The 72,089-nt window shown below is 24.8% G+C and overlaps 1 protein-coding gene across 1 annotated transcript; it reads left to right on the forward strand.

Annotated features, from left to right (window-relative positions):
• Positions 1-34,258: 34,258 nt before the first annotated feature.
• Positions 34,259-40,091, forward strand: LOC145841109 (protein FAM200A-like). The gene is made up of 2 exons (XM_082948479.1): positions 34,259-34,273; positions 39,606-40,091. The coding sequence occupies exons 1-2, from the start codon at positions 34,259-34,261 to the stop codon at positions 40,089-40,091; spliced, it is 501 nt and encodes a 166-aa protein (XP_082804605.1).
• Positions 40,092-72,089: the final 31,998 nt, after the last annotated feature.

The following is a 72,089-nucleotide window of genomic DNA, read 5'->3' on the forward strand; positions in this document are numbered from 1 at the left end:
TTTGTATATAATCCGAGTTAGGCCTACGTAACTAGATTTGTAATAATGATCATACTTTCAAACAGCCTTCTAGTAACTGTAATTTTATTTAAGCTGACTCGGAGATTAATTAATTTTTTTCAAAGGGTGTTATAAAAACTTTACTTTATAAAATATGTTTTAACAAAGAACTATATGTATCAAAAAAACGTTTGTACATCTAGATGAAAAGATTATGAAAATAAAAAAAAACATTTGATCTTCTAAATTTTTAAACTAAATTAAAATTTTTGAAAGATTCACTTCATTATGATAGGTATTTATAAAAACTTAATGTTAAGAAACAACATTTTGCTATCAATCATGCCCAAAGCTTGACAAGAAAAAAGTGATATATATTTACTAGCTGATTTTGAGTTTTACAACCTTTCTAATAACTTCTACAGTTTTAAAGCTATATGTAAACTCTTATTTTTAAGTTTAACTAGTTTGTATTAGTTTCATACGCAACAATTTGGTAAATTGACAGTTTTATATTATTTGCTTTTAGTTTACTGTTTGTTTTAAAAATACAACACTTATTTACAACAAGAATAGATGATGAAATTTGAAAATAAAACTTGTTAGTAATGACTAATAATTAGTTTTAATCGACCTGATCCAAGATTAAAGTCTTAATCCGGCAAGGTCTTCATTTATAAAAATTGATCTGGATCCAAAAACTGAAATAGATTTAAACTCAACGTCTATTTTATTTTTCAAACCCATTAAATGAAATTTTATTTATTTTTACATAAGACACTTAACTTAATAAACTAGTATGATTAAAACTAAATTACGAAAATAATCGCAAAAATTCAAACATTTTAAAATATATCAACCAGCCAATGTTCAAGACTAAAAAACTAAATAAAACGTTGGTTTTGAATTGTAAATAAAACAAATATATTAGTAAATTACTTTAGTAGTTGGTATCTTTTTAAATTAGTACAATGAATCCTGCCTACCCTGTGTTAACTAATCTGGCCGGTTTCATTTGAGAAGTCAATTCAGCTAAAACTTAAACCAATTATTAATTGAATTGTTTACGGTGTGATTTGTTTTTGGTCAATTGAGTTTTAAATTTATATTTGTTTTAATCGTATTGTTAGTTAATAAATCTAATCAATTGCATTCACAGAAGATTAGTTTGCGTTTTGTTATATGCATTGCACAAAATAAACTATATATATATCATATAAAGAAAAAACGATGTTTTACTTTTAGACGGCCAAAGGCTAATCTAGCTATGCTTACCAAAAGTCTTGCCCCACACAGGCGGAATAGCGAGGATGTACTGTACTTTCAATCACAAGTGTTATAAATAATCTTTATACTTAATACTAAATTTTTTTTAAATTAATAAACACAAGATAGATGTTTACATCAGCATTCACTATGATAAAAATTACATTATACTTAATAAAGTTTCTTAATTGCTTACGTTACAATAAAAAAAAACACAATATATAGTTTTAACGTGTAATATATAGACGGAGTGTGTTCTATAATTTACAGTTTATATTACTTGGTATTTTTAAAGAGATCCTAGTAGCTGTAATCAAACATTTAAAATTACAACAGTTTGATGCTTGTGTCTAACATTAAAATCAGTTCGAAATCAAATAGAAAATAACTTATACTTACATTACTCCTAGAAAAATATGTAACTTATAATTTGTGATACTTTTTTGCACCTCAAATTATAAAAAATAAAGTTTATTGACAAATTAAGTAAAAGAGTTTTCTCGATCACCAGTTAGTTTTTATGTTTATTGACTTATCTTTTGTCGCCTATGTTAAATTAAAAAACAACATTATGTAGCTTTAATTGTTATTTATTAAACGATTTCCGATTAATTTTTTTATGGCAGATCTACAACTTTAAACAGCTTTCTTGTAGCTGTAAGTTTCTCATAACTCATAGATTCTTTATACATGATATCACAAAACTTATAAGTTTTTTATCGTTACTAGACGTGTACTTATTCACAACAAGGTTTCAGTTAGCATTCCATGCAAGGTTGTATATTTCTGATCTTCACAAACTATCAAATCTATTCTAATAAAAAAATAACAACATATTTTCCTTGTCAGTAGTTTCTAATTAGTTTGCTTTTCTAATAATTGCTTACGTCATTTTACAAAACCACAGCACGTATCTTTGATGTGTAGAACATAAGTTGTGTGCGAAACACATCATCATTTCATTAACAATTTTTAATTTAAAGCAGCTTTCTAATAGCTGTAATATCTTTTATATACCACTTAAGTTCGCATTTTAAATGCAGGCCAGAAGTAAAAACTCTGAAAAACACAAACTTGGATGTAACTTAGATTATATTAGTAACTTGTTGCTTTTTCAACAGCGGTTACCAATCTTTCAATAATTAAATATTTAAACTGATTACTTAACTTTATAAAAACGCATAACATAGTTTATTGTGTTTTATATTAATATTGTGGGAAATTTTAGGCATTCAACAGCTTATTTATGATCTTGTTATTTTTAAACTGCTAGGTTGTATCTCTTTATTTGAACTTTGTTTTAAATCGTAGTTTATTTTTGCTTTTACCAGTAAATTAAATTGTATTTTTGATAATAAATTTTCTACAAATGCTTTAAGCTTATTTACTACAAAAAGCGTTTTGTGTAAATTTGTTTAAACAAATAGCATTTTAATAAATAGAAAATGTGCAGCATTCTTTGTCAAATGCAGGCTTCAAAATTTTTAAAAAGCTGCCTATTAGGTTTAATTTATTATAACTCCTACATAAGTAGTATTAAACTTCAGGTTTCTCGGAATTCGTGTTATAAATCGATCTCGGTGAGACGTTTTTTATTTCTATTTTTAGTTTCTATACTAGATTAAAGCTAAGCCGATGTGTTTGATAAAGATAGAAAAGACTACAAGTTAAACAGTTTTATAGTATCTGTAGTATGAGTTAATTAGGCATTACTGTTTTCATAGCAAACTACGCGATTTTTAACAACTTTCCAGTAGCTATAATTTTTCTTCAAACTCAGAGATATTAGTGTGGAGTTTTATTTTTTTCTCAACACTTGTTTTTATTTACTTTAAAAAAAAACAAAGTCGATGTGATAAATTAACATAGTGTTTTTATTAGAACTATTCTTAAGGTAAATCTGTAGCTTATATATAAAGAAAAAAAATATTAAGACAAAAACTAGGCTTTAATTATATACAAAAGAGTCAAAGTTTAAAAAAATCTATATGTCGTACTAAATGTTTCAAACTAGAGTCTTATTGTTAAATATAATATCAAACAATGTAATTTTAATTTATATATTTTCTAAAAATACTTTAACTAACACTAACCATGAAATTTTAAAAATATAATTTAAATTGTAAACGTAATTTTGTAAAACCACAAATTGTAGCTTTGATTTGTAGAATAAATAATAATTATTGTAGTTGAATCTAATATATTGCATTACATATGGTGTTGATTTTAAACAGCATTTAAGTAACTACTCAAATATTTTTAATCTACTCAAATAAAATCAATTTCATTTGGTAATTTAAAGGTGACATGTATACAATTCAGAAGTGCAAATTCACCAATATTAATGTTATAATTGGCATGTTAACAAAAGATTAAAATTCTAATAATTTTTGTAATGTTAGTTTGCGGGAATTTGGCTAATAGTTGGTTAAAAGTTGTAAAAACTGCTTTTTTGATCAAACTTTAAGTTTTTTAAAAAGTAAATGATTAATAACTTTGAAGCTACTAAAACCTCTGCAAAAAATAAGCCTAATCTTTAAAAAGATACTTAATAAGAGCAATAATAGTCAGAAAAATAAAGTTTTTCTTTTATTTGTTTATTAAATTTTAATTAAATCATTCAATTTTCCACGTAGACTTATAAAAATATGTGATGTTTTTATATTAAAAAATTTACTATAATGTATTTTGTTTTTATTGTGTAAATTGATTTTTTATCTACGTTTCTATGATTCATTTCAGTAAAATAAAACTTTTTAAACATTTGAAGCCAAAATATCATTTGGAAAAGCTAGTTCTTTATATAGACTTTGTAATAAACAGCTGACAACGCATCTGAAATATGTTTATATAATTAGTAAATACTCTTGGAATGGTTAACAAATAAAATATTTTTTTTAATTTTATCTGTTAGCTTTGGTTCTATATAAAACATAAGTGTTCTATTGATGCTCGACAACATCAGATTTCATTAGTATTTTTTGTTAAAAAGTATTAGTATTTCTGTCAGTGTTGCTTACGACAGTATTAATCTGACAAAAATTAGCGTCAATGTTTTGTGTTCAAATTGAATATGGACTAAAATACATACGCCATTTTTACTGCAAATAAAACAGCTTACTTGTAGCTGTAGTATACATTAAAGCAAAACATTCTACTTAAGTTAATAGTTTTACTTAACTTATAATAAGGTAACAGTTGTACCTTGGTAACTTCAAAAAAATTTTTAAGTTACTTAATCAACTATTCAGTTACTAATGCATAATCATAAGCTAATCCTAAACATCTATTACTGTTGTTATTATACTTATTTTTTAATTTTAACTTAGAATCTCATTAGTATAAAATAAATAAATCAGTAGTTAGTTAATCTAGTAGCTGTAAATAAACAAAATTCATCTACAACTGTTTGCGTTAAGGTTTACGCTTTCAAACGAAGATCAGAAGTGTGAAGTCAGCAAAACTTTACTTTACTTGAATATTTTATACTGACACACGATATACATTTAATAATGAATATTTCTTATCAATATTTAAATTTTTTGTAGTTTGGAAGTATATAGTGAAAAAAATAAATAAAATTGTAGTTTTTTAACTAGACCTAAAACAGCTTTTTTGATGCTCAAAAGTTTTTTAAAGTATAGTAACGAAGTGAACTTTAAAAGTTTACTTTTGACCTTTATTAATTTACTATCAAACTCTTATTAATTTTAACTAAATATCTTTTTTTTTAATTTATATATTTATTTTTCAGGTGTAGTCAATTACAACATTAAAGAAGTTAGATTGTCGAAAATTATGTTATCACATAAATTTTATTATTTGTAAAACTTTATGTTATATATTTAAAATATTTTGCTTAAAATTTCATTAAAGCATGTTTTTTGTTTAGTGCTTCTTTTTTTATGAGTTTGTTAATAAGAAGTTTATCTCATTATATAATAAATTAAATAACATTAACAAACTGCTTCACCCTAGTAAGGTGAATCAGAACATTTTCTACAGCCTTTGATCTATCTTCTTCTTTTCTAATGTTTAAAAGTATTTATACTTGCAGTTTGAATTTAATTAGTTCTAAATACAAGTAATAGGCTTTAACGGATATAAATTATAATTTGTTTTATACTTTGTAAATAGCAGTGTAGATTTTAATGTAATTATGTTCATTAACAGTAAAAAACATTGACATTTTTGGTATCGAAGCCTAAATGTTTTTTTTTAAAGTCATCATACTATTAAAATTGACAATGCTTATTATTGAATTTACAATTTTCTAAAACACTAAATTTTTATTTAAATTAGTAAGTTTAGTTTTCCTAAACACATATTTAGTAAATCAAAATTACTTCAAAATACCTACTTTCATTACTAATTTTCTTTAACAATACACTTCTTTGTGTTATTTATTTTAGTTTGTTTTTAGATAAAAGTTGTTAGCATCAAGTTTGATATAGTGTAAATAATATAAACTTAAAAATATAGAATACATAAATGTATACATTAAACTCAGTCGATTTTAACAAATTTATGTTCAATAGTGTATAAAATACATCATAATATCAAATATTAAGTTAACTGTAAAGAATAAAATTTCATTTTTTAAATAGCATTAGTCAACTAGTATTCCAAGCTATAAAATTTAGTATTAATTATTTCTTAAAAAGTAAAAAGTATTAATATTATAAAGTTTATACATAAACTATACTTATTTTATTTATCAGTGTTATCCTTTTCAAAAAGGATATTTTTTTAGTTTAGAAAGATGTTATCATTTTAGTTAATAAAAGTTGATAAGTTATAAAAATAAATATTTTTAAGTTTAAAAAATGATCGTATTTATCAGCAGCCATTGATGTAAAAGAGTTGGGTAGGTGTCAAACATACACGAAATTTTTTTTTGGACAAAAACACTTTTGTACGACATCAACTTTGCACAAATTGTAACGTATAAACGTTTTAGTATTGATAGAGTTTAGAATAAACTAAGTAGGTATTACGTATTGATACTAACTTATAGTAATGCCTAAATATATCAATTAAACAATGTACAGCATAAACTCAGTAAGAATTTCTTAGAAATTCAACTATAAATCAAATATCAAAAAAACTTTAGTCTTTACTAACCTTTTAAAATTTGGCTGCGTTTTTGCTAAGCCAAAAATTAAAAATTCTATTTGTATTTATAAGTATACGTTTGTATCGAAATATAAATCACATTTGAATAAAATAAGCTATTTAGTTATTAATAAATTTGTGTTTGACATTAAGAATATAAAATTAGCTTGGTTTAAACTAAAGTAAAACGTTTACTACACTTTAATTATTTACTGAAAATAAATTTCATGTTTTTAATTAGTTTATTATTAAGCTTTTAGTATTTAGAATTACTGTAAAAATATTGGTAAACATAAAATTGCCTATTTCTAATTAAAAGTGTATGTGGCATTGCTCTTTTCCTAAAAATATTTTCAGTTTTCCTCAATTTTCAAACTGTTTAGAAATTGATGATATAATTAAATACTAAGCAATTTACTAGGTATTGTAAATATTTATTTATTACTTTCTATATTAACTTTACTAGCGTATTGAGACATTTAATTCATAGTTTTATTGTAAATAAAGAATAATGTGGAGTAGAAACACAGCTTTATAGTAGCTGTTAATTACCTCAACTCATATATAACATAAAACAACATTACACAACATAAAAAACGAAATTTTTTATAGAACGTGAAAATTCTTTTTTTAGCTGGTTATTTTGTTTCACTAAGTTAAATAAAATTCGTTAGTAATGGAAGGTAATTAATTTAACTTATTTATAATTATAAAGCTGCTAAATCATAATCAAGAATGTATATATAACATTCGCTTAAAAAATCTGTTTTTTAACCTGTTACTATCTGTAACTAAAGTTATAAGCTTAATTTTCTTTTTAACAAAAAAATGTTTTAGCTCCACTACTGTAACAAAATATTAAATATGAGTAAATAATTGAAATTTAATGTTTTAAAATTGTTTAAGATTTTTTTGTAAATAAAACTATTTAATGTTTATAGAGTTGTTAAATTAAATTAGTTGTACATATCATATTAGTTTTAAGCTTTAATAAATCTTAACTTGGAAATATAAAAACAAAAAATATTTTATATTCCTTCAATGATGTTAGTCTATAAAGAGATGAATAAACCAAGGTACACGATAATAAAACATAAAATTTTTAAGTATTAATGGTTTACTTTTAAACGTTTTTAAGTCATTTAGAGCCTTTTAAAAAATGATCATTTTTAAAAAAACCAAAAATATAAAATACTTTTTAATATTAGTTTAACAAAAAAGATTCCCTCAACATCAGTTACTGATCGAACAAATTTTTTTCTTACTTGTATACGTCGTATTATAAAATTGCAACATGTAGCTTCAACGCTTTGTATATAAATAGATTGTGAATCTACTTAGTATTTAAATTCTTGGATTCTTAATTTTTAACAGCTTTCTAGTAGCTGTAAACTTATTACAATAGATTTCAATATAAACGTTTGAACTCAGTAAGTTTGCAACATCAAACATAATGAATTTCTATTAAAATATTTAATATCGTATATAAAGTAAGGAACAAAGACAGATAGATTCAAAAAAAAACTCATTCTACACTAAAATAAAACTTTATATTATGTACATAAATTTGGAACTAAATAACATAATTTGGAACTTCGTTTATGTTTAAAATTTCTAAAACGCCGGTTTGTTTGTTCAATTAAAAGAGAAGTTTGTTTGTAAACGTCTACGCGTTTTAAAATTTTTGCCTAATGTGTTAAGACATAATGAGGTCTGCTTAAAAATAAAATATCATTCAGTTGTGCAACGTTTGTGACAAACTTTTATGACAATACTTGAAAATTTTAAATCATTCTTAAAAGTAAGGTTTTTGTTCCCTTATAACTAATAGTATAACAAAAAAGACTTTAAATTGAATTCATAAAAAAAATTTAAGAATAAACCGTACAGAATAGCTCTTATAAGTTATGCAAGTTAATAAAGTTTAGGCTAAAAATTAGCCTCAATAGTTAATTAAAAATACGAGATAAAGCTATAAAACGTAGTCATTTTGTTAAATGCTTTAGTTTTGTTGACTAATCTGTACTTATGATAAAACTTAATATTTTGTGACAAAGTTTTAAATTTTAGAGCTTAGTTTTACTTTTTAACTTTTAAATCTTATTTATAGAGGTTAGTTTAAAAATATATTTAGTTTGTTTTTTAACTTAAACTGTTGATTTTTTTTAAATTAAAATTTAAGACTAAACTTTTGTTGTTCGATTAATAAACTACTAAAAAAGTATACTATATCCTACCTAATGATAAAACTTAGTCCATAGTTAAGCGTGGGTACTTAACTTTATAATATAAACATAAATAAAATGATTTTAAATTACAAAGGCTTTCAAAAAAAATACTTACTTAAAATGTATTGAAAACTTAATATTTAATATTAAACGCCCTTGGTTTGATTCTTGGCCTTGAAACAGCTGCAAAAATACTGTTAAAAGTTTTTATTTCAGCAACTACAAAATAAACAAGTATTAATGATTTAATCAAAATTATAACTTCATTCAAAATAAAAAGAAGTTTAAAGATTAACTAAAAGTAAATGTCATAATCTAGAATAGCCTTAAATTTGTTATAAAATATTTTATTATAATCAAACTGTATGACTAACTTTGACCACCTAGAAACACAATGTTTAATTTTTCATAGGATACCTATTTTTCGTTAAAGTGTTTTTTTAGAAAAATAGCGTAGCATTTAATAAAGTTATAAAACTGTGTGGCAAAATATTAAAATGTTTAAACTAAACTTCAAAAACATTTTTGTTATAAAAAACTCATCTAGGTTAAATTACATCATTGTGTTTATATTAATCTCAAATTAAAAATATAAATGATAGTTGTTTATTTACTAAACTTTTTTATCATAAAGTTTTTAACACGCATGTTTTAACATTTGCGCGAAAAGTGTATTGTGACGTAACATATAAAATTTGTGTAAATTATTTTATAAATTGTATATTTAAACTAACTAGTAATAGGATGTTTACCAACTGATAGTTGACTAGTAATTGATTTACAAACCTTTAAGGCTGTTGTAAATTCAGCTGTTGATTAGAATTCAAAAAAAAAAAATTCACAAACCTGTGAAAACTTAAATAAAATTTCACGAATACAGATCAGTTATATAACAGAACTATTAAACAATTACGCGCTTTAGTTATATTTAATTAATAATAGTTATTCATAACACAGTTGCTTTTTTGCACTTAAGGTCGCTTTTGCATAAATGCAATTTTGAATGGCAGCTTTTTTGCACAAGTTTTTTTTTCTATATTATTAGTTTTTTTTTTCTTCTAATTTTGTTACCCCTTACCCTTAGTAGTTTTTTTTTGTTATTTAATATTACAATTGTTTTTAACTGTCTTGGTAATCCCGAAAAATTTCCTTCGGTAGGTTGCTTTTGCTTTTTATTTTTATATATTTATCTTGATATTATTATTTGTCTTACTACTAACCCTTAAACTTAGTCAATATTTTTAAACTGTTTAAAAATTTTGTATTCAGTTTATTATTTTTCTTATAGTTCAATTTTAAACTATCAATCTTGTAAATAAGCTTACCCTTTGTCTTGTAATTGTTTTCTTTTTGCTTGTTTACTTGATTTTTACTTTTATGTAAAAATGACCCTTCGTGAAAAAATTATTCTTCGTGCAAAATATTTCTCGTGTAAAATTGTCTTCGTGCATAAATTCCTTTAATTTGACTTCTTTCAAAAATCTTACCGTAACAACTTAATTTGTAAACAATATAAACTATACTTAGTTTAATTTATATAATTTTTATAAATTCTAACTAAACTTTATTTATACATTTTTAGGTGGGTGTCAATTTTGCATTAGCGTCACTTTTGCACGAGCTTCACTTTTGCACGAGCGTCTTTTTAGCACGAGGTGACACTTTTGCACGGAGGGTCACTTTTGCACGAGGGACACTTTTGCACGGCGATAGTATTTTACGGTAGCACTGTTTCACGACAATACTTTTGCACAACGTCACATTTTTAAGATAAAATTTTTGCACAGCAACTTTTTGGCACGATGACTTTTTCGCACAGAACAAAAATTTTGCATTTTTATATAAAGCTAGTACCAAATTTTTAACATAAAAAGAAACTGAAAACTAAAATTTTATAACATACTTATATTAAGGGCAAAAAATAAAAGATTAAAAATCTTAATTAGTAAAAGTTAATGTTAGAAATAAACTAAAGAAAATATAATAAAATTATTTATAAAATATCATACCAGGGACAAAAAATTAAATTTATTTAGAAACTAGGATATAAAATACTTTAAGTGTAAGTAATTTGTTCTATTTTATTTGAACTTTAATATATTAGTCAAAAACTATGTCTTTTTATATATTTTACTCTACGGTTACAAGTTTATTGTTCATATGATTGACCTAGGCATCAATGCCTAGAGCACTTAAACTGAAACGCACAAAAATAAAAAAAAACTTACACAAATAGTTCTTTTATTAAAACAAAGATATAAACATAATATAATATAAAATTCACAGGTTAACATAAAAAGCAATATTTTAAAACTTATGTTTATTTACGCTTTGATGTAGAACGATCAACGTCAAATATTTAAATGCATTGACTAAAAACAAAAATAAAAATCTAACGCTCCAAGGACATTAACAATAGACTGGCCAGATGAATAATCTTTAAATACATTGAAAAAGGATTTATTATTAATATAGTAAAGGTGCTGCTAATGATATTGAATTATAAACTAAGCTAGATATAAAATCAAATCAACGGTTGATAAAAGTTACTTATTAATTTTACTAACACAAACATAATTTTGATTAATTTTTTTTAACTTTAATCGAAATTCTTTAACATTTTTGCAAGAAACTAATTCATTTATGAGTTTGTTCCATATTTTAACTGACCGATAAAAAAGAATTCTACCAAGCCTCATTATTGAAATGTTGCAGCGGTTTAAGACTAATATAGTATATTTTCCTTAAATATAATTTCAAACTTCCAAATGTTACTCTCTCATTGGCTTATCATTATCATGCAACATTATAGTAATGAAATAATCTATGTTCAAATCCTTAAAAATGCGCTATTTTATTATTTTTTATTTTCACACTAAACTAAAATAAAAGGAAAAACAAACATAAAGTAAAATCTGATTAACCTTTACACTTAGAAAATTAACTAACTTTTATTTTAATTTAACAATTGTTTGAAGAAAAAAAAAAATTTAAATATTTGTTTAACAACTATATAATGCTAATTTTAGCATCAAGAGAATATAAGTAAAAAATAGCGTTCAAGATTCGTGTTTTAAAGACTTACTAAATTAAGTTTATCTTTCTACCTAAAAATTAACGAGATCAAGATTATTTTTATTTAGAATACTAAAAATTGTTTTTATTAAGAACAAGATTTTTTTTATTTTTTACTTAATCATCTAGTTTATTTTAATTAAAATTATAAATTTAAATTAATGAAATATAGTACGTAATTATATTGTTCTCCGTAAAACTTCACACAAAAATTATTTCTTAAAAACTTTATTTAAGCACTGACGAGGTCTTTGACCGAAACTAAGTTTGTAAAAAAAAATTTACAAGAATAAATTTATAAAAAATTTACATTAAAATTTTTTAAAAACTACGAAATTTTATTTATTCTAAACAACTTGCGTTTAAATGCGAATATTATTTATGTTGAGAAATAGAAAATATATATTTAAATTTTTATTCGAGAAAATAAAGATTAGAAGCGTGCAAAAGTGAAGTTCCGTTCAAAATTGACTGATTGTTTAAAATTTTCGCAGTTCATAAGTATATTCGTGAAAAAATAACGCCCTGCAAAAGTGAAGCTTTGCAAAATTGTCGCCAAGCAAATTTAACGTCGTGCAAAAGTTTTGACGTGTAAAATTGTTGCCGTGCAAAAATGTCTCCTCATGCAAAAGTGAACCTCCGTGCAAAAGTGACCCTCCGTGCAAAAGTGTCCCTTCGTGCAAAAATGACCCTGCGTAAAAAAGTGACGCCTTGCAAAATTGTCACCTCATGCTTAAGTGACGCTCGTGCAAAAGAGTCGCCGTGCAAAATTGGCCCCTCGTGCAAAAGTGACGATCGTGCAAAAGTGACCCGTTTCCTACGTTTTTAGTTTGTGCAGTGACCTATTTAATCTTTTTTACTTTTGAAATTTTTTTAATTTAATTTAAATACATAATACCAATGATTTTTAAAAGTTGAACTGTATTTTATTTTGTTAACTATTTTATTGCAGAATCACAGTATGAAAACTCGTTTAGCGGTGAAACTGAGTAACTGTAAATGTTGTACAAATTAGGTTTTCTTATAACTTCGAAATGTACTATTACCGTTACTCTTACTACTGCTTAAAATTTAACGACACTTCAAGGAATAATTACAAAACATAATAAGTCTTTATGTGAAACAAACTATTGTGAAGTATTGTGCGATGACACTTTTTTAAACTATGTTTGAATGTCGTTTACACGATCTTCACAAGTATATTTAGTAACATTCATATCTTTTAATTAAATTTTAAGATAATACAGTTTTGGACTTTTCTGTTAAATTTATATGAAATTTTTAGTTTCTAAAATGATGTTAATTTAAATATTTTATCCTAAATTTTTACCTAAACATTAGATTATAAACACTATACTCAAAACAATAAACTAAAAGTAAATAAATGCTGATATTAGCTTAAATTGCTTTTAAAGTTAAATTAACTTTTCTAAATTTAATTTATTCAAAAGAAAGTTAAACTCACACATTTAAAAATTCTTAATTATTTAAGAAGCTTAAAAAAAAAAATTTAATCTGGAGTGAAATTTTTCCATCAGCAGTTTATAGGAGTTGATTTTTTAAACTAAGAAGGAATATATTGCATTTTTTCTAGTTTAATTTAGTTCACAAACAAACGCTTTCTTAATACTTTTTTTATACAAAAATAACTGTTCATAAAATTCATCATTTTAATAAGCTTACCAAAATTAATTTTTTTAAGCAACTACAATTTTGATTAAATATTAGCAAAACGTGCAACAATTTAAAAAGTTATTGGAATAAATGAGAGTGTTTTTAATTTGTTTTTTAATGTAAGCTAAATTCGTACATTTAGAACAGGATTAAGCGTCAATCAGAAACAAAATAATTTATTATGGTAAAAACAGCTACTAGAAGCTGTTAAAAATTACTTAACTAGCTTAAATTTTAATATTATAACTCGGTTTATATACAAAATATTAAAACTAAGTATTGTATTTGTCTATTGTTACGTAAGCAAGTGAGATGTTTAAATGTTACATTTACCAATTATTGTGGTGAGAGAAAAAATATCATTGTTTACTTTTCCTTTTAAAAGGTTTTACAATCAGAAGTTGGTAAGATAATTAATTTATAAAATTAACATTTTAAAGTTTTACTATAAAACATAACCGCAAAAATTCGAAATGCTAGTAAGGACTAAATTATTTTTAACAAGAAGTTTGTATATATAATAGCAAATGTGATTCCAAAAGAAAAGGTAAATTACAATATTTTAGAACATTAAACTTTGTGTTAAAATGAATACTTGAAAACTTTGCTTTAAAAAACAACCTCTAAAACATTTGAAATAATAGTAACGACTAAAGTATTTTTAATTAGAAATTTATTGATATAACTTAAAAAGTTTTTCTTAAAGGTAACTACATTACTTTACAATATTTAATTTTGTGTATAAAAGCAATGTTTCAAAATTTTTGCTTTGAAAATAACTGCAAGGTTTTGAACGCTAGTAACGACTAAAGTGTTTTTAATAAGAAATTTATTAATATAATTTTAAATGTGGTTCTAATAGTTAGACTACATTCTTCAAGACTAGTTAAATACAGCTGCAAGAAAGCTGTTAGAAATTAGAACTTAAGAATATGAACATACTCTGATAATCACACTTAGATAATTTTTACTTTTTGAAGCAACATATTGTAATTTTATAATGTGACATAGGCAATTAGGAGACATCAAATATACACAAATTAACAACTGCTATTGAGAAAAACTTCTTTTTTTAACAGTTTTAGTTTAAAAATGTTATATAATTTTATTAGAGACGTTAACTTGTATAAACAAATAATGTATAAATTTATGCTAAAGCAAAATAACAATAAATTTTTTAAATCCTGTTGGCTACCAATATATTATTAATGAACAGTTTACGCATACGTCGAAAGGAATAACTACTAAACTTTATGATGTTGAATTTTAATTAGTTGGTATATTTATAAAACTATTATGCCACAAGATAAAACAAACCATTAAAGTTTACATATGTAGAAATATTATTACAAACTGTTTTAGTTTTACAATTAAGGTGTTAAAATTATTTTAGTACACTGTAAATTGAAACTTAAGTAGTTTAACACTATAGTAAGTTTAAAATAACAAAATTAATAAAGATTAACCTTGGAATTTTATCCAATGTAAAGTATAAAAATAGAAAATTAGCTCTATTTTGTTACTTTAGCTTTCTAGTTACTATAACGATAAAAACAGCTGTAGTCAGTGGTTTTCAAATTTTACCATGCCTGCTGCGAACTAAGTTCATTCACGAAATTTAAATCGTACACTTTTTTTTGTTAAAAAATTTATTTTTTTAAGCTGACAATAAGTGATATGGAAACCAAATTGAATTACAATAAGAGTAATAAAAATCGGTTTATATACAAATGTTATACATGTGTATTGTTACGTTACCAATTGAGGTGTGTAACGATTTTATGTACTAGTAAGTATGGTGTGTGTAAACATGTTATTATTTATTTTTCTGTAAAAAGATTTTGTATTTAAAAGTTGGGTTAGACGTATACTTGTGTAAATAAATAATATTAAATTATTTTTCTAAATAATCGCCAAAAAATGAAATGCTACTAACGACTACATTCTTTTCGAAAAGTTCTTAACATATATTTTTGTAAATGTGATTCTAAAAGGTAGATTACATTATATACGATTTGTTAATTACAGCTACTAGAAAGCTGTTTGAAACTAGACATAATTAAAAATAAACAAATTTTATGTACCAAACTGCTTTTTATATATTTTTTTTAAGCAACATGTTGTAGTACTTAATGTGACGTAGGCAACAAAGAAATATAAAATTTATATAAATTAGTAACTGCTATGCTAGTGAATAAAAGTATTCTTTTTGTTAATTTTCTTTAAAAAATGTATTATTATTTTAATAAAGTACAGGAGTAAACTTGTATAGACAATTTATGATTTAAATTTTTGATAACAAAACAGCAACAAACTTTGAAAGTTTAGTGATTAATACATCTTTAAAAAGTACCTTTTATACACTTCATAAGACTTCTGTTCATGTTGGATTTATTATTATAAATATAAATGTGTTGATATTGTAAGAAAAAACTTAATATCCTATAAAGTATAAAATATAACCAATGATTGTAATTTCGTTAACAAACATTGTTACAACTTAATATGATTACGTAACATTTAATCTATTTCTATTAATATCCTTGTCAATACTTACAAATTTTGTTTTAAACAAAATTTAGATATACAAATAACAAGCTTCAATTTAAAGTTAACGTTTATGTTTATTTCCAATCAAATTAAGCTTTGGATAGTAACATTGTCTGTATAAGAATATTATAATTACCTTTCTACTAAATAGAACTACCAACAATACAAATAAAGGTGATATAAAGATGTATATTTCAAATACAATCGATTCGTTATTTGAAACAGCTTTGTTAGAGCTAAAATACTTATCCTATTCATACTTTAATATTATTTCCAGTGAAACAGAGTGAACTGCTAAAAGTACTTAACTTGTTGTTTTGTAACTTATTTTGTTTGTTGTACTATAAAAATTTGGTAAGTATTTGTAAGTCAATTTGAAATTTTAAAAGGGGTTTTAGGCATTTTTAGTTGTATCTTTAACATTTATACTAGATATTGTGAAAACAGTTAGGATATCAAGGGTGTCACAGCCGTAAAAGGGGGATTCATAAGACTATAACTTGAAACTTACACTAGATATTTTGGAGTTAATGATGAAAAGCAAAAGAATGTCTTAGACGCATTTAGTGGTACCTTTAATAATTTTACTAAATATTAATGTTGCTGTAATGCCCCACTGCTTAATGTGGCTGGTTTACAAAGCAGCACTTTTAACTTTTTGTAACATTACGTCAGTAATTAATTGTGTGCATTTTATTTTCTCCTTGTGTTAATTGTATTAAACTTACATCAGTATAGAACTTGACCTTTCGAGCTTTCTTTTAACCGCTTAAATGAACAATGATTTAGGCTCAAAATTTTCAATCAAATTTAAACAGTAATCAAGTGCAACTTGATATCCTGTTACAATTTTGATATTGTAACCAATGGTCTTTTTTTCAACATTTAAAAAGTCTATGTTGCACAATAAATATTGACATACGTTGAACAACTGCTTGATTACTTAATTTTACATAATAGAGCTGTGAAAAAAGTGAGTACAACATCGTCAAACTATCAACTAGTTTACACTACAGTTATAATCAGATTAAATTTCAAAGCAAGAACTTTGTTGTAAATCTATTTATTGGGTTAAACATAATTTATTAATTAAAAAACTGAATTTATATTAGCTTATAATAAAAACAGTTTTTTATTATATAACGTAATTAAACTTGACTATTAAATTAAAATAAGTAAATCATAAACACTAAAAAATTGTTTTACGTGAAATTTAGCTTTAAAAAGCTATTTACTAAAACATATGTATTACTTCATTAGGTGATAAAGATAGAAGTAATAGTTTATATTATTTAATAAACACTTTAAATGTACTAGGTATTTTTGTTAAACAAACTGTAAAAATCTTTTAACTTGCTAAAAATAATAACTTTTATATTTAAAGTTAAATAAGTAAAACATTGAGTTTAATGTTTTATAAGGTAAATCTGTAAAAAAAATTATTAGATAGTTCAAATCATTTTTAAATTATGATTTTTTCTTTAATTGTAGTTTACATTCCATGGTCAGTTAGAATATTTTTTAGAAAGACTAAATGTATATTTGTTGTTAGAATATTAGCCGTAGTTTACGACTTTTAAAAATTTCCGAAGAGTTCTCAAAAAGAACGAAACTAGAAAACTTATACATTTGCCATGAAGTTTAAATATAAGAAATAACTGTGTGTTTGCTGGTTAATACGAATAACGTCAACAAAAATTTTTATTAAACTGACGCAAACGTTTTTATTTTTAAAATTGATGCAAAAGTATTAATAACAGTTGTTTGTATCGTAACTTGTTAGTTTCTTAAAAATTAGGTTGTTTAACTACTTTAGCTTTTGTTTATAGTATTGTTTTAAATTTAATAATTATTATTTAGCTTAATTGTCTAAAAGTTAAGACCTAATAAGGTCAAAATGTTGAAATCATAAACGGTAGTGAAATAAAAAAGTGATAAAAAAATATTCATTATTTTGTGTATATTTTAAAGTATCTAAACTTTGTAATACTTTTTAAAATTTTAGAAGTTTTTTATATATTCTAAGTAAGCATTTTTAAAATTTGTTAATGTTTTTTCATACTTTATCATTAAAACTAAATAGTATGCACTTCAAGTATGATTGTTAGTTTACAAGATTAAAGTTATATTGTTCTTAGAACTAAACATTGTTTTATAGTTAACTAAAAACAAAAGATACCAAAATATAACAAAAGAAAAGATTGGCAATGGCAGATAAAGGTTTGAAAAAAATAACTTCAGCTTCAACAAGAATTCTTAAGTTAAATTTCACATTTATCTGAATACGTCTGCTTACAAGACATTCAAATCGATATCCTTGATTTCATATGCGACTATCAGAATTTATTGAAAAAATATAATCAAGTAGAAACAAATTTGTTAATGTTATTGAAAAACAGCTAGAATAATCAAGAGCTACGCTTAAAACAATATCGGATTTTACTTGATAGAAGTCAAATACTGCAACAAGCTCGAGTTGAAAAAATAAAAATAATATTAAATATTTAAAACTTAAAACAAGGCAACTTAAAAATTTAAATAAAGAAATTTAAAGTTCCAAAAAGAGTTACAGGAATAAATTGACCCGTTACAACTAAGAAAAAGCATATGTTAAAAGGTCTTTTTCAAAATGTCGTTTGATAAAATAAATAAAAGTGAGTTTTTTTATAGGACTAATTACGGTTAATAAACATTTGTTAGCGAAGCTTGTTCGTTAAGATTTCACAGACTTTTTTAACTAGTTTACAAATTTACTCAGAATTTTTTTTGAATAAATTCTAAGAAGGAATCATATTTTTAAACTAAAAATTAAGTAAACTGGCATCAATTTAAAAAAGTATAAAAATGATCTGATTATTTCAGGTTAGCTGAATTCGTACTTTTCTGTATATAGGCCTGATGTAAAGCATCAGTTAGCGATAATTTTATTTAAGTATTTTACAACTACTAGAAAACTGTCTCAAATTCTAATATACAAATAATCCGTAATTTCTCAAGTAACCTCAGTTTATATTCTACTCGTTGTAGCTTTATGTTGTGGTTTTATAATTTTACATCAACAAATGTAAGAAAGGTTTTATACAGAAGTAATTGCTCGTAAAATACATCATTTTAGTGAACTTACCAAAATTTCACTTTTATAAGTAATTATAATTTTAGATTCAATGTCATCAAAACTTGCACTAATTTAAAAAAGTATTAAAATCGAGTAGAGTGTTGTTCACAACTTGTTTATTATTGTTAACTAAATTCATACTTCTAGAAAAAATTAAGAGTCTACTAAAATGGAACATGAAATAGTTTTGTTTTAATAAACAAGAGTTTTTAAATGGCCGTTTAAAATAACTGAATTAGATAGGAATAAATGATTTTTTTAAACGTAAGTAGAAAATATATCTCTTAACTCATATATTATTTTTTTTACTGATAAACTTAGAAAGAAATAAATACTATTGTCATAGCTGAGATGTTCTTAGAACTTATTGCCGTTAATTTATATCTATTAGCAGAGCTTGTTCTTTGAGATTTTGCTGACTTTCTTTGGTAGTTTACAAGTTTATTTGATTTTTTTTATTAAAATGTTATAATTTTGACCTAGTAAGAAGTAATTGTAAAATCAAACTTATACATTAGCTAAACTGGCACTAATTTATCAATTAAAGAATCAAGGAACGTGTTGTTCAATGTTATTATAAATGCTAGATGCTGAAAATTTTATTCACATAAATTTAGGTTATTTGAATAAGCCAATAAAGATTGATTGAAAGTAAAAGTTTTATTTACTTATAGTATTAAAACATACTGTGGTTTCATAAAATTGCACTTCTTTATTTAAACCTGCATTAAAACAGCACTTAGTATTAGTTGTTTTAGAGTTTATACAGCTATTAGAAAGTTGTTTAAAATTTTTAACATAGAATCGGATTTGAAAGTGACTATCAAACAAACATTTTTTTTTCATTTTGAACCTACACGTTGTTGTTTATTATAGCGACGTAGGCATATGAAAATAATAAAATAAATCAGTAACTGCTGGTAGAAAATCTATGTTGTTAGTTTGTTATTAAAATAGGTTGTATACATTGGGAAGTGTAGCATCATAAAACCTTGCATGCATGGAATGCTGATTAAAAGCAAGTAAGTTTAAAGTAAGTATGTGAAATTACAATTAGTTTGTTTTTGTTAAAATTAAACGGTTTTAATCCTTAAATTCAAAACATAAAACAAGTTTGAATTTGCTTTGAATTATTTCGTTTAGTTGTTGTTTACTGTAAATTTAATTAAAATTAAATTTAATTCATTATGTAGTTCATTAGTTAAGTATAATTACTTTAAATATTTTTCATAAAAAGAAAAATTTCAAAAATATTTTTGAAGTTGTAATTTTTTGATTAAATAACAATGATAAATTCTAATAAAAGAACATACTACAAAAAACTACAACACAAAGTTATAACTGAATTTATTTATGTTTAACTTTAAACTTCTTTAGTGATTTAAAATTATAATTAGATAAACTGTACATGACTATGTTTGCAATGATAAATGAAATACTATTTTATACATAATTTTATACTCAGATGATACATAAACTCTTATTTTGTTATTTTTTGTTTTTTGTTTTCAATGGTTTACATTCTGATGATTGTTTGTATGATAAATAATATCCAAATACTAGTAAGTTAATGAACTCAGAAAATTTGTTTCTGTTATAAAGTAAGTATTAACAATTTTTTTAAGATAGCATTTTTTATTTAATTTTAAAATTATCACAAATTATGGGTTTTTTTCTTAAGTTTATTAAGTTTAAAGCTATAATAACTTACTTAAATTATTAATCAAATTGAAAAAAAGTTAAAAATTAAAGTTAAAAAATTAATCTTTAGAAAAAGAAGTCAACATTTGTAGCCAGTACTGATCAAATGCGAAGCAATCTAATTGAAATGCTAGCTTGTGATTCATGTATGTTTATTTTCATTATCTACTAACATACTTTTTTACTATAGTTGCTTAACTTTAAGATATTAGTTTTATATTTAGAATAAATTGCTTAAAAATTATTCATGTTGGTAACATAAATAGTTAAAGCAAGCAGCGCATAAATTAATACGAGATAAATGAATTTTTGCAAAGTATATCCATACTCGAGTTTTTAATTATATATGTGGTTTGAATGTTTCAAAAATTTCGCTTATTACAAATAACTATTTTTTTATGATTTATTAGTGTGTTTACAATGTTAGATACTTGTTTTTAACTTTGTAGGACCTATGTAACTAAAGTAACTTTTTTTCTAAATTATATTACTATAAAATTATTTGAAAATATATTCATATTAAAAATAAGCACTACTTATACTTGATGTACTTGTTTTTTTAAACAGAAATGTTAGTATTAAAAATTGGAATCTAAATATGTTTTAAACTACACATGTTTTGATTTCGAAAAAAAAAAAGTTCAATATGTTTTTAAATAATCCTTCTTAGTATTGTTATAGTTGTTTTTTTTTTATTTGGTATATATCAAACATTTTTATAGATTTGCTTTTATGTGCAACTAAGGAACATAAAACCAATATATATACTCTTTAATTTTAAAAACTATCTAAGATCTTAATTGTATCAATTAACAAATATACGGCCTACTGTAACTCTGTAAATATATTTAAGTAAGTTTAAGTTACTTATTAGAATTATTTTAGTCTTTACTAGCCTTTTAAAATTTGGCTAATAAATTAGTTTAAATATAATTTTTCAATTACTATATGTATGTTAAACCTGTTGAAAAAAAAATACCATCATTATTTGATCTGAAAAATTCCGATGTCTCTCAATTGCTTGCGTCACTTCATATAACCACAAAACGTAGCTCTAATGTTAAGTATTCAAAGTTAAGGCGTTTAATTTTCATACTATTTTCTTATACATCGGAATTCGAAACAGCTGTCTCGAAGCTGTAAATAACACCAAGTTATTAAAAAGATAATTTCTCTCATCATCTTCAACATGTGCAAATAGACACCCCTTCATTTTTTATTTAATTATACAAACCGACAAAAAATAGATTTGAAACTATATAATCCGAGTTTGATTTACCAGGATGTAGTTTCTTTAATATTCCCACTAAACATACAGCTTTTTAGTATCTGTCGTCTACTCAGTAATATGTTGTTTACTGTTGTTTGCAGTTTTTAAAAACATTTTAACAATACGAGTTAAGCTATTATTACATACTCAAGAAAATTTAAATTGGCAACAGTTTTGTTATTGATTAATTAAAAATTATAATTATAAAAAAAGATTTTCCATACTTAAAAACTGTTAAAAGTATAAGTTTTCGATAACCTTGTCAATAGCCAAAAAGTCTACAAAGTATAACGAGAAAGCTTTGCTTACAGAATCTTTTAACCAATAAAGTTCTATTAATACACCAACGTATTATGAATTATTTTTAGTAGTATTCTAGCTCAGATGTATAGTATGAATTTTTAGAATGAGTCACATAAATACTTTTATTCCTATGCTTTTCTCTAATTGTAAATTCAAACCGGTTTCTAGTAGCTGCAATCTACTAGAATAAAAAATATACAAATTGTTACTTTTTAGTATATTTTTAAAAAGATAGCAGCACTCTATCATTCTTACCAGCAGTAACCACAACGTGTAGATGCAAAATAATGTATATAAGCAGAGTGTTATACATTAACAATTTTAAAAATTTTTTTAATTTTAAATAGCTTTCTAGTAGCAGTAATTTTAGTCTAACAAGCAACAACTATATGCACTATTTTAATTAAATTATGTTATTTTTTACTATATATTTTTCGATAAATAGAACCGTTTTTGTCTGGAAAAAACAAACTTGTTGTAGCTTTAGCAATTTGCTTTAATTTATTTGTTCACAATAATCTTGGTTTAAATAAACAGTGTTGAACAAAAATAAAAGAATTGAATTTATAAAATGCTAAATTATTAAATTAGATAATTTTTCATAGCAGTATTTATACTTATACAAGTTAATAAATCTCAATTGCCTACCATCACATTCTAAAATCACAACTTAAAACATTTTGTTTATAAACTAAAAATAATACTCTTATTTATTTTTAACAACGGGTTGTAATTTCAACCAGGTTTCTGGTAGCTGTAACTATTTTTATCTGTGTTTTGAGTCATTTTAAATTCATTTCAAAAAAACACAACTAGCTAACTTGTTACCATTTTGATAAGTAACTTATCTTTAAAAAAAAAAATAAATTACCCATGTTTTGAATAAACTTTCAATTTTTTAAAACGATAAATGTTGAATAAATTTTGAATAAACCGAAAAAAGTTTGCAAAATCAAAAGAAACAAGATTTTTTTTAAGAGCATTAAGTTCTAAAAAAATTTCAATTTTTTGTTAGTAATTTGTCAAAAACTATTTTTCATATTTGTATTATACATTAAATTATGTATAACACTTAATGGTTTCCAATGTGGTCATGTTTCATCATTTGGTGTTTTTTGTTTAATCTACTTTTATTTTGTAATATTAAAATAAAAACCTTTTGTTGACTTTTATACTAACTGTTATTATCTTAAAATTATGTGCGTTTTATTGTTTTAATAATTTTTTTCATGTATTTACCATAAACAGCAACGATGTCATGTTAAAAGTTAACTTTAAAACATAATTATATAGTTCGGTTATAGTTAAAGTATTTTGAATAAAGTACTTAATGAACTTAATAACTGCAAAAAGTGTCAACGAAATATAAATGAACAAGATCTTTCAACTGACAATTCCCATTACCAGGACTTTCTAAAAAAACCTCAATATGTTGTAAGTTATTTTTTTTAAATATTTTTTTTGTTATACGACCAAATCTATAAAGAGTTTGACTTTGTTATAACTATGAATAAACTTATAGCTATTGATTAAAGCTGATTGAAAATATTGAAGCTTTTTAAACTGTTAAAATATAAGATTAGAATACATCGACTTTTAAAGTTAGAACTTTTTTTTACTACAGTATATAACGGTTATGTTAGTCAATTTCATTCAATAAACTCTTAAATATCTAGTTTAAAACAATTTTCTAGTAGCTGTGAAATTTTCTCAATCTCTTACATTGTTAAAAACAGCTTATCTTAAGTTGCTAAACAAGTTAACATTTTGACTGTAAAGTTTGTAGTAAAACCCGGTTCGCTTTTAGTTATAAACTTTCGTTTATTTTTTCAATAAATTAATTATAATAGGCTTATATGCACAATTTAAGTAGGATGCATCATAGACATACGGTAAGATTTAAAACACTTAGTTTTATTTGATCTTTGTTTTAATCTAGAAATCAAAAAATTAAACCTTTTAATTAATTACCTTTCAGTATTACTTACTTACATTACACAATTAAGTATTGTCTTGGTTATTATCTTGTGTTTCAATATTATTTTTAAATGTTAACTACTGTTGGCCATTAGCTTACGTTTTGTGTTGTAACTTTATTTTAAATGACTTTTGTAGCTTTGTTAAGTAAAATTTGTCTCAACAAGTTTTAAAAAGTTATACTAATTGCTCTAATTAAGTATACGCAGTTCAAAATAATTCTTACAATACTTTTATTAATTCCTAACACGCGAGTATCCATAGTGTTTAAAAGTATTTATGTTTTAAGTTATGATTTTAAGTGTTTCTATTTATAGTTTCCATTATATAAAACCAATTTAATAAAAAAAATATCAAACGTTATTTTTCTGCAGCAAAATAGTAATCTAATAAAAATTTTCTCTCTTAACTATGTTTATTTTAATAAACACAACAAGTACCGTCAAAATATTGTATATAAAATGAGAATGATTTGTCTAAAAAGACTTTAAATCGGCTTTAAATTTATAACAGCTTTTAAGTAGCTGCAATATACTTAAAAATAGTAATTTGATTATTATTTAAAGCAGGTTTATATACAGAATTATAAGTTAAGCACAATAATAAAAACATTGAACTGTACTCTCCTCGATTTGAATAAGTGTTTTAAATGGTGCCAGTTTTGTAAAAAAATAATTTAAAAGTCTAATTACTGCTTATTTGGTCAAACTTATAAGTTTTTAAGTTTTAAGTTGTTGAAAACTTGTTAACGACCAAAAAAAAAATATGCGAAATCTAAACTAACAAGTTCTGCTTACAAATATTTAATAAGAGCATAAAGTTGTAAGAAAGTCACAATACTAACAGCAGAGTATAAAACTTTTATGCTTTCTAATAGTTTATAACAATTATATAGCATTTTAAAAGAAAAACTAACAAAAAGAAAAGTTTTTCTGACCAGCTTTTAATAATTTATATAAACTTGGTATCTCTCAATTGCCTACGTAACTTAATAAACTTACAACATAAAGCTTTAAAATGTTATATTAGGACTGCGTTTGATTGAAATGATGTACTCATTTTGTTTTAGTCTAGTTTTAAACAGCTTTTTAACATCTTTCTAGTAGCTATAATTAATTAATCTATTAAAATTAGTTCATTTTTTAGAACCACATTTGAAATTATAAATAAAAACTTCTTGTTAAAAACACTTTAGTTGTTTAGCATTTCATATTCTAGCCTTTACTTTTTAAAGCAAATATTTTGAAACATTATTTGTATACGTCATACCCACTTCTAATTATAAACTCTTTTTACAGGAATAATATTTAAAGACATGTTTTTTCTCAACACACTCACTAGTAAATGTTACCTTTACACTTCTCACGTGCTTACGTAAATATACACAGCGGTAATATTTAGTTTGAAAATTTCTTATATAAACATAGTTTTGTCATTTAAACATGTACTCTAAGATAATTCAGTAATTTATACAGTGTTTTAGCAGCTTTTATTTATTATAGAAAAACTTACTTATGTTCCGTTTTGATTAACGCTTAATACTGTTTTTGAAATAACAATTCATCAAACAATTATAAACTAATTTAAAACAACACTCTCTTAGATTCTAATAACTTTTTAAATTGGTGCCAAATTTTGTTGAAAATTAATCTAAAAGTTACTTATACAGGTTAAGTTTTAGTAAGTTCAATAAAATAATATACTTTTGGAGCAATTACTTTTGTATAAAAACCATCTCTCGTTTGTTGATGTGATAATATAAAACCTCAACACATAGCTACAACGAGTAGTATATAAATTGAGGTAACATTCTAATTAAAGTCTCAAAGAATAAGGTCAAAATTTAAAACAGCCCTGTAGCAGCTGTAATATAATAAAACAAAACTAATGATAACTGTTGTTTGAAGCAGGCTTTTATACAGTCTAATTCGAATCTAGCTAACTTACAATAATCAAATTAATTCTAAAATTGGTACCAGTTTAGTAAAGTATTAATTGAAAAATATAATATATACTTAAAAGTGTTAAATAAACCTGTAAACTACTAAAAATAAATCTGAAAAATCTAAACAAACAAGCTCTGCTAACAGATGATTACCAGAAGTATTTAGTCTTAAGAAAATGTCAATATATGTTAAGTTACTTTGTTATAAGACTAAACTTTTATATGTACATTTGTGAGCGAGTTGTAACATACATATATACTTTAATGTTATTCAACTTATAATTCAAAAGCTTTTTAGTCGCTTGAATTCACTTAAACTCAATATAACACAATATAAAACTTAAGTTTTTTGTTTGAATTCATAGTCGGCAAATCACTTGTTTTTTATTTGCAGTAACATCTTTGCAGTATTGTGTTAAATGTTAAGCTCATAGTTTAAAACAGCTTTTTAGCAGCTGTAATCTGCTCAAATAAAATTGATGATATCTGCCGTTTCGAAGAAACGTTCAAAGCAACATAAGTTCTTATACAGTTGAGTACGAATTAAGCTAACCTACAATAATCGAATCAGCTCTAATAACTTTTTTTATTAGTACAAGTTTGGTTACTTATTAATTAAAAAGTATGAATACTGCTGGTCCGATCATGTTTTAAATTGTTTTAATAAAAAGTTAATAAACTTGTAAACTACCTAAAAATACTGAGAAATCTAAATAAAAATTTCTGCTAACAGATGTTTATAAAAAGTAGTTTTTTCTTAGAAAATATTGGTTCACTTTTAATTGTTTCGTCCAATGACTAAAGTTTTATATTTTATATTTTATTTGCTATGTCGAGCAAAAGATTTACTAGCAAAATTTATCAAAAAAAATAAACTCTTAATTCTTAGTAAAGCGTTTTTTGAAGTATTAATAAAATATTCATGCTAGCAAAAACACTTAAGTCTTTATTTTTTACTCATCAATTTTGTTTTTAATTAGCATAAGTAGATAACAATTTTTTTCTTAAAAATATTTTTATATAATCCAAATATATTAAGAGTTAAATGATCTTCTTTCATATAGAGTATTTAAAACAGCTTTCTAGTAGCTGTGTATATACTCAGATGCGCAGTAAACTGACTTTGAAGCAAAGTGACTGCGTAGTTTGTAGCAAATCCTTCTTCAATCCTCCTCATTCATTGTTTTGTTAAATTATTTTGTTCCTCACATTTACCTTTGTTAAGGTAGATATTTTTTCTACGAAAACTTTCAGTTGTAACAATAATAATTCTTTTAGATTTTGGTCTCAATATTAACAACAAAATATTATTACCTTGTTTTAATAATCTTGATTTCACTAACTTCAACTACACAATCAGAGTGTAGCTTTTATGTTGTGTTTTAGTTATAATGTCTATAATGTTTATTTCTTCTCATATTTAGATGTAAATAATTAACGGATTATAGTTTTCGTCTTGCTTGTTATTTTACCATTAGTCATTTTATTTAAAGTTTGTTTTAGTTTAAGTAAATAAAAAGTAATTTTATTTCATTTAAATAAAATAAACTGGTTGATTTTTTCAAGCGAACACAAAACTCAATATTTTTGAAAAACCTTTATTTATCTCTTACATATACAGCAAAATGTATCTAGCTTAATAGTATTTAAACTATAAAGTTTTGTATTCAATCAGTATTATAATCATGAAGTCTGTAATTATATTGAACTTCAAACGAAATTTTGTCGACAGAACTTACTGATTTATGTAAATTTCTTTTGTAAACTCTTGATTGTATACGTCATTTACTAAAACCAAAACAGGTATTTTCAATGCGTAGAATACAAAGTTTGTGTGAATTTTAACTTTCATATACTGCACAATGATAATTATAGCTAGATATGTTGGAGAATTGCTTTAAAGTTTTATACTTTTGTAGTTTTTGTTCATATTTCTTCTATATAAGCAATTTTACAAATCAGTTCAAAAATGTTTTCGTTATTTCTTTAGCAAAAATATAACCAGTGCCGTTTCGATTAAATTTCAAAAATTTTCATTAATAGTTTTGCTTAAACTTATTAACTACCAAAAGTTTTTGCATAGTTTTTTAACTGCAGATATTTTTTAATTGCAATAAGTTATAAAAAGTTTTAGTTTATTGTTAGCCACTTTTTCAAGTAAGTAATTTTTGATGATTTTTAAAAATATAACTAATAAAATTATGTGTTTTCAATGTAAATTTATTCAATCATATGGTATTTCATATAAAAAAATGTAATGAACTTTTTTAATTTTACATTAATTGTTAGACATTATTGTTTAAATATGTACTACACAAAATAATAAATGAAAACTAAAAAGAAATGTTTTTTTTCTTTGTACGATAAATTTATTTGAAAGTGATATCTTTCAACTGTTTAAGATATATTAAAAATTTATAACTTTTATCTACAATGTTTTGAATAATCAGTATGGTGCATAATGCATGACAGTAGAATATATTTTATAATTTATCAATTTACTAGTAACTTGTTTTTAGTTCGAACTTGCTTGTAGATGTTTAGCGTTGTTTATTTCCATCGAAGAATCCATTTTGAGCCAACATACAAGGAGGTTCTTCTAACTTCTTGTATATTTTGCATTGGAGTTTGTAAAATTTACCGGATCACTCGATTAGAGTAGAGTTTTGTATAGAAAAACGTCAAAATTATAAGAAATACAAGTCAATTACAACATTGTCCAACAAAGTTGAAAACAAAACTTATTCAGAGACTTAATTATAGTTCTACAATTTAATATTCCTCATAACCTTAATCAAAGTATAATTTGTTAGATGTACAATTTTGTTTTCACTAAAATTAAACTTTCATGAAAGTCTATGTTTTTTACTTTGAATGTTATATTATAACAATTTGTTTAACAAGTTTTCAGTACTGTAGGTAAACTTTTTTAGTAGCAAAACCATGCATATATATTTAACAAAACCATCAGTATATAAAATAAAACAAATGTTAAGTAATCTACAAAACAGTTTACTGATATTTTTTATTATGCAAAATGTAATTAATCGAAAGCCAAAATTTTCTATGTTATCACTACCGGTTGGATACGCACTTTTGTGCTTTGTTCAAAGTGCGTATCTAGTTGGCAGATTACAATACTTAAGTTAATTTAAAAACTATTTTCATTAAACTTGGTTGATGTTTTTCTCTTTTTTTTAATTAGTATTACTAACACTTCGATTAAATTTATACCAACAAAATATACAACAACTTACTTTACATTGTCTTTTTTTCAAACAAATACTTAGGTAAAATGTTTTTTAATTAATAAAATAATATATAAATTAAATATTCACGTCAAAAAAACTGTTTTTAAATTAATAATAGTTTAAAGTTATTTTCTGTTAAAGTATTAGAAAAACATTAACATAAAACTTCAAAATTTAAAACATACAAATCGATGTCTAAAATAATTACTTCAGATAAAATTAATATACTAGCTGTATGTAACAGAATTTCTAGATAAAATAAGTAAAACGAGCTAATTAATACAAAACAACCTATTTTATATATGTTTTTATATGTAAGTATCTAAAAAAGTATTGATCTTATATTTAAATTATTTAAACCCATTTTGTATTTCTGTGGATCTTTTAAATCTAGAACAAATACTTGTATTTATATATTTTAATTTAGAAATGTGAAATTATATAGCTATATTGATCAATTAAATTTTAGTTAATATTTGTTTTGATGGGTTAAAACATACTTACTAAAACTACTTAAGTTGTTAATTATGTTGACTTTTTTCTAAGTAATAATTTTAATACTACTGATATTTACAAGTATACTTCTGTACCCTATTCAAATTCTTAGTCTATTTGATGGAAAACTATAAACTAAAATTCTCATAATCAATCACTAGTGTAATTAAAATGAAATCTCCTTTTTGATTACGTAGAAATTTAAAACCTCAAATTGTAGCTTAAACATGTTGTATATATTAAGTGTAAATTCAAGCTGGTTGTAGTTTTGAATTATCCAAGTTTGAAGCAGCTTTCTAGTTGCTGTACTTTACTAAAAATAATTAACATTAAGCAATAAAATACATAATTTGTTTCATCAGCTCAAGCCATGAAAGTAGACATATTTTTATTAATAACGTCACGACTTAAGACCACAACATGTAGTTTTAACTATCTATATATAAACCGAGTTTAATTCATTAGTGTGTTCACTATTTAATTTACTTAACTAGAATAAAGTTTAATAAAGTTGCTAAAAGCTTTAGCTGTGTACTAAATCCTTTATATAAAATTAAATTAATGTTTATTTGAAAATAATTTATATTTAGAATATATATCTTATGTTTTTTAATAATAAAGTTTTAGCAACTTTGTTTGAATATAGTTTACTAAAACGGCTGATATGCTTCACAGAAAAGTACGTGTTTGTTTTAGATTAGTTAGATGTATTGCTGAACTAATATTATAAACATTAAAAAAATTATTTGAAGTACCGATAAAATAAACATGTCAGAAAAGTTAATCAAGTCATTATTCGGTTTTCAAAATGACGCCACTTTTTATTGTTTGTTAAAATAATATATGTACTTAAATATATAGAATTTTATTTTGTTCTTTTCTTGAGAAAATAATCTTTCAGCGGTCACTGATTCGATTGCATTCAATTGTTTATATAACGTTATAAATTCAATAAGAAGTAGTTTTACATTTTGTATACAAATAGAATAAATTTAACAAAAATATGGATCATTTTTTTGAAAGTTTTCGAAAATATATTTATACAGCTATCTAGGAGGTGTGACTTAAATTAAATTTTACTTGACCTTTGCAGTTCAAAAATACATATTCGTCAAATCTCAATACCCACAAGTTTGTTATGCTTATTTGTTATAGTTAAATATAAAATTTAAGTTACTAAGTTAATATCTGTGCAGACAAAGAAAACTATAATAAAATTTTAATTGTAAAAAGTAGCTTTAGTAGTTAGAAAGATGATATTTTAAACTAAACAAGAATTTTTGAAACAGTAAGTTTTTAAATTAGGCGAGTAGAGAAAAACTACATAACCTATAATACTTATTATATGCGTAAAATCATATTAATACAAAACTATGAAATGATTCTCTTTTAAACTTATAAATAAGTTCTATGAATAAAAATTAATGTATATGAAATTCGATATCCCTTAAAATTTACGTCAAATCTAAATCACACAACAAGTAGCTCTGATCAGTGAGATAAACCTGAATGATTTATAATGTTTATAATATATATTCTAATTTAAAATTTTCAACACTTTTTTAGAGCAGATATCTTGCAAAAGTTATTTTTATTCATAAATTGACCTCTTTAATGTTTTTTTATGATAGTAGTTTTACATATGTTTTGATCTTTAGAAAAAATAAAAGAGATCTTAACTTCTACAGGTGAAATAATTTGTTCTTTCAAGACTTTGTTATGTAAACTAAGTTCAGTCGAAAAACTCGTCAGTGCTTAAGAATAGCGTCTAAAAAGATAAGTAACAGTCATGGAAGATTGTATTTGTACAATTAAATTGAAAAACAAGTTTTCATTTAAGAAGAAAACAAATTAAATTTTAGTCTTCAATGCTAATGTTGAAATTTTATTTATAGTGTATTTAAGTTTATAGTTATATTAGTGATCAAAATTTTATACTTATACACTTGACTTTTTAAAGTTAGGCTATAAAATGCTATAACTGTATCTTGATTATTTCAAATTAACACTCTCTCTAAGTGTATTTAAGTAAAAACAACTTGATACACATTAAAATAAAAAAAAAATTTATACATATTTTACGAACAAGCGATTTCTTTTTGGGACATAGATTATAAATTGATAAACTTGTGTAGTTAGACTTGAATTAAAATTTCAGCTAAAAAAAATTTCTAGTACCTGCAATTTACTGAAATAAAAACACTATCATATACGTTTTGAATCTAATGTACATTTTAATGTTCGTAAATCTAAACAGATTTCTAGTAGCTGTATTTTACTAATCTAAAATTTGTGTTAGCTGTTTATTCAGGTTTTAAAACTTAAGCACGATCTGGGTTTCAATTTGATAAAATATACTAGTAATTATTTGTTAGTAGTTACTTGTTCGTAAATTTTTTATTTTACACACCTTCGCAATGAAACTAAAGCGTAGCTTTAAAGTTATTTTAAATTAATAGTTGCTTTATTTGAAGTTTAAACATTTTATCGCTAATAGTTTAAGTCCAGCTTGATTGTTGTGCACTGCTAATTTGATTTAATATGACTTTTTTCAACTTTTTATTAATAAAATTTAGTCTCTTTTTATTTTAAAAGATTATAAACTAGTTAGTTTAAACAAGTAGACGCACATCGTAATATATGTTACAACCTTTAGTCTACCCCTCTTTTTTGTATGTAAGTGAACTTATTGGTAAATATGATTTTATTTGGAGTTTTGAGTTCATCCAGTTTTATTTATAAGTAAGAAGCCCTATAATATGTAAATTGTTAATTACATATTTAATCATTTTGTAATTTTTAGTCTGTATAATTACTTGTATTAATTACAAATATTATTGTAGATATAAAGTTTGTTAGTGTCAAATACTAATTAGTTTCTCGTAAGTTAATCAAAGTAATAGAATTAACAATGCTTGTGCCTAAATAACAGTTTTCTTTATTTAACTCAGAATTTCGGCTTTTTTCAAAAAGTATATACAAACTAAACCATCATTTAAAGTAAAAAAAATATTTAGCAGTAAGAATTTAATACTCTAGTTTTGTTTTATCTGTTAAAGTTAGTTTTTAAAAGGATCATATTAACATCAAGGAAGCTTTATTAAAACATATAAGTTTAAAACAACAGTAGTATTAATTAACTTAATCAAATTCAACAAGTTAATACCAACTAATTTAGAAATTAGTTGAGACAAAAAAAAAAGTATATAAAAAAATTTTCAAGTTGTGAAATGCTTGAAACAACCAATATTGAAAACTTAGCCTGCAGTAGTTTATTTGCTTTGCAGTAAAAAATATAGTTATTTCATACGATCAATAAAAATACTTTAGCCTTCAGCATTTTTTGCAAAAGAAGCTTTATAACTTTTATTCTACAAAGCTGTTATAATTTTTGTATGTTAATATTTTCCTTTAAGTTTCAAAAATTAAAAAAGTTATGTTACAGGTTAAGTTTATATTTATATCAAGTTTAACTCTGCGTGTTTCACTTAAGCCAATCTTACTCAATCTATTTTAATTCCAGACTGAAAAATTTACCTGTCTTTATCGTTTCTTAACTTTAAATTTTTTTACTATGTGAGATTAATTATTTTTTGTTTTATTGTTGTTATTCAGTAATTAAAGAATCTTTTAACATTTTTTACTTGAAAAAAGCTCTGTTCAGTTTTAAAAACAAATAAAACGAAAATGAGTAATATAAATAAATACTTAGTTGCAAATAGTATTAAATTTAGTGTCTAAAGTTTTAAACTTCATTTGCTTCGAAACAAACATGTGTTAAATTTAACAAAAACTAAATTTCTTTATTGTTATTTGTTTCTAGTAAAACTTAGTAATAATAGAGATATTAAAATAAATTTGCTAAATATAGCGTATTTATAAAAAGCATGTAAAAATATATGTAAAATATGTTAAAAATATTAAGTTTTCTATGAATATCTAGTTGTTTGAACATATTACTTAATTGATAAATTTGACAATAAAATTCAATAAATACTTCGTATTAAATTTATTAAAACTTATTATTAAAATTTAGTCGTTACTAGCCTTTTATTAAATGACTGTTTTTTCGTAAAAGTTTACTTTTTGTAAATAAAATAATATTGTATACAAGTCACCGCATTCAGATATTTAAATCTAGTGAAAGAAAAACTAACAATAAATATTTATATTCTCACTATCATCTACTACTACATATAGGTTCGACATCTCTCAATTGCTTACGTCATTTCTTAAATGAACGGAATGTAGCATCAACATATTGTATAATACAAGTGTGAGTTTAGTACTATTATGATTCCCAAACAGGTAAATTTAAAACAGTTATCTTGTGGCTGTTAAAAATTTCAACTAATTAACATGAAATTAATTTGAAACCAAGTGAAAATTTGGTCAATTATATATTTTAAAAATGTGAATTTGAAAAAGCTAACCAGTAGCTGTAATTAACTAACTCTAAATAAAATTGTTTGAAAGTAAAAACTATTTTTTCTGTAAGCTGCAACTAGATTTATTTTAGTTACAGTAACCTCTCGCATCTTTACGCACTCGTGACGTTTCGCACTCTCGTTTAGTTACGCATTTAAGAATTCTAAAAAAGTCAAAAAATAAAATTTTTAATTTTTTTTAATATTACACAAAATTGGTTTATTGTACATTTTTAATTATATGTTTTTAAATGCTAACTTACCTCTCTATTTCTTTAGACTTTATAAACTTATGTTCCTTCAATAATTAATTAATAAATATTTATAACTCAGTATATCAGAAATTTTGTTAATAATAACAGATTAATTTTTATACTTTTGTTCAAAAGAAGAAATCCCATTACAGCACCTAATGAATATTTTTGTATTAATGTTAAAGGCAATAGAAAAAAATTCAATATAAACACTACACCATTTCTTAGTTGTAAACAAATGCTTAATTTCAAATTGAATTTGCTAAGTAGAATAGAATATAAATTTTAAGTATCAAATAACTCACATATAAATAAAAATAAAGATAAAATCTACTTAGTATTAAAATAAGTAAAAATTTTTCTATAAGTACTATTATTTTATATAATTTTTTTTTAATGTATATATAGTTTTATCTTTTGTTTTCATATTTATAAATAAAGTAAACAAATTGTTAAAGATGGGAAAGTCCCCAGTTTGCTTTTAACTAGAAGCAATATCAAAAAACAGCTATTATAGTAAGTATATTTAGTACCTCTCGTATCTTTACGATCTCTCATATCTTTACGCACTTTTTCTGTGGACACAATGTGCGTAAATAAGCGAGAGGTTACTGTACTTACATCACATTATTGTTAATTATAAATTGTGCAAAAATACTTTAGTTGTTAGTATTTCTTTTACACTTATTTTCAGTGCACATAAATGTTTGTTTAAAAATATTTTTAATTACTGTTTTTAATTTAAGACACATTTTGCATCTAGACTAAAAGTTATAAATTATGTAAGCTTTGAAGATAATAGAAATATCTTTTGAAAAGTTATTTATTATTTTAGCTACAAAGCAATTTAAATTGACTAAAGTTAGTTTTTTAATAGTTTTAAGTGTATATTTACTTACTAATAGTTATAAAAATGTGTTGCTAAGTGGGTAAAAGAAACGGTTTGTATTAAAAGTTTATGTAATGTGGTAAGTAGGTTAAGGGTTTAGATGTTATCAATTTACTGTTATAGTTCTCTTACCTTATCTGCAAGCTTACAATGATTGAAAAAACTCCAAAGCCAAGCCTTTTTGATCGATACAGAAATTGGATATCTCTATGCCCTAAAAAAAACGCAACATGTAGTTTAAATTTTTTTGTTTATAAACCGGATGCGATTTGTTATTGCATGTTTTTACTTACAACCTAAAATTTCAATAGCTTTCTAGCAGTTGTAGAAAACTTTGTTAAAAATAACTTTAATAAATGTGTTGTGTTCACTTCTATTTCAAGGTTTCAATATTAAATATTTAGATTCAGCAAACAAGTTTAATCATGCATAATACTCAATAATAAAGTTGTTTTATTCACAGTATTTTTTATGATAGTTTTATTGAGATCTTGCTAACTGTTATGAATAGACCTACTTGTGTAATTGCAGATATATGTTGTGTAATATTGATAATATTATTAGAAATTTATTTTACTTATTAGCGTATATTGATTAATCTAAATTTTCTATGATTTCCTACTTCACTTTACAAAACCACAACAGGTAGTTTTGATTTTTGAAATTATTTTTTGCATGAATCATATTATCCTTTGACTTGATCTTTTAAATTTTAGGCAGCTTTATAACACTTATAATTTTCTAGTATTAGTTGTATAATGTTTATGCTGCTTATATTTGCATTACTTATTCAAGCCAGATATAAAAACTCACTAATGTCTTTATAACAAACAAAACACATGTGTCTTTAATACAACTTTTGTTAGACTAGTAACAGCTGTTTTCTCAACAGCGGTTACCAAAATATAAAATTTTACATATATTAACTGCTTACTTCGCTTTATAAAATCACTATATGTAGTATAAATGTGTTTTATACAAACCATATGTGAATATTTGTAAACTGCTATGTTGTTTCTGTATATTCAAGCTGTTTTTAAAGTCGTTGTTTTATTTACCTGTTTATTTTACTGATTGTTCAATAATAAATGGTACACAAATATTTTTAAACTTATTGACTACAATAAAAGTCAGCGAAGCGGAAACGATAAGTTTTACTACTAGACATTTTTAAGAGCATGACGGTTTTAAAAAAAGTAGTTCAATGATTGCTTTATATAAAATTTTTCATATACCTAATAACTATTTATACTTTAAGAATTATGCCTTTATTTTTATTTTTACTGTTCTAAGTGTTTGTATACATCAAATCGAATTAGTTCGATTTCAAAACTGATTTTTTTACTTGGTATTGTTTTAAATATTTAAAAAAAGAAAAACTAAAACTCTAACGCTAACAACTTGATTTTCAATGAACAAGTTTGTATTGTATCATAATTTTCACATGATTTTCCTTTAACACAGTTTTTCTAAACATTAATTTTCTGAAATTATACGGCCGCGATTGATTTATATGAAATCTCTCAGTTTTAAACGTAGCATTATGAAATAAAAAGTGCTGCTTTAAAGTTTTTTTTTTAAATCGAGTGTTATTTAGTGAAATAAAAAAATTGGTTGGTCAAAATTTCTAACAGTTATTTAGTGACTGTGACAATGTCAAATTTTATGTTAATATGACTGCGATCATTTTTTTGAGATAATTCTGAAAATTTGAATTTTTTCTTTAAGTTTTACAAAGCTTTAAGAAATAAAATGTTTACTTTAAAATAAATTTTAAAGATGTCCGTTCAAAGTTTACTATTTTGTTTATGTAATGATTCATGTTAAAAAAACGATTAACCTGTGTACATGTTAAAAACAAATATAAGAAAATTGATTAAGTTATTATAGGTTCAGTTATTAAAAACTAAATCAATTTTTTGCACGAAGACAAATTTGCACGAGGAAACAAAATTTCACGAAGACAGTTATGCACCAAGGGTCAATTTTGCACTAGTTACATTTCTTACGAAAGTAAAAAAATAAATGTATATACAAAAATAGAAACTAAATTATAAATCAACAAAACAAAAAAGTTAAGACCGAAGGTAAAGGTTAGGTGATAGTAAAAATCGAATTGAAAAGTTACTAAAGAAGTTATTACAAAAAAAATAACAAAGAGTAACAAAAAAAATTAGATAAAAAAAAAATATATCACCGACTGAGGGTAAGGGTTAGAGGTAACAGTGATAGTAAATAAATAAATAATAAAAAATTAAAAACTCCAACATGTGCAAAAAAGTCTCCGCGCAAAATTGTCTGCTCGTGCAAAAGTGATCTTTCGTGTTAAATTGTCCTCGTGCAAAGTTATATTTTTCGAATTTTGTCTGTTCATGAAACATTACGCGCTTGTGCAAATTTAACAGCTACCCAAATAAAATCTTGTTGTCCGTTGTACAAGTGCGCTTATGTAAAAGTCCAGAATAAAGCTAACTTATAAAAACTCATATATTAAACAAGAGCTTTGGCTTTCTAATGTATCTTTTTTATTTTTGCCAGTTTCTTTAGAAACTTTAACTACTGCTACTTTTATGATTACTTTTAGTCTTGCAAATAAAAAAATTCAAAAACTTGACATTGACCAGAAAAAGTCAAAGAAATTCAAACCAAAAATAATCTTAATGGACATTTATTAGTAGCTATAAGTTCTAAGAAAATATATTTTTTTTGATAGTCAAACAACTTGATTTAAATGCCGATTTCATGTTTATATAATTTTAGTTCAGATCATGGGGAATTTTTTCATGTAGTATTTTATATGTTAAAACTTTTTATCTATTCTATATATAAAATTTGTATCTTATAAAACTAAAAAGCATATAGTATTAAAAGTATTATAATAAAAGTTAAAAGATGAGAATAAAAAAATACACAAACTAATTGACTGAACTTTAATGGCAGAATTTTTATTTTGATTCATGGTAAGAAAAATAAACATTATATTTTGTCAGAATTAGTGAACGTAATTTTAAGGAATATTAAAATAAAATAGCTAGTCTTAGTCGCATTTACATTTGTATACATTAGTTTTTTCTAAATTGTTTACTTAATATTATTAAAATCACAATATTTACCTTTAATGTGTTTTATAAACAGAGTAGAAATTACAACTATTTTATTTTTAATAACTCTAATAGAATAAACAAGTTGTTAGTTAAAATTTTACTTGAAACAATTTCAATCACTTATCATCATCTGCTGTTTTTTTAATGTAAAGTATTTTTGTGTAATTGATTAATTTAATTTGGAGGTTTTGAAACTCCTTGATAACTCTTTTAAAAAGTTGGAAAACTCGATTGAATTGTATGATTTCTTTTTACAATAAAAAAAGGTATAAGAAATTCTAACATGAATTAATACGGGATAGATAAAATATGATACTTACATTTTAAGTTCAGAATTTAATTGCTTTTATCTATTTTTTCGTATCAAAAATTTATATTATTTTTCTATGCAGTAAAATATTGATCTAATAAAAAAAACACTTAACTTTGTTTATCTGCTATTAACCACAACAAGTAGCTTTATAGTACTGTATATAAAGTGTAAATGATTTATCGATATAACCTGGGTTTTTACTTTAAATTTATAACAGCATATAAGTAGCTGTAATATAATTAAAAATAGTATTTTATTTATTATTTTAAAGCAGGCTTATACATGGATTTCGAATTCATCACAACAATAAAATCATTGAAGTATTTTCTTCTAATAACTTTTTTAATATATGCCAGTGTTGTTAATAATTAATTTAAAATGTAGTTTCTGCTGATTCGTTTAAACTTATAAATTTTAAATGTTCAGTTGTTGAAAGCTTGTTAACTACCGAAAGAAAATACGCAAACTAACAAGTTCTGCTAACAAACAATTATTTAGACTAGTGCTTCTGAAATGGGGTTCCGCGAAGCCTTTCGAAATAAAAAAAGAAAAAAAACCTAAATCATAAAAGTTCAAAAAAAATAGAACAAATAAAATGGTAAACATATATAATTTTAGCATTCATTGATCTGCTTAGTATTAAATTTTTAAAGAAAAGTGACACAAAGGCCAGATGTTTCAAAGACCTATGTGAAAGTTTAGACGCTGACAATCTGCGACTTCTTTATCAAAACGAAGTTCGCTGGTTGTCAAGGGGGCGGACACTGGTTCGTCTCGTTGAATTAAAGAAGCAGGTGTTCATTGTTCTTAAAGATAAAGGCTCAGAACTAGTGAACTTCTTTGAAGATGATGTTATTTTGGCCAAGCTAGCTTATCTCACCGATATTTTCGAAGAATTGAACGCTTTGAACTTAAGCATGCAAGGAAAGAAAAATTCCATTTTTGTCATGACAGACAAGATTGAGGCGTTTAAAAATAGAACTAACTTATGGAAGAAAAAGGTTAGCAATGATAATTCTGCGAAGTTTCACCGGTTTGATGAGGCCCATGAAAAATGCATAGAATTCAACTTCTCTGACGAAATATACAACCACTTTGATCTTTTGTCTCAGTCTATCCAAATTCCAGCCGCGCACTGACATGCTTGTTGCTAAGAGACAAGTTCAAGTTTCGCACTAAATGCTTTTTATTTATTTTTCGTTAGACATCTTACCCGTTTATTACAGTAGTCTGTGAATTCGATTAGGTTCATGTTCATTTTGTTATTTTTTGTAACTATCATTATGTTTTTATTATGCAAGTAAAAATTTTTATGATTTGTTGCGATTATTCATGTTTGTTTTCGTTTATTTATAATAGAATCATAAATACCTATTGCCTCTGGCGCACTTTGAGTTTGACTCGACTTAATACTATTACAATTGGCATGATTTCTAACAATGATATAGTTTTGCTAAAAAAATGTTTTTCACTGAAATTCTTTTTTTTTTGCAGAAAATATTATATTATATATGTTATGTAAAATTAAATTAAGGGTTTCGCGGAAAAGTTGAACTTTGGAAAAGGGTTCCGCCACTAGAAAATGGTTCAGAAGCACTGATTTAGACCATTAAGTTGTAGGAAATTTATTATACTGGCAACGGTGTATAAAAACTTTTATGATTTATAAATTTACATAACAAAAAATATTTAGAGTATTATAAGTGAAATAGTTTAGCAATAGTTATTAAGTCGTTAGTCAATTTTAAAAGAAGCCAGTTTTTATTGTATGTTAAAACAATGTTTGTATTTACAAATACTAAAATTTTAATATTTCACATTATTATTAAAACTATTTTACTGGTTAGTTAGGAAAATGGTCTTTTACCAGATGGTCACTGATGATAATCTTTCAATTGCTTATGTCACGTTTAAAATTCATAACATGTGAGTTTGAATTTTTTATAGAAGTAAAGTAAAGTAGACCTTTTTCAAAATTAAATTTTATACAGCTATGTATAAAGTGTTACTTGGATTAATGATTTTTGACATTCTCAGTACGCGGTACAGAAATGAATTGTCGATAAAACCTTGGTTGTTATAAATTCTTGTGCTTACTTGTTATAGTAAAGTATTAATTTTAATCTACATAATTTCGCAAGTACAAAAAACTCTAATAAAATTTTATTTACAAAAAGTAGCTGTATAGTAGTTAGAAAAGGCTTATGTTTTAATATGAATAAGTGTTTTATAAACGGTAACTTTTAAGATTAGCAAGTAGAAAAAAATTCGATATAAAAAACACAAAAAAACATGAAATTACATTATCAAAAACTACAAAGTGATTCTCTTTTAAAATAAAACGAAAGCAAAAGTTCAACAAACAGTAATTAATGCAAGTAAATTTAGTTATCTCATTACTTACCGCACATATAAATTATACAACAAGTAACTATATAAGCAATATATATATATTGAGTGATTTATAAAATTAAAGATAAATACAGTGATACAAAGTTGGAAACAGCTGATACTAATTCACAAAATAAATTTTAGTTACATAGAGTGAACCGTTATATAAAGTCTGTGTTAAACAACATATTTCAAATATTATTTTTTACACTTAAATGTTTAAGTCAAGAAATATAGTAAACTAATTATTTAAATTTAACATGTTCTTTTCGTTCAACCAATACTGTATTCAAAAACTCATGTTCAATATCATAGACTTGAAAAAAAGTTTTTCTAAAAAAATAAGCAATAAAATTTCATAAATTGTACAAGTGTACAGCTCATCATAACTGAGCAAGTAAAAAAAGTTATTTACTAAACTGTTATCATTTCTATTAATTAATTAAAATTCTTGTTTCAATCAATAAAACATCGTTTCAAAGTGGTTGTTGTACTTTTAAGCTTTGAGTTAAGCTATATATTTTATAAAACAAAAAATTTAAAAGAATAAAAGTTGTTTGGTTGCTAATTATGTTTCACTAAGTAATTTAAGGCTCCTTAATCATAAAAACTATTGATGAAACGTTATAACAGTATTCAAGTTATAAATAAAATACTTATTTCTATGTTTTTAACACCTTAAAGTATTTGTATTTGGATTTTTAAATTTAATTTAATTCAAATAAACATTAGTTTTAACTCACAAGTGTTAAACTTTATTTGTTTTGTAGTTGTTTAAATCATTATTAGGTAAAGCTTAATTTTTTAGAATTATTTTAGATAATTAGGAAGATTTTATGTATTCATATAAACTTGTATTAATGCTTATTAAAGATATACAAAAAAAAATTATGTATTTTAAGGAATATGAAAGTGTTTAGAGTATTAATCAGTTAGTTTACAAATAATAAAACTCAGTTAATATTTGTTTTGGTGGGTATGAAAAATACTTACTAAAACTACTTAAACTGTTACTATTATCTATTTATTTTAGGTGGTAATTAATAAATAGTATTTATATTAACAAGTATATGTCTCTATCATTTTCAAACTTAAAGTACGTTGAAAAACTATAAGAAACAAATTTTATCATCATCACTAGTATAACAAAAATATAATCTATCATTTTATTACATTAAAATTAAAAATTACAAATTGTAGCTCAAACAAATTGTATAAATTAGGTGTAATTACAACTTAGTTGTTGTGATAGAATTCTCCAAGTTTGAACAGCTTTTTAGTAGCTGTAATTAAATAAAATTAATGAACATCAAATTCATAAGATAGATATTTTTATCCATCAGCAACAGCTTTTGAAATAAACATTTTTTAGTTGTTTATGTCACAATTTAAATCCACATGTAGTTTTAAATATCTATTTATTAACCGAGCTTGATCTACAAGTGTGTTCCTTATAAAATTCCTACGATTTAAACCAGCTTTCTAGTATCTGTTATTGCTAAACTATAATTTTTGTTAAATATGTTTCTGCCATTAATTTATTCAGATAATTTACTTCATAAGAATCACGTTTGATAAAGTTATCAAAAACATTTTAGCATAATACTACGTCCTTTATATAATACTATTCAAAAGTTTAATTGATAAGTTATTAAATTACTGTAGTATATATAACTTTTTACTTTATATAAAGAAACTATAGTAATTTTTATTGTATATTGTTTACTAAAAATACTATTATGCCTTGCAGAAAAGTACTTGTTTTTTTTTAAATTGTTTATATGTATCAATAAACTAACATTATGAACATTGAAAAACTCATTAGAGTTTATATTGATGTATTGACAAAATAATAATGTTAGAAGATTACTGAAGTCGTAAGTCATTTTTGTAAGAAGCCACTTTACATTGTACGTTAAAACAGTATCTGTATTTAAACTTCTATAATTATCATAAAATGAAAAATATTTTATTTGTTCCTTAATAAACAATCTCAAATCAGCAGCTACAGCTAATAAAATTATTCAAATGCTTTTGTCACATTATAAATTTAAAGCATATTTTTTAATTTTTTATACGAAACAAGTAAATTCTACAAGAATAAAGATTATTTTCGAAAACTTTTTTTATAAAGCTTTCTAGAAGCTGTGACATAGACTAATGTTCACTTGACCAGTACGTAGTACAGAAGTTCTTGTTTGTTACAGATTCGTTATGCTTATTTGTTACACTTAGACATTAATTTTAAATTACTAAATTTATATTGTGCATTACTGAAAACTCCAAGATCTTTATTTGTGAAATGTAGCTATAAGAATAGCTTGTAAAAAAATTTTGTTTTGAAACAAATAAGTGTTTCATAATAATAAACTATTAAATCAAGCAGAAAAAACTGTTTTAAAGTTTTATAACTAGCAATGAGTACAAGTTAATTCGGTATCTTTTAACGTCTACGTCGGTTACAAATCATACAAAAAATAGCTGCAATCGGCAAAGTATACGTCAGGTGATTTATAGAATATATGCAGAGATGTAAGCTCTGTAACAGCAAATACTATTTTTATTAAGAAATTAAGTTTGACAGCGTGATCCACTACAAGTGTTCTATATATGAAATTTATAAATAAATTTAGTAAAATAAGTTTAATAACTTTTTAAATTAGTAAACGTTTGGTTAACAATTAACTAAAAAAATAATTACTGCTGTTCCGGTCATACTTTAAAATTGTTTAATAAAAAGTTGAAAAACTTGTAAAGTACTGATAAAAGTCTGAGAAATCTAAACAAACAAGCTCTGCTAACAGAGGTTTTTTTAAAAGTAATTATTCTAAGAAAATATCAATTAACTTTTAGTTTCTTTTGTCAAACAACAAAATTTTTATTTGTCTATTTTTATTATCCATCTTACAATTAAAAAAAATTTAAGTTGCTGTAAATTTATTCAAACTCAGAATTATAAAACTCACATAATAAAACTTCAGTATTTTAGTTGAATTTATAGTCTACAAAACACTTGTTTTTTATTTGCAATAAAAATTTAGCAGTATTAGCATTAAATTTATATTAAAGCTTGATATATTTAGTTGATTAAAATAGTACTTATTTTATACAAGTGTTAAAGTAAATCTGTAGTCCATATGTTATAAAATTATGTATTACTAGTTAATTTTGACACAAAGCGCTTTTTAATGTATAAACTATCGAATTGAAGAATATAAAAGAAACCTGCGACATGCTACCGAATGTTACATTGCAAACTAAAATATTTGGGGCCATAATGCAAAGTTTTTGTATTTGTAAAATTATTTTATTAATGCTTTGTTTATCTTTTTTTTTGCTTTTTAGTAAATTGATTATTCCACAAATTATTGTTTTTAAAGTGTTTAAAAACAGCTGTAGTTTTTCTAAGCAGTAATTAATGATTTAAACAAGCCAGACATCTCTTAATTACTTATGTGATATTATAATACCATAACATGTAGCTTTAATGTATACTACGAATGTAGTTTATAGATATTTGTACCAATTATTCAAGCAGCCATCTATTAGCTTTAGTATTAATTAAAGTAACTTACTGCAAATCTGACAGTATAGAAATACAAAAAAGTTAGTATTTTTCTCGTTTTAATTTTATTTTTAAATGAATTGAAAAGCACGATCCAGTAGCTCTACTTTTGTAAAGTTTTTTTATACAAAAACGTCAAAAAAAACATTCATAATTTAATTTTGAATCAGCATACGGGATTGATAACACCAATTAATTCTTTTGGTTAACTTATCAATATATTTTTACAAAAGTGACCCTCCCTGCAAAAGTTTTCCTTTGTGCATACTTGACGTATATCCAATTTTAGCAGTTAAACTTTAAATCATTTATTTGTTAAATAGGTTCAATTAAACTTAATGCTTAATGAACTAAAAAAGTATTACAGTTTGATAGAATTTTTCGCTTCAAGTATATTAATGGAAGAAGCTTATGGTAAGCAAAATATTAATTTATGCACTTTAACATTTAAAGTCAGACCATATAATAATCGATTTGTATATTAATCATTTGAAATTAATGTTTATTTTTTTAGTTAAATGAATGTTATGTTCTTAAAATCTGGTTTAGTAAAACAAACTTAAAATACTTAAAAAATCAATAAAATTTAATAACGTGAACTAATTTATCAATCTCTTTAAGTATTAACAAAATAACATAAATGTTCTTTAAAAATCTGAAATTCTTCAATTGTTCGTATATTATTTATATAAACAAAATACAACCCTTGTTTTATGCAATCAAACATAGTTAAAAGTTTTTCTTGTGTTTTTACGTTTTGTGTTCAAAATAACTTATAAAACAATAATAGCTTATATTTTTATATTCGGCAATTTCTTCCCTTTAATGAGATATATACTAAAAATAAACTTAAAATCTTGGAAGAAGTTCAGAAAAACTCTATTTTTGCAAACTAAATAACTTTTGCAAACCAAAATTACTAACTTGTTTAAATATTATCTTAACTGCTTACATTATTTGTTAAAATCACAACTTGTAGCTTCGATGGTTTAAATATATTTTTATGTATGATATTTGCCATTCATCATCGATTCAGTCTAATTTCCAACAGCTTTATAGTAGTTGTAATAAATTAAAATAAATTTAATGCTAACTGCTACAACTGGTTTAAACACAGAAGTATGACAGTAAAAAGAAAAGATCATAGTATTGTAAAGTAAATAATTTAGTAAATTGTATATGATTACCGATAAACGTCTGATAAAGAAGTTTGAAAAAACAAAAAAATTAAAATAATAAAAACAAATCAAAATATGTGTAAGAAGAAAAATAAAAAAAAGACATATTAAAAATAAATTTAAATTAAATTAAGCTTATACTAAAATTAATAGTTAAACTAAAAAAATATCATTTAATAAATTAAAATCATTGTATTTTAAAATAACTGAAGTTTTTTTTTTTTATTCTATAACTTTATTTATTGACTAGTTTATTTTGCATTTTGTTCTGTTAAAAAAAAATAAAATAAACAAATAAAATGGGTTAGAAACAATCAAGTTAGAAGTGATTGGCTTAGAAGAGATCGGGATCGAAATAGTCAAGCTAGAAATGATCGGGATAGAAAATAAATGGATTAGAAGTGACCGGGTTAGAAATGATCGGGTTATAAGTAATTGGGTTATAAGTGATCGAGTTAGAAGTAATTGGGTTTTAAGTGACCGAGTTAGAATTGATTGGGTTAGAAGTGATCGGGTAGAAATGATCGGTAGAAATGTAGTTTTAGTATAGTGTGATGTAGTTATAATGTATCTTTGTGTTTTTTAGTTCATGTAACAAAATATAAGTGTTGTTTCGATTGTTGTATTAATCTGCTATACATTACTTTTTCCTTCTACCCACAAAACCTTCTCTTACTGAGATAATGTTATATAATTACTTGTTTTGAATAAACAACGAAACTGAGTATTTACTTTATTAATGACTATTTTAAAATAACTGGTAGTGATTATTTTTGAAAAAAAAATGCTTTAATAAAAGTTTTAGTGTTTAATCCAGTTGATACACTCAAACAATTCTATTTTTCTCTATGTTAGTAGTTTATAATTCAACAAAAATAAGATTATCTTTAGTTTAGACTTAGTTAAACATTTTAGTCGTGAAATATCATAATATAAGTATAACATTGTTTTACAAGCTCACATTAAACCCGTAAACACAACTTTTTTTATAGAATAAATAAAACTATCAAGAAGTTTTCTTTAAATACTAGTTTCTTGAAAATTGGATTTAAGTTTTATATTGTGTAATCTAACAACGAACATTTAAGAACTAGCACGCAAAATTTACATCGTGAATATAATATGTTGATGGTGTCTCGGATGTTAGTCTTCCGAACTGCGCTCTCAGGCAGACAATATTTTTCCTTTTATCTTTATTTAATATCACAGCCGCTAGAAAGCTGTTTGAAACTTTTCTTTAAAGTCAATGATCTGATTTTTAATACTATTCGGTTTTTTTACAAAAAGTTAAAGCTTCATGTAATGTTATTTTACTGTTACGTAGGTTAACGAAAAAACCTAATTTACAAATCTATAGATGCTTTTGTGAGACATTGTCATTTATTAAGTACACTAAAACACTAAAAGTATATTTAACCAAAATGTTAATTAATAAATAGATTACTGTAAAAATAAAACAGTCACTATTAAAATAATCTTTTAATAACTACTAGAGGAGTATGCAATTTTTTGTAGTTAAAACAGAATATGTTTTAAATTATTTTCTGAATAAACAGAAAAGGTCGATTTTAGAAACTTATTATGAATGAAGCTTCTTTACTCTCATTTGTTTTAGTAATACTACATAAAAACTTTTTGTTGTTTTTTCAAAAATTCGTTATGAGTTGTAACATTATAAAGCTTTATGGTTAAAAGTTTCCACTAATACAGTGGTCGGCAAACTGCGGCCCGCGGGCCAAATACGGCCCTTTAAGTCAAAATCTGCGGCGCACGAGCTCATATTCTGCAAAAAATATACATTTTAAAAACGATAAAAATAATATTTTTTGTAATAAAAACTTACATTTATGCTATGAATTCAATAAATACTCTTTATTAATGGTGTAATATTACTTAAATTGTTATGTTTCTGGTCTTAAATAATATTTTTCTACTGATTACTAGAATTTTTTTAGATAAATGCGACCCTAAAAAGTTTTTTTCTAAATAGTGCGGTCCGCGAGTAATTTTTTCTAAGGAAATTGGCCCGCGAGTCACATAAGGCTGCCGACCCCTGGTCTGGACTATCAGCTTGTGACTAAAACATCACATAAGAAGTTTCGTCAGTCAGTTTCATAAAAGAGAAATGTTTCGTATATATTAGAATAGTAGTTCATAGATAACCATAACAATTTTTCAAACAAACTTCTGATAGCTACATATTAATCAAAGTAACTTCTTGTAAATCTACCAATTTAGAACTAAGGAACTACTAGTATTTTTAAAACCTTTTGTTTTATTTTTAGTATTTTAATGAATTGAAAAGCACGATCCAATACCTCTAATAGTGTAAAGTCGTTTATACAAAAGCGTGCAAACAAAAAAAATCTATACTTGGCTTTTTAGTTAGCCTACAGGCTTGAAAACATCAATTTATTCTTTTTGATAACTACTAAGAATATTTTTACAATAGTGACACCCTTGCAAAAGCTTCCCTTATTGCATATTTGACACATATCCAATTTTAGCAGTTAAACTTCAAATCACTTACTTGTGATCCGGATTCAATTGAACTTAATGCTTGGCTACGAGTAAATACTTAATCAAGAAGGTTTATTAATTTTGTAAAAAATATTCTAAGTAGTATCAAAATAGGATATATTTTTTTTACAACAGTTTGTGATTTGTATATATTATCTCTTGACAGTCTACGTCATTTGTTAAAAACATATAACTTACCTTCATCATCTGTATATAGAAAGAATTTGATTAATTATCAATTACAATAGTGAAAACTTCATAATTTTAAACAGCGTTCCACAAGATGTAATACAGTGCTTCCTCGCTAATCCGGTCCTCGCTAATCCGGTTCCTCGCTAATCCGGCCGGTTTTAGTCGAGAAGTCGACTTATTTACTTTAGCGTTTTTAGCGTTTATTTGCATTTTACTTCGAAAAAGTATTCAATTTACGTTTTATAAGTATGAAAGCAATATATTGTTACGTCATCATAAAGTATCATTTGTATAATCTTAAGTTTTTTTTCATACTTTTCCCGCTCAGTTGTAACAAACTTGTTTATTATTTATTTGCAATTTTTCTGTTTTTGCTAAGCAAATTACACTTTAATATACTACAATCAACATATCTGGTTAAAAAATGGATAAGACAGCAAAGAAACGAAAACGCGTTCAACTAACAATTGAAAACACGTTAAAAGTTTGCGAAATGGCAAACAATAATGTGCCTAAAGCTGTTATAATGAGCCAGTTTAACATAGGTAAGTCAGCTTAAATGACATTTTGAGAGGCGAAGAAAAGTTCAAAAAGTTTAAAGCCGAAAAGGAGGAGTTGGGACTAATTGGAGCTGCTAAAACGGCAAAAAAAGTAGAGGTAGGCGTCTTTGACAAGCTAGACAGCGCCCTTTACATTTGGTTTCGTCAGGAACGTGAAAAGGGTTGTCCAATAACTGGCCCAATACTATTAGAAAAAGCCTCCGAGTTCCATCGTTTAATTTACGGTGAACACTCAAGGCCCTTTACAGCAAGTTTCAATGGAGGTTTTGCAGGAGATTTTGCTTGCGTAATCTTAAAATATGTGGCGAAAAATTAAGTGCAGATAGTTCAGCTGCTAATAAATCCATAAATGAGTTTTCTGTCATAACTGAGGGCTATTCTGAACACCAAGTTTTTAACTGCGATGAAACTGGGTTATACTTCAGAATGTTGCCTGGTCATACATTAGCTTCAGTTAACGACCGGCCAGATGGAACGAAGAAAGCAAAGGACAAGGTAACAATAAACGCATGTGCTAATGCGAGTGACACAATGAAGCTACCTTTATTGTTAATTGGAAATGCTAAAAACCCGCGTTGTTTCCGTAACCTCAACAAGGAAGCGCTGCCAGTTGTCTATCGTAGTCAAAAAAATGTTTTTTTCTTTGAATAAAGTAAAATAAATTAAATTAACAGAAATTTTATAGTACGTTTTGTTATATACATTCATAATATAACTAAGGTAGATAATTTGTAAAAAAAAGGGATATTGATTAAATCAGAGCTTATTTAATAATAATAAAAAAATTAAAAAGTTTTTTACAAAAAAATACTGGTTCTCTCAACCTATACAGTATGATCTAGTTTTTGTAGATTAACGGCAAAAGAATTTAACACTCTGGTATGGTAAAAACTAACTTATTTATGATTTGAAGGAGAAGGTTTTTAACAAATTTAGTTTTAACTTCATAATAATCAACTTTAACATCAACTTTTTCAACGATCAGTAAGTTTGAATAAAAGTAAACACAGCGGCACAACCATTTTTTTAGAATTAAATTTTAACTTTTTTTCAACAAAAAGCCTTCTCTGCAAAATTCAGAAACATTTATTGAGACGATTTAGTAAATTATTTTAATAATTTTAGTGCAGCAATCAACAAAATAGTCTGAATCACGAACTTCTACATTAAAGTAAGGTTCGGGGTTACTTTTATATAAAGTTTTGATGAAGAACCTAGGCAAGATATAAGTACCCTCGGACTTGTTATAAAAGTAAACACGTCTATTTAACTATTAAAGACTTTTTTTGCTCTAGAACTAAGTAGTAACTTATAAATGACTTGAAATCAAGACGGTCAATCGACATAACATACTTTTGCGGTTTTTTACTTGACATAACTGTTTTAATAGCTAAGTTATATCTGAAAATCATGCTTTGTTTTTCCACTTGATATAACAAAATTATTTAATTTCTCCTAATGTTTGGTTGAATTCCATTATCTAAATAGACTTATGCAAGTTGTAAAACAACTTGTATTAGTTATTAAGGTGAAACCTAAATCTAACCTACTATAAAACGTTAATAAGATAGTCAGCAGTAGTACAGCAGTAGTATTTAAATTTTAAAATGCATTTGTTAAAATTGTTATAGTCACGTTATATATAATAAAATCCAACATATATATAGTTATAACTGCTTACATAAAATTTTTACAAAGAAGATTTCCAAATATTGTAAAGAAACAATTTAGTAAACTGTATATGATTAACGAAAAACGTCTGTTAAAGTAGATGAAAAAAAGAAAACTTATATAATGAAAAATAATTAAATTATGTACAGGATGAAAAATCAAAAACTAAGGTAATAAAAGAAAATTAAAATTAACAAATAAACATTAAAAAAGTTGATACTATAATTTAAATTTAATCTTAAATGATCGGGTTAGAAGTGATCGGGTAAGAAGTGATTAGGTTAGAAATTATCGGTTTAGAAGTGAAGTGGTTAGAAATGATCGATATCCCCTACATATATGTAAAAATGAGTAAAAATAAATTTAAGTATGTAAATATATTTTTATTGTATTCAAATAGGTTATATTTATTTTAATAGAGGTATATAATTGAACTTAATGCTTGGTTATTTAATCAAAAACATAATTACTGCTAGGATGATTATACTTAACAAAAGATTTAAATAGTAGTTTTGAACAAACTTTTCAACTATCAAATAACTCTGCAAAATCTGATCGAAAAACTCTTCTTACAGAAATTAGTTAAAAGCAATAAGTTCTAAGAAAACTTAATTTTGTTGTTAGTGATTTTTCAAACAATAAAATTTTGATAAAGATATTACATGCAAAATTTAATAATTCGGTATGAAGCGTGGACATATTAATTTATGTTAAATTTAACATGTTAAACAACTTAGTGTTGTGTTCATAACTTCAGTACTATTGATTTACAGTACACATTTAATTGTATACATATCTATAATTTAAATTTGGTTCGAAAACTTAATTTAATAAAAAAAAATAATAAATAAGCTTAGACCTACAACATACTTAGATGTACTTAGATAACTTTTGTTTTTTAAATTAGAAAGGCAGAATTATATGATATATGTTATCTTGATTCCTTATACACAATGTAAGAACAAACGTAATGGATAAGAAAAAAAAAACAGTAACTAGAAGAAAAATAATAGCGATTTCAGGTTTATTACTAAAATCTAAGAAAATAAAACTGTTTTTGTATAACCAAAACAAACTAATTTTACTTTAACAGTTTACGTACACTGACATTTATTGCTCACGCCCAACATACAAAGTTTTATAATAATAAGATTTTCTTGTTACACAATATAATTTTAATGATAAGCTAAAAAAATTAACTTTTGGTATAGGTAACGGATATATTTGATTTATTCATTTTTTCATTGTTTGATGTGCTTACGTCATATCACAAAATCACAATATATAGCTTTGATAAGAAGTACATTTTCCTGTATTTTTTTAATTTTAATCATATTATACCTTTTGATAAAACAAACAGGTTTATATTTGTTGTAGACTGTACTTTCACTAATTAGAGAAATATATAATTTTAGTTTATCTTTTGAAACAGCCATCACAAGTTCAGGTTTTTCCAATTTTAAACAACTTTCTGGTGACTTTTATTATACTGGATATTAATATTCAATTTTACTACCCAGAATGTAGCCAAGAATAGCGACACACTTGTCTCTTATGATTTATATTAATTCGAAAAATCATTTCCATATCTTATTTTCTGATAATAGTTAAAATAAATTATAAGTGGTTTTGTTGGTTCTGTTCAAAAATATCACTTATCGAATCAACATGTTGGATTGTAATAAGTGACCCAAGCCCCTAAAAAATAATCAAAGAAAATCTTTAGTTAAACATTTGGGCTTTGAAGGTAGACTTTTAAAATCATGTGATTTTTTTATATTGAAAAATTTACTTTGATATCTTTTGTTTCCAATGTTTAAATTACTTGTTTATCTACGATTCTATGATTCAGTTCAGTAAAAAAAGTGTTTACAAATACGTATAAGTTTATAAAAATTTTAATATTTTGAGCTAAAAAAATCATCTTAAATCCAAATTTTATACATAAACTGTGAAATAACCGCCAACAAATTTTCTAAAATTATTCTAAATAAGAATGGAAAAAAATAACAAACAAATTACATTTCGTTATTTAAGTATAAGTAACTTTGGTTCTAATCAAAACATAAATACTCTATTGATGCTCAACAATATAAAATTTCATTTGTAATCTAAATTAAAAAAAAAACTTATTTTTTGTCAGTGTTGCTTACGACTGTATTAATCTGACGTCAATGTTTTGTATACAAATCGAATTTGGTTTGTATAAACATATGCTAATTTTTCCAAAATTTTACACAGCTTTCTGGTAGCTGTAATATCCATTAAAAAACAACTTCTACTAAGTTCGTAATTTTCTGTATTTTAGAGTAAGTTTTCATAAGTGTAAAAATATATTCTATACATTGAAGCAATACGCTGATGTTTTAACCATTGATGTAAGCAATTAAGATAGAATTAAAATACAGCACCAGTTTTACACAAATTTTCTAATTACTCTCTTAAAGATTCTTTCCAATTTATAGAAAAAATTAGTCTAATTCCTCGTTCCAAAGTCAAAAGTAGCTATATGATTTCATATGATATCAAAAGCTTGTTCACTAATATTCCAGTAGTGGAGGTTATTGAAATTTGCTTAAAGGTATTGTATCATTCCGATTTAAAACACCCTCAGATGCCGGAATTTGTGTGCAGAGAAATGTTACACATGGCTGTGTTAGGTGTTGAGTTTAGTTTTGATGGTAAAATGTATAAACAAATAGATGGGGTTGCAATGGGTTCACCTTTAGGTCCTATCTTGGCTAATATTTTTGTTGGTTACCTAGAAAGTAAGTTATTTTTGAACTGTAAAAGTCCTCTCATGTATCTTCGATACGTAGATGACACTTTTGTTATGTTTGAAAATAGACAAGAGAGCTCCAGTTTTCTTAATGATCTTAATAATCTTCACAAAAATCTCAGTTTTACAAAAGAAGAAGAACATAACAACTCGTTAAACTTTTTAGATGTTTGTGTCCAACGATCAGTTGAGGGGGAACTTTTAACAAAAATTCATCGTAAATTAAATTCAGAAGCATTATATGTTCCGTGGGCATCTTTTGGTCCAGTCAAGCAGAAGTTAGGAGTTTTAACGGGTATGGTGAAGCGTTTCACCAGACTTTGTTCTCCTTGCTTTCTTGAAGGCGAGTTGAAAACACTTCAAAACACTTTCCTTTCGCTTGGTTATCCAGGTAACTTAGTTTCGAAAGTTATAACAAGAGCTAGAAGTTCAACAGCTTTAAAAATGATTGGCCCTCAGAAGTGTCCAGTATACTTAAAACTTCCTTACCTTGGAAATATTTCTGAGAGGTTTTCTAAGAAAATTTCTGAGGAAATAAGCCAAGTTTTCAGCTCTGTTCATTTAAGAACAGTTTTGTATACTGATCGACCTCTGAGTGGAATTTACAAAGATGTTTCTCCCACCCATGAAAAAAGTAATATCATCTATAAATTTAGTTGTCACTGTGGTAGTGACTACGTGGGAAAAACATCTCAAAGGTTTCATGTAAGAATCGATCAACATGTTCCGAAAGTTTTGAAAAAGTGGTTTGATGGCCGTTCTGAGAAACCAACTAAAAAATACTTCTCGGCGATTGGGCAGCATTTGTTGGACAATCCTGAGTGTGTTAAAAATTATAAAAAGGACAATTTTTCAGTCTTAGTGAGAGCGGAGAACTCTTTCCAATTGCATATTCTGGAAGCTTTATGTATTCAATCTTTAAAGCCCAGTTTATGCAAGCAGAAAAAGTTTGTTTACCAAAATAGACTTTTTAAATCCTTATATTAGTAATTTTAACGTAATTAGTTTCTTGTTTAACTTTATTTTTAAGCATAGTTTTAATTTAAAATTTTTTCGCTTTTTTATTTAGATTGTTTTAGTTCTACCGAGTTTTATTAGTATACCAAATTTGTTTAACATTAGCACTTACTTAATTTTAACCTTTGATTATTACGTCATTTTATATCTTAAAACTTTAAACTTCAGTATAATTTTATTTCAATTTGTATTCATTCAAATTCAATAGGAAACAATTTCTGACGAGGCCTATTTGAAAGTACTTAAATAAATTTAAAATGAAATGTGTTCTGTTATATATTTTTAGTAAGTTATGCACCGGAAAAAAGCTCTTCAAATACTTAAAAGTCCGGTATTCAAAGGAGCATCTTAAAGAATTAGATGAACTCCTAAAGAAAAGAAGAAAAATCCAAAACCTAGTTCTTCAAAATGATTTTCTTAACAAATGCATTCAAAATAAGGTAATTCCTTCATTCATTAAATTTAGAATAGATAAATCTAAACTTAAATTAAGCCCAAAAATAGAAAAGTTCTTTTTAAATGATGAAATCAACAAAAACTCAAAGCTAATTAAAAACATTAAATTTTCATACCAACAAAACCTTGTTGATATTGATTTATGGATTTCTCTACTAGATAAATTAAGATATCTGAGACATTTAAGTTATATTGATAAAAAAGAAAAGTTGAAAAGGTTAAATAAACATGATAAATCGTTAAGGTTTTTGAAAAAGAAAAGATTTGGTGTGACTAATGATAATATTGGCAACATTATAAATTTATCTACTAAAGTTTTAAATACAAATGAAATTAACGTTCTAAAATTGGGTTTAAAGTTTTCAATACCAAAAAGAAACATAAGTCGTGAGGTAGTCTTTAGTAATTTTGAATCTTTGTCAGCACAGTTAAACCATCATAAGCCTGTAAGTACTGAAGCTCATAACAGTTTAGATGCCAAACTTTGTGATTTTGCACACAGTTATAGTGGTACACAAATTGATTTAGGTGATTTCAGAATGATTAAGAATTGCATAAAAGAGCTTAAACAACTTAAAAATGACAAAAACATTATTATCACAAAACCGGATAAAGGTTCTGGTGTTGTAATTTTAAATTCTTCTGATTATGTTAGTAAAATGGAAAATATACTAAACGATTGCACTAAATTCAAACATATAGGTTCTGTAAACTCTTTTGATTTCACAGCACGCATTGAACTATCTTATCAAAGGAAAATGTTAGGTTGGTACAAAAATAAGTTTATTAGTGAAATTACGTATAATTCAATCAGACCGGTAGGCTCACAACGTCCGAAACTGTATGGTCTTCCTAAAGTTCATAAAAATGATTGCCCTTTAAGGCCACTTTTATCAATGATAGGTTCGCCACAAAATGATTTGGCAAAATTCTTAGTAAAAACACTTGCACCAGTTTTACACAAATTTTCTAATTACTCTCTTAAAGATTCTTTCCAATTTATAGAAAAAATTAGTCTAATTCCTCGTTCCAAAGTCAAAAGTAGCTATATGATTTCATATGATATCAAAAGCTTGTTCACTAATATTCCAGTAGTGGAGGTTATTGAAATTTGCTTAAAGGTATTGTATCATTCCGATTTAAAACACCCTCAGATGCTGGAATTTGTGTGCAGAGAAATGTTACACATGGCTGTGTTAGGTGTTGAGTTTAGTTTTGATGGTAAAATGTATAAACAAATAGATGGGGTTGCAATGGGTTCACCTTTAGGTCCTATCTTGGCTAATATTTTTGTTGGTTACCTAGAAAGTAAGTTATTTTTGAACTGTAAAAGTCCTCTCATGTATCTTCGATACGTAGATGACACTTTTGTTATGTTTGAAAATAGACAAGAGAGCTCCAGTTTTCTTAATGATCTTAATAATCTTCACAAAAATCTCAGTTTTACAAAAGAAGAAGAACATAACAACTCGTTAAACTTTTTAGATGTTTGTGTCCAACGATCAGTTGAGGGGGAACTTTTAACAAAAATTCATCGTAAATTAAATTCAGAAGCATTATATGTTCCGTGGGCATCTTTTGGTCCAGTCAAGCAGAAGTTAGGAGTTTTAACGGGTATGGTGAAGCGTTTCACCAGACTTTGTTCTCCTTGCTTTCTTGAAGGCGAGTTGAAAACACTTCAAAACACTTTCCTTTCGCTTGGTTATCCAGGTAACTTAGTTTCGAAAGTTATAACAAGAGCTAGAAGTTCAACAGCTTTAAAAATGATTGGCCCTCAGAAGTGTCCAGTATACTTAAAACTTCCTTACCTTGGAAATATTTCTGAGAGGTTTTCTAAGAAAATTTCTGAGGAAATAAGCCAAGTTTTCAGCTCTGTTCATTTAAGAACAGTTTTGTATACTGATCGACCTCTGAGTGGAATTTACAAAGATGTTTCTCCCACCCATGAAAAAAGTAATATCATCTATAAATTTAGTTGTCACTGTGGTAGTGACTACGTGGGAAAAACATCTCAAAGGTTTCATGTAAGAATCGATCAACATGTTCCGAAAGTTTTGAAAAAGTGGTTTGATGGCCGTTCTGAGAAACCAACTAAAAAATACTTCTCGGCGATTGGGCAGCATTTGTTGGACAATCCTGAGTGTGTTAAAAATTATAAAAAGGACAATTTTTCAGTCTTAGTGAGAGCGGAGAACTCTTTCCAATTGCATATTCTGGAAGCTTTATGTATTCAATCTTTAAAGCCCAGTTTATGCAAGCAGAAAAAGTTTGTTTACCAAACTAGACTTTTTAAATCCTTATATTAGTAATTTTAACGTAATTAGTTTCTTGTTTAACTTTATTTTTAAGCATAGTTTTAATTTAAAATTTTTTCGCTTTTTTATTTAGATTGTTTTAGTTCTACCGAGTTTTATTAGTATACCAAATTTGTTTAACATTAGCACTTACTTAATTTTAACCTTTGATTATTACGTCATTTTATATCTTAAAACTTTAAACTTCAGTATAATTTTATTTCAATTTGTATTCATTCAAATTCAATAGGAAACAATTTCTGACGAGGCCTATTTGAAAGTACTTAAATAAATTTAAAATGAAATGTGTTCTGTTATATATTTTTAGTAAAATACATCAGTAACTCAGGTTTGTAGTGGTTTGCAGTTCTAAAACAAATCGAGTTTTTCTGAGTTTCTTCCAGGATTTTGAATATACAAGTTTTTGGTGTATATTTAGTCTACACTATATTTGAAGAAAATTTGTTCAGTATGAAAATGTAAGCTTTTGTTTAATTATACATCAAATTGAACTCAAAACTTACAATTACAAAGACCGCTTTAAAACTATATTTGTGTGAAAAAGGGCTGTAAACTATTTGTACAATTAACTTTTACAATACAAGACAAAGAAAAAAGAATCTGACATGGTACAAAACCTTAAAATTGTGAAAGTGTATAAACAAAGTGAATTTTGCAGCCTGGAATTAATATTGATTGAGTAAGCACGATTTAATTAAAAACTCAAATAGCATGAACTAAAAAAGCAAAACTTTTAACAACTCACTATTTATTAAAATTATACTTTTTAACTTAAGCTTTTAAGGTTATTAAAATGTCACTTGCTGAATTCTAAAGTTAGTATTCGTTTAAATTGTATGTTCATAAGTAATAACTTAAACTTATTTTTAAAACTTTTAACTTAGAAAATAATTATTAATTCATTTAATATTCATTTTTTGAACATAAAAACTATGTGTAGTTTGGAAAACGTTAGTGTTATAAAAAAAAAAATGAGCTATCATACTTATTATCAGCTGCAAATGTGGGACTGATTTGTGGGACTGATTAAAACACATGTTGTTTTTGACTTGTATTTCTTATACCTTAACGTTTCGGTAAAAATAAACTTTACCTTAATCGATAAATTGTGAAAAATATTTCATTGCCATACTTTATGCACTAAACTAATTACTTTATTTTATGATTTTATATTATATCTTAAATATTTAGATGATATGATTTACATATGAATTGTGATGCTGAAAATGTTATTCTTTTAGTTTTCCTCAATTTGTATTTGAATAATATATATGTAAATAAAAATATAAACAGTTAGTATAAAAGTAAAAAAACTCTTTTGTACATAAGATTGAACACTTTTACATTAAAAACATTATAACTTTATTAATTATTTGTTTATAAACTTATCAAAAGTAACTTCCTTCAATCAAAGCAACTGACAATACAATCAAAAATTTTAGAACTTATGTCAGTTTAAAAATATTTGGTAGAAGAGTTTTTTCGTTCAGATTTTGTAGATATTTGTGTGAGTCGACAAGTTTAATCAACATTATTGTTAAAAGTATTTTGTAAACAGAACTGATAAGTAGAAACATTTATGAAGAAGAAACATAAACAATTAGTATAAAAGTACAGAACATAAAATAGATGAAATGTATAAAGTTTGGCATTAATAAGATGTTACAGCTTCTACACAGCTGCTTGAAATTAATATCTAAAATTAAACCCGTTCGACTGATCAAACAAATTTCTAATGCAACAAGTTTAAGCTACATTTGATAATGTTATAATATGAAGTAAGCAATTGAGAGAAAATTTAACTACATCAGTATTACTGACTAAAAAAACTATCAATTTTAAACCTTACCCTAAATATAGCTTATGTAACTTAAAATGCATTTAAGAAAAATTTCAATGTAATTTTCATAGCCTGTTTGCAGAAATAATAATAGAATACCCTCCTATCTGAAAGATAGTAACAACTTCTGTAGTTTTTATATAATTTTATTTATTATAAATTTAATACAATTGGTAGTTTTAAATATAACTGAAATTTATGTCTTTAAGTATTAGTTGATTAATACATTTCAAGTATTAAAAACTTTTCATGTTTATTTAAACATTTTTCAGGTATAATATATATTTTTATATATTTATTACTTATAATATACACACTATTTGAAATTTTATAACTTTTGACTGATTGTTGTTAGTACTTTTTTTTTTATTTGATGCTAATAATTTACATTTAAAAGATATAACAAAACATGTAATACAACAAAATATTTATCGTTTTAAATTTAAAATGAAACATTTTATAACTAATTTTTAAATTTTTGTTAATTACCTTGTTTCACTGCAGAGCGGATTTTGAAATCAATTTAGTTAAGTGTTTGTAAAGTTTGTACTTATATTTTGAAGAAGTTAAACTTACATTTTTAAATAAAGTAAAAACAGTTAAGAAAACTGGTATTTTAAACATAAGTACTACGTATGTTTATTTTTTAAAAACTAATAAGTCTTTGTTACTAAAAAATAATCTAAAATGTTACCTATTATTATTATTATTATTATTACTATTATTTAAAAGTGTTCATTAGAATCTACAGAATCAAATGCAAAACAATCGAATATAAAGTACATAGAAATTAATTTCCATTAACTTATCAATAAAAGTAACATATCAACATTTTTAATTTGCAAATCAAAACTTACAGCAAAAATATTTTATACACAATAGGTACCTACATACCGGTAAAATAGGGATATATAAAAAGTAAAGAGGATACTATGATTTGCGTGCCTTTCGTTAAAGAAACTACTTTTTTAGCAAAATTGAATAAGATAACCTTCGTTTAAAACTAACAAAAAAAACGTCACAATAAACGAAATGAGCACAACTAAGCGATATTAAACTACAAGTTATAAGTCGTTTACGATAAAACATAAAATTGTAATGCAAGGTAAATCACCATTAACTTGAAGCTACACTCTGATTATGTTGTTAAGGTGTGTAAAAAAAACTAAAATAATAAGTGGATAAGTTCTCGGAACTGAAAGCAAAGTTATTTTTGTTTAAGAAAGCGTCTAACATTTCTTAATACTTAAATGTTTACGCACAAAAAGTCCTATCTCGACTATACATTTGTCCAACCAATACATTTGTCGAGCTTCCGATGTATTGGACGGTTATCAATAAGTGTAAAAGCTAGCCGGACTTTGAGTTGTACAAACCTCCACGATACATTAACAAAACAAGTTGAAACTATTTTGTGATCGTAGTAGATCATGATTTTCTGATTTCAAGCTTTCGTACTGCTCTCTCAGGCAATCAACTTACTTTAACTCTTCAAAATAACAGCTACTGGAAAGCTATTTAAAACTTCAATCTCAAAGTTGTTAACCGGTTATTAAAATTTAACTCACTTTAAAACTTTTAAAATACATATTGTGATGTGAGGTAGGTATAATGATATAACGTGAGGAAGGTACTTGAAAGTTATCAAGCTCATGAATGTATAGATGCTCGTATTTAAAAGTACAATTTGAAAACCAAATGAGTAATAGTGCTCAATCTTGAAACAGAGAGCCAAATTAATTAATAATTTATTGACGAAATTGCAACCTTTTGCAACCAGTGTGCTTTATTTTTATTGCTACCTAGACTCTGAAGATCCTTTTTTAGGTGAAACCGGGTTAGTAAGGTTGCAATTTCGTCAATAAATTATTAAATAAGTATTTAAAAGTATCATTTTTTAACATTTTTAATTTTGGATAAGATGTTTTGTTCAATTAAATGAGCTCTTTTAACAAAATTTAGTGTGTTAAAAATAGATTAACAAATAAAATGGTAGTAATAAATAAATGTAACAATTTTTGTAGTATATAATTTCTAATTTTCGTAAATTAAATTACATTTGCCTCTCGCTATTCTACACAACAGCAAAAGAGTCACACAAAAACCAAACTCCACCTGCGTTCAAAATTCAGCCGAATTTTTTTAATTAATTTATTTTATAAGCATAATGCATTTTTTTACTATCACTGTCACTCTATACTTTACCCTCGATCGGTAAGCGGGTCTCGAATTTTGTATTTTTACCGGTCGGATTTCGATCGCGGGTTGATTTTGTACGTGTCCCGATTAATCCTCGATAAAAAGGACTTTAAAGCATTGTTGTGTTGCGAAACTCTTTACTATTAGTCAGACTGTAATAATTCTTTAAACATTTTAATAAAAACTGATCATTAGGATGACGCAGGTTCCAAAACTGATAAATAGTTTATATACAAAACTGCTGATACAAAACTATGTATTTTTAAAACTTACCGTAAATGTAATTTTTACTGTTCTTGAAGTAAAAAAATTCAATATACAAACTTTATACTATCTTTGTAAGATAAACATAAATAGCTTCATTTTAAAATATACTCTATGCTATATTAGTTTTATAAATAGTATAATACTGTTAATGTTTTTCTTTTACGGAGATAACTTTACCAAAAATATTTATTTTTATTTTTTGGTTGATTGATACCATTTTTAACTTAAACTTGTTTTGTATATAGTCAAGTTTTGTTAGTTATAATAGTTATCCTTATTAGTTTCTAAAGATATATTTGATATCAAGAAGATACTGAAGCCAAAATTAGTTTTATTGAAAGTATAACATTATTTAATTTTTTACTGTAAAATATATATTTATTACTAAAGTTTTTGGTTTAAAATATTTGTTGATTGAACTTTTGTTTTGTAATTCTCAATTTGGACTTTTATTTTTTATGTATTTATTTTTTGTTTGAGTTAACTTATAAAAGTATTATTGATATAAACTTGTTGAACCTATTTTCTTAAATTAAATCTTCTGTAATTCTTAAATTAATATGTATTTATTAACAAAACTTTCGTGATGCTAATAAATTCCTTTTAAAAAACTAACTTAAATAAGGTAAAACAAAACTATTTTTTTTACTTCAAACTACTATATATATTTTTACTATCAAGTGTTGCTTGAATTTGTACATATGTTCTGAAGTAAACCAAGCTTATTGAGTTAAATAAAGAAAACTGTTATTTAAGCACAAGCTTAGTTAATTCTATTACGTAGGTAATTTCAGAAAAATCAATTAGTTTTTGGTACTAAATAAACTATGTTTACTTTGATATTCGTAATTAAAACAAATAGAAACAGACAAACAATTACAAAATAACTAAATATGCAATGAATGATTTACATCTCATAAAGCCTGTTAATTATTAAAATAAAATGGTAGAACCAAGAATTTTAAGTATAAATATACTCAATCACTACATACGTTACTTACATTCAAACAAAGGAATAAACTAGAGGCTATAGAAAATATTACGATATGCGTGTACTTGTTTAAATACTATACTTACATAAATAAATTAAAATGAGATAACGTTTTTCTAGTAGATACTAAAATATAATCATACTAATTCAGACTAGTACTACACAATCAATAAGTTTAACTCAAACTATAGGCGGAAAATGTTTAAACATTAAAATCAAGCAAAAATTTTTTTTAAATAACTCTGAAGCTACACTTTGATTACGTTGCAAAGGTATGAGAAATTAAGTAATTACTGTCAAGTAATTAATAATCTTTAATTTCAAGATTAAAACAAGAAAAAATTCTTATAATTATAATTATTTAGTTATGAAAGAAATTCGAGTAATAAGCAAAATTATACTTTAAGTGATAGTATGTAGTTTACTTTTCATTACTAAAAACTAAGTCATCTGCCAATTAAGTTTAATCAATAAGTTTGGTTGTGTACAAGTTGAGAAATTAACATTAAAAAAGATAAAATATACTGTCAAGTACTTGATATGGACAGTAATAAACATTGGTTTGCTGTATGCAAATTTTTTAAAGGCTATGAATGTTTTATCATTTATCAGAAGCCGATATAAAGTAATTAGCAAAACTTTTAATTTTTTGTAGATCAATTTTATTTCAGAGTCATTTTTTCTAAACTTTCTGGACTTGCAGATTTGTTTCCCTTTAACCGCTTTTCTTTATTTCTGTTTTTTGAGTTTAATAAATTTAAAAACATACTCAAACAACATGACAAGTAATTATGTTGAAAGTTTTTGCTTTTCAAAGTTTTAATTATATGCTCTAAATAAAAATGATAGCTGTTTTTAGAGCATATCATACAAAAAGTACATGTTAGTCTAAAAATTCACATTAGTTATTAAACAACGTACTATCTAGTTTTGTTGAAACAAGAATAATAAAAATTTATACATTTTAAATTTGTTTTCAGGTTTTTAAGTTTGACCTCATTAGGTGTAGCTGATGTTTATTGAAATAAACTAGTTTGTTTGCTGGTTAAGTTCGCACTTCTAAGCTGAATTCAGTGTGGGAAAAACAAGCATCAAACCGTTGTAAACTCAATCTAATAGAAAGCTGTTTAAAATTTTTAAGATCCTAAATAAACTGGAAAGTATCACTAAGACTGGGTTAATATTTAATCCGTTAAAACTAATTTTTTTTAATACATTATTGTGACGTAGCAATACAAAAAAAAACCGTAAGTGTCATAATTTCAAACAAATAAACCGCAGCTATTAGAAAACTGTTTAAAATTTAAAAATATTGATAAGTCAGTTTCTGCAATTTCACTTGGTTTTTATACAAAACTTTCAATTTAGATGTTCTGTTTTATAATGTGATCTAAACAGTTCAGAAAATTTATGTAAGTCATTTAATGCTGTTGGAAGTATTTTATTTGTTTTTAATATTAATTTTTAACATAATTTTATTACTAGAAGGTATAATAAGTAAAAATAAGTTTTATCCTATAAAAGTAATTTAAACGACTAAAGTACTTTTACTCACATACTTATTTTATTAATTTTTCAAAAACAAGTATTCATTAAGTTTTTAAATATTAAACGTTGCTTTGTTGATGAAGTTAACAATTTGAAAATTCGCGTACTAACGAGTTTTTCCGAACTTCTTCAGGTTTTTGATTGTACTTTTTTTTTATATCACATTCAAGGAAAAAATTAACTGTCTTGTATAAAAGTATAATTTTTTGTTCTTCTATATATTAAGTTAAACACAAAAGTATACATACAAGAACAACTTTGAAATTATGTTTGATTGTGTGAAACAAGGGATGTGAATTATTTAAATAAATTGTATAATAACTTGAAAGTTTTCAGTTTTGCATAGAAGTTGTTTTTCTTTTTTTTTTAAATATTGTTTTAGAAAATAAGATAAGTAATTAAATAGTTTGTTTTATTGCATCAACTAAAGCTACTTTATCTGCATTAACAGATTTAAAAAAAACTGGTTTATTAGACTTTTATTCTGTTTCAAACTTTAAAAATCTAACGCTTTGTAAGCTAATATTTTGTTTTAAGTATAAATAATACCTTAAAAATAAGTTTTAAGTATAATCTCTCATTTGATTAATTTAAAATTTAAAACCACAAACTGTAGCTTAAACATTTTGTATAAATAAAGTGTAACTTTAATCTGGTTGCATTTTCTTTTTGTCGAAGTTTGAAACAGCTTTCTAGTAGCTGTAATTTACTAAAATACATTAATATTAAAAAATAAAGCATATATTTTCTTTCATCAGCTACAGCTTTTTAAAGTAGGAATTGGTCAAATATGCAAGAAGTCACAATTGCACAAAAGGTCAAATATGCACGAAATGCCACTTTTTCATTAAGAACTTTTTGCACAAAGAGACATTTTCGCAAAAATACAATTTTGTACGAAGATATTTTTGCTAGAAGGGTAATTTAGTAATAGTGATAGTAAAAATAAATAGGAACAAAAAAAAAGGACTAAAAAAACTAAAAAAAAAAGAAAGAAAAAAATATAAAAAGAAATAAAAAACAGTTACCGACCGAAAGTAAGGGTTAAATGTAACATTGATAAGTTAGAAATTGTTTAAAAACTTTTAAAACTTATTAATCAAAAAAAAAACAACAAAATAGAAAAATAATAAAAAACATAATAAAAAGTGTTATAGACAGTAGGTAAAGATTAAGGGAAATAATGATAACAAAAATAATAAAAAGTAAAGTTCAAATTTAAAGTAAGTAAAATAAAATTAAAATATTTTCACACCTATGCAAAAGTGTTTTTGTGAAAAATTGACGCCGTGATAAAGTGTCCCTTCGCTCGTATTAGACTACCCGATAAAAGTAGACATATTTTAATCGTTTACGACACAATTGAGTGTCACAGCATGTATTTTTAACTAATTGTATGTAAACCGAGTTTGATCTAGAAATGTGTTCACAAAAAAATTCCTATAATTTTAAACAGCTTTCTATTACCCGTTAAATGCGTAATTTTTATTTTGACTTAAACTAATTTCTGCCATGAATATTTTCACTTAATTTACATGATTCAAATCAGGTTTATTAAAGTTGTTTTAAACTTTCGCTTTATACTTAATCCTTTATATAAACTTAAATTAATGGTTATTAAAAATTAATAAATCTTTACAGTATACATGACGTAATGTTTTAAAAAAAGCAGACTTTAGAAATTTTATATTATATAAGATCGACCAAAAAAAATTTTTAACCGAAAAGTATGTTTGTTTTATAAGTTGTTTGAAGATAACAAAAAACTAATATTTTTACTAAAAAAAGTTATTTTAAAAGTTTTTTTGAAATATTGATGAAATAAATAACTATGTTAAAAAAGTTACTTAAGTATTTAATTTATATTTGAATGAATACAATTTTCATGGCTTGTTAAAACAATACTGTATTTAAAAAAAATATCAACTTATACAGTCCCATTATAATGAAACTTATTTTGTCAGTTACTTAACAATATAATTTTTCACCAGCGGTCAATGCTGCGAGTGTAATCTTTCAGTTGCTTTTGTCACTTTATGAAATTAATGATATGTAGTTTAAAACTACTACTTTTACAGTTTGTATACAAATCATCTAAACTTAACAACCGTATGGTACTTCTGCATGATGAAATTAGTATGCAAGTAAAATAGTATGTAAATAAAGAAAAATTTAAGACAGGGTTTCCCAAAGTGGGCAATATCGCCCCCTGGGGGCGATTTTAGTAAATCGGGGGCGATAACTAGTAAAGGGGCGAAAGGGTGGGCGAAAACTAGTAAGGGGGCGATTTTAGTTTTGGCAGTCATAAAATTTTTACTTTTTATCTCGCTTTTTTACTATTTTTAGCTTGGAATTAAATATTTGAACCTAAGGTAAAACTTAAACATAAAAATTCCATCTAGGTCCTCCTAAATCAAGTACAGAGTTCCTACTTTTTAGAATTTGCGAGATTTTTACATTTTTTCAAAAAACACTAGATTTCCTTAGATAAAGTTGAAAAATCATTAACTTTCCTGTAGTTAACTTTTTATTTTTAGTTTTGGACCAATTTTTATGATATGTACAATACATAACATAATTTTTTATAGATTAATTCATATTTTAGAGTTTCATGTAAAAAAAAACGATTAAAATACATATTCTTAAACACTAGCGGCGTTAAAGAATGCAAATCGGGGTGCACAGAGTTTTAATTTTGTGACTTACGGTTCACGGATTCGAAATAGCGTGCCGAACACTGTCCTAGATCACAATAATACTAAATCATTTCATTACAATTTTGCTCGAGTTTTTGAATTCTCTTATATAATAGTTTTTCGAGTTGTGCTGCCTGCAAGTACATTATTTTAACAAGTCGACACTAGAAAGTATTTTTTAGTAAATATGACCTGCTGCCGATAAAAATTGTCCACCACTAGCCTAAAAGTTACATTAGTTCCAAAACAACTGACATTTAAACAGAATTGGTTACAGAATATACAAGGCTATTTAATAGTTAAATTTTTTAATAAACTTTATTGGGCTTATAAGAAAATAACTGTAAATTATTTTCTAAATCCATGTAAACGACTTTGAACACAGCCTAAAAGTGCATGCATAAGAAGTACCAGACTAAATTGCTTTTCGAACACAACTTTTTTGGCTCAAAAGTGCGTAAACAAAAAAAAAAAAAACTTTATAAAATCATGGGGGCGGTTTTTTTTTAATTTCTGAAAAGGGGGCGATTTAGTAAATAAGTTTGAGAAACCCTGATTTAAGAAGTTTCAAGAATTTTATTGTTTATTGTTTTATTGAAAATCTAATTAAAACAAACTAATTAAGTCTATTTTGTATTTGTATGTATCTTTAAAACTTACACATAATAATATAATTGATAATTAATAATAAATGTTTATGAAAATATCAATAATACTTTTATTTTATCGTTTTTTTTTCTAAAACTTTCAAAAAGGGTAGAAATAGAAGTCTACTAAACCCAAACGACATGTTATAATAACAAAAAAGCTTTCAAAAACATCTAGTTCGAAGTAAATCTCAATGGCAATGGTTTTTTTTTTCTTAATATTGCTATTTTTTAAGACTTTTTCATTAATGCTGTAATCATTTGGTATGTAAATGTTAGTTGATTTTATCATGTTTAATTTACTTTTTTAAACTTTTTTCATATTTATGTTGCAATTTTTGTTATTTTCAAGTTAATTTAACTGTTAATTGATTTCGGATATTAAAGTTTCAAATGACTTTTAACGTTTTTTTTTTCTTATTTTATAGTCCTAAGATGTGCAAATTAAAACAGAACTGTACTGTAACTTCTTTAAACAAAAAAATTGTAACAATTTTGTTTTGTATACAGAATTTAATATACAGTTCGCAATGTCATAATTTGTTTTTTATAGTACCTCTAGTTTTAAATTGTTTTAAGGTTTTACAGTGCACCTTTTCTAAAAAAATGCACTGTTATAATACTAGTTTTTTGTTGGCGAATACGTGCGTTCCATACCGGCTATTTATACTTAACAAGTGCATACCTAGTTGACAGGTTACTGTAAATAATGTTAAGAATTAATTTTTACAATTAATTTAATTATTTTAGGTAAGATATATTGATATTTTAAAATTTTTACGTAATTCGTTATTTCACAACTATTAGCTGCAACCAGTAATAAAAATTAAGATGATTTAGCGAATAATAGGCCATTGTTTATATGAACTAGTTTGAAACAGCTTTGTTAAAGCTGAAATACTTACTTTATGAGTACTATAATGTAATTCCCAGTTGGGTAGAAATGCTAAAAATATGTTTTTTGTAAAGGTCTTATACAAACAAAATTAACACCTTCTGTTAAAGTCAAGCCATATAATAAGTTGGTTTAAACTTGAATATTTATAGTTAACTAAAGAATTAGAGCTAAACTTGTTATTGATTCATTTATAAATAAAAAAATTAAGAATCGAAATAGTTGTTAAAATAATATATGTAAACATTAATTATTTATATAAAGTTGAAACAATAAGTACCTAACAAATATGAAACATTAACTATGTTTTTTTAATCTTGTACCTTGTATAAATTTTTAAATATACAATTTAAATAGATTTCAACATCACAAAACTCAAAAAATATTCCTTTTGACGAATGTATAAACTATTTACTAATAATGTATTAGTATCTAATAACTTTTAAAAATATTATTTTCATTTTAGTTTAAAAACAATTAAAATATTTTTTATTTAAATAAGTTTACGTGTGAACTATTTCAAAATTTTATTCTCTTTTAAATATGAAAACTAACAAAAAGAATAGTTATTTGCATTACCAGTTACTAATTTTTATACACCTTATATCTCTTAGTTGCTTACTTCAGACTGGTATATTACAAAATGCTGCTTCAAAAAGTGAAATAAAATTAGTGTGATTTGCCACATGCGTGCTAAATCTTTAGATTTTAAGTTCTAACGGCTTTAAAACAAAAGTAATTGATTAATCTCAAATAATGTTAATTTTAAATTTTAATTGAGAGTATGGTTGTCTTCAAAACATATATATATATATATATACATATATTTATGAAACATATGTACCAGAATTTTTAAAATTTCAATTTCAATAAATTATATATATATATATAATTTATTGAAATGGAAATTTTAAAAATTCTGGTACATATGTTTCATAAAGCTTTAATTTTTCATAAAGCTTTAATCATCAGCCAGTTAAATTCAAAATAAAAAGAACTGTACTAAACAAAGATACAAAAGTTATGCAAAATAGCAAAAAACAGTATGACGTAATATTGTACATTACAAATATTCAGTACAAAAATCGATCTACCTTCTAACTAATTAAACAACTAAAATTAACGAAAACAACAGTTAATTGACTATAAAATGCTTCAAAATTTGTTGTGTTTTAAAAGAAGCTTTTTTATTTGTCGACAAGACGATATAAATTCGCTTCGCTTATTTAAACAACCTTCCTTTTTTAACGCATACATAACGGCTGTTGATTCTTTTAAGCACAGCCTACAAACAGGGTTGTTACCATCTGCTATTGGCTGTGCTCTTTTTATCACCTCCCAAGTTAATTTAAAATCAATTTTTTGCGCTTAAGGCCGCAAACATACTTTAAAAGCTTAGTTTCATTTTCGTATATACCACCTTTAAAGGATTTTTTATGGTTAGCATACCGAAATCTGAATTGAGTGGAGCATAAGCCGATGTAGAACTTATTTTCAAGGTTAGAGTTAACTTTTGCCTAGTAAATAATGTTCTCTGACCAGCAATTGCCCTCCTTCAAATTATATTTACAGCCACTAGCGCAATTACACTGATTTTTGATTAAATTTCTTCTGGCTTTATAGTTGAAAGGCTAAAAAAACAAACGCACGCCTTCTTCAAGTCTATGGGGTTACGAGTCACTATTGAATCAAAAATGTTGACGACTGACTACCTGTATGTGAAACTCAACTTGTATGATCTCACCTATATGCTTTATAAAAAGCTAAACGCAAAAATTATGTATATAAATTAATGTTCAAGCAACCTAAAAAATATTTTAAACCAAACACCAAAAATAATTGATCGACGTTTAAATAAAAGATAAAGCAACAAAGAAAAGTTTTTAAAGACAAAGCAAGATTACGAACTAATAATGAAAAAATGCGGTTACAATGAAAAACTTAATTTCGAAACAACGGAGCAAAAATATAAAACGACCAATAAAAGTATAAGAAAGCGAAATGTAATTTGGTATAATCCCCCATTCTGTACTTCAGTTAATACAAACATCGGCAGAGAATTTATAAATCTAGTAAAAAAACATTCCAACAAAAATAACCCATTATCAAAGATTTTTAACAAACATAATATGCGAATCAATTAATCATTTATTGCAAATTTGGAGAGATTAATTAATTCAAATAACCAAAGGATTTTAAACAAAAGTAATTTAATCAAAAATCAGTGTAATTGCGCTAGTGGCTGTAAATACAATTTGAAGGAGGGCAATTGCTGGTCAGAGAACATTATTTACTAGGCAAAAGTTAACTCTAACCTTGAAAATAAGTTCTACATCGGCTTATTCTCCACTCAATTCAGATTTCGGTATGCTAACCATAAAAAATCCTTTAAAGGTGGTATATACGAAAATGAAACTAAGCTTTTAAAGTATGTTTGCGGCCTTAAGCGCAAAAAATTGATTTTAAATTAACTTGGGAGGTGATAAAAAGAGCACAGCCAATAGCAGATGGTAACAACCCTGTTTGTAGGCTGTGCTTAAAAGAATCAACAGCCGTTATGTATGCGTTAAAAAAGGAAGGTTGTTTAAATAAGAGGAGCGAATTTATATCGTCTTGTCGACATATGAAAAAGCTTTTCTTAAAATACAACAAATTTTGAAGTATTTTATAGTCAATTAACTGTTGTTTTCATTAATTTTAGTTGTTGATTAGTTAGATGGTAGATTGATTTTTGTACTGAAAATTTGTAATGTACAATATTACGTCATACTGTTTTTTGTTTTTTTGCATAACTTTTGTATCTTTGTTTAGTACACTGCTTTTTATTTTGAATTTAACTGGCCGATAATTAAAGCGTTATGAAACATATGTACCAGAATTTTTAAAATCACCATTTTAATAAATTATTTAAAAGCCCTTCAAGTGAGCTTAGTAGAAGGTGTTTAAGTTTGAACATTAACCTTATTTTATATATATATATATATATATATATATAATTTATTCAAATGGCGATTTTAAAATTTCTGGAACATATGTTTCACAAAGCTTTAATTTTTCATAAAGCTGTGATCATCAGCCAGTTAAATTCAAAATACAAAGCACTGTACTAAACAAAGATACAAAAGTTATGCAAAAAAACAAAAAACAGTATGACGTAATATTGTACATTACAAATATTCAGTACAAAAATCGATCTACCTTCTAACTAATTAAACAACTAAAATTAACGAAAACAACAGTTAATTGACTATAAAATGCTTCAAAATTTGTTGTGTTTTAAAAGAAGCTTTTTTATTTGTCGACAAGACGATATAAATTCGCTTCGCTTATTTAAACAACCTTCCTTTTTTAACGCATACATAACGGCTGTTGATTCTTTTAAGCACAGCCTACAAATAGGGTTGTTACCA

This window comes from Thalia democratica, chromosome 7 (genome assembly GCF_965202585.1).
Source record: "Thalia democratica chromosome 7, ktThaDemo2.hap1.1, whole genome shotgun sequence".
Lineage (NCBI taxonomy): Eukaryota > Metazoa > Chordata > Thaliacea > Salpida > Salpidae > Thalia > Thalia democratica.